The sequence below is a fragment of the Muscardinus avellanarius genome, assembly GCF_963383645.1.
Source record: "Muscardinus avellanarius genome assembly, chromosome: 17".
Lineage (NCBI taxonomy): Eukaryota > Metazoa > Chordata > Mammalia > Rodentia > Gliridae > Muscardinus > Muscardinus avellanarius.
The window spans coordinates 12,451,022-12,508,264 of NC_137803.1; the positions used below are offsets into that span (position 1 = coordinate 12,451,022).

The window sequence follows — 57,243 nt, forward strand, 5'->3', positions numbered from 1 at the left end:
GGTGGTCAGGCCTGAAGGTCAAGACCACCAGATGTGCTGGCCTGATATTTGTCTTTCTGTCTTTGATCCATTCAGTACTTGCTGGGGCCCCACTCATTTCGACCCTTCAATTGTGCAGACCAGCGCTCTCTGCAGTTAGGTCTATGTGACATCTGGCAACACAACAGGAACAAGGAAAAAGACTATGAACTCCAGAAGGATAATGGGCAAACAGATAGAGAGCTGGAAAAGGTGTGCTTTATCCTAGCAACTGAAGCCCACACAATCAAATATTATAGATGAAGGGAACACTAGGAAACCCCCACCCCCAAAAAAGTAAACTATATGACACTTCTCAAATTCTACATAGTGGGAGAGGTCCTGAAGATGAGCCCGTGGGTAGGACTTTCTTCTCATTCATGTTTATTAAAAAAATGGCAAAAGGATTTAGAACTGTGTAGTTAAATCTGCTTTTCAGATAGACAGACCTCATTTTTTTTTTTTTTTCAGAAACAAGTGAAAATGAGGGTGGGAATAGCATGGAGACTGTAAAGATAAATAGTCTCAGATCAAAAGAAAAGAAAAGCAGCAGCATCAAAGATAGGATGCATGAGCTCCTGAAAAATCTACTGATCGTGTGTGGAAACTGGCGATGCAATAGAAAGCAGGAGGATGCGTTACTTATGAAACTGGGACATCAAAGGCGAGTAGTCCAGTATGAGGAGCGGATGACTGGGCTAAGGAAGGACTGCTGAAAGTCGGCTCACCCCACATTCCTTCTCCCAAATCCTCTGCTTCTTCAGCCATTTCTGTGGCCTTTCATTCATCTGGGACTCTCCAGACTTCCAGAACTAGCTATGAATCGAACATCTTGAAACTTAAAAATGTGTATCTTGTAGGACTCTCAATTTTATCAGGTTCTAAATGGAACTCCTGGTCCCCATCCCATTTACTACCTCCACCCCTTCCAATGAGAAAAACACCTCCTTTTGTCTCCTGGTGCTCCCCAAACCCTTTGATAATTCTACCTGACCCCTCTATTGAAACACATATCCTGAGCATTCAACATTCTGCCCAACACCAGAACCTACAAACCCACTCTTGGGGGGGAGAGGAAGTGGGGGAGGGCGAGGGCACCAAGCACAGTCTGAATATATGCCACTTTCGATATGATCCACATAAAAATAAAAAAAAATATGTCTATAACACACTCTCTTTCCCACACGTTTTCTCTCACTACTTTTTTAAAACATTTATGAACAACCTTCATCTCTCACCAAGACTATCAAAATACCTCCCCACAAGGTTTCTTGTTTCTATTTTTACTTTTTATTCAACATACAGCAGTCCAAGTTACATTTAGAAAATGCAAATTTAGGTATTTCTCTCCTGAATTTAAGACCCTTTAAAATGTGTCAATAGCATTAATGATTAAATATAAATATTTTTTCATGGCTTATCACAACTTTCAGTGATACAACTGAGCCTTCATTTTCAGCCTCTTCTTTTCCACTGCCCCTCTGGTTCCCAATTTTCCTCCCAAATTGTTCCTCCTTTCTTCTTCCTAAGCATATTACACTGTCAAATATTTACATGTGTTGTTCTTTTTTTCCAGGATGCCTTTTCCCATTAAGATAGCTTTACTCACTGGACATTGTGGTGCACACCTGGAATCCCAGTACTCGGGAGCCTGAGACTGGAGGATCGTGGCTTTGAGGCCATGTGCATGATAATTTAGTGAAACCCAGTTTCAAAATAAAATAGAGATGGGGGTGTAGCTCAGAGGTTGAATGAGCCTGGGTTCAGTTCACATTACCACCCACACATACAAATATATATTATACATGTATTTTATACATTTATTCTATACAAATATATATATGTTATATAAAATATAGCCAGGCATGGTAGCGCATGCTTGTAATCTCAATACTTGGTAGGCTGAGACAGGAGGATTGTGCAGGTTCAAAGACAGCCTACGTAGTGAGGTTCTCAGCAACTTAGTGAAATCCTGTTTCCAAATAAAATATAAAAGGAGGTCTAGGAGTGTAGCCTGGAGGTAGAAAGTCCCTGGATTCCATCCCCAGCACTATATATATATATATATATATATATATATATATATATATATAGTATTGTATATGTATACTATATACATATATAGTCATTCAAAATTTAGAATATCTTCAATGATGATTTCTCAAAGTGGTCCTCTCATTGCTAATCTATGTAAGTCTTCCAGGTTACTCTTTCATAATAATCCTTATGACAGCTTTTAATTATATTGTTGTGCTTTTCATTTGTTCCTTATTATAATCTTTACTCCTGCAATAAAAAAAAACCAGCACAAGTGGACAATCCATAAGCAGCAAATTTCTGGAATGTCACAATAGGAAAAGACTATGTTTGTCCCCCTTTTGTTCTAAATATCCTAATGTAATAACTGTAAAAAAAAAAAGGAAAAAATAAATACAACAATGAAAATAAGAATGATGGGAGGGAGTTCGCTGATAGGCAGCTAGTTTTGGTTGATTTGGTTTGATGATAAACCTCATAATGGAAATGGCAGAATATCGTGCTGTGAGAAAAATGTTTACAAAGCACATATCTGGTCATTTGGTATGTACAACAGAAGAATTCTCAAAATAGAATAAGAAAAAAACCCAAGAAGCTAAAAATTTTGGTCAATATACTTAAAAAGATATTTCACCAAAGAACATAGATGAATGGCCAGTGACCACATGAAAAAAATGCTAAACACAACTCATCACTAGGAAAACGCCAACACAAGCCACGGTGAGACATCACTACAGACCTAACATAACAGCACTGACCGCCAACTGCTGGCGAGGATGCAGGGCAATCCAAACTCCCACATGCTCCTTTACAAATGCTAGATGATACAACCACTTTGGGAAACAATTTAGTCACCACACCGAGCTGGCCATGTGTAGTTTTAATTAAGGCTGAGTAGGCGGGGAGGCACAGAGGGCACACACACAGCCACTGTCCCTCTTCATGGGGAAGAGAACCTGCCACAGAATAAGATGCTATTGGTTTCCCAGTGCGTGATGAAGAAGAGGAAAGGGTGGTCTGCACAAAACGTTGGTTCCATTCTGGCGCTCCGGGTATTTCTGACCACGGCAGTGGCTGCGGCCGCCTCTGTGCCCTCCTCATTGACCTCCACAAAGCACGTGTGGGCCACCTTGGACACGGGCACATTCTTCTTGGCTGACATTCCAGAGAAGTCGGCCTTGCTTTCCTCAAAAGCGTCAGTCATTCCCAAGCTTCGAAGGAAAGACTCCAAGTCATAGCTCTCCTCCAGCTTTAACCTGGGGAGGAAAACCTGAACTTTGCTTTCTTTCAAGTTTTCTGGATCTGTCCAGGCTCTGAACTTCTCATAGGTAAGCGCTTCTTCCACCTGGAACGGCGAAAAGTCAGATCTTAACATCAAGAGGACAGTAGTCTGGTGTTTACCACCCATTAACTGCTGTTCTCACTATGACATGGAATTAGATGGTAAGTTCTCATCCAAGACAATCTACAGATATTTTCTTTTTATAATTCCCCCTTCAATTTCCCCTAAATCCCCATCTTTTCCCTGCCTTATAGATATAAGAGTAAAAGAGATAAAAAGGACCAGAGACAAATGGAAATTCTTAATAAGAACAATCTGCACTTAAGCTCATTTCAGGTATTAAAAACACATTTCTGACAGTTAAGAAAAATATACTGATTGGTGGTATGAATATCCACACAATACACATTATTGCAAGTTGGAAAGAGTGTTTGTCCAAATGAGGTCAAAGCACAGCTCAGAATCCTTATTCTGAATCCATTAGGGAGCTACTTAGGGTCGAATCAGGAGGCAACTCGTTCAGGACTAAAAAGGTAAAAACTGGAATCTGAACATAAAGGAGATGTGGCTTTCTTGGGGGGAACGGAGAATTCAGTAGGAGTGATGTTTCTGACACCCTTGTTTGCACTGTATGTGGCATCAACTCCAGATCCTCCAAGACTCGTCACCGATCATATCTGTCCATAAAGAGGAAAAGAGGAGAGTGCCTTCTACGTGCATCTCCCCATCTCTTTACTGACTTGCACCCAGGTGAGGGTTCCCCTCCAGTGACAGTTGCTTTGACCCTGGCGCTATACCTAGATTTGTGTACATTTCTTCTTAGAGAGCCACGGCAAATCTTATTCTTGACTTATGCCAATACTTTCTGCTTTCATGGAGAAATCAAGCCAATCAAGTAGCCCCACCCTCAAGTTCCTGTTCACTGGAGTGCAGTTGTTGTTTTGCATCAATTGTTAAACACTTAGGAGCCTTAAGTCAGCCACGGTGGAAATATTTACACCATGGGTATGAGCTGACTTTGAAAACGAGGGCCATCCACCTCTCATGGAGCCAGTTTACCAGCACAGAGTTGGCCCAGCACTTCCTACCTTACAAATGTACTTTTTCCTTTCTTAGACTCTGTTCCTTTCCTATCAAGAGAAGATCTCTTTTCCTGTCTAGTATAATCCCCCACTCGTACTTTAGATCCTTGCTACTCAACATGCAGCCCACGGATCATCAACGTCTGCTTTGCCTCAGATCGTGCTAGAAATGCATAATCTCAAGTGCTATTCCACTGAATCAAAATCTGCATTTTAACAAGACCCTCAGGAGGCTCATAGAAACACTAACACTTGAGAAATTGCTCAGGTCCACCCCTACCCTTCTTCCAAAACTTTTAGCCAATAATTGCTGGGCCTTCAGCTAGCTGCTCCCTTCAAAATAAAGGTTGCTGTTACAGTTTCAGAATTCTTTCTTCTTGGGTTCATCACAACTTTGTCCATCCCTAGATATATACTTAAAAGAAATGCATATACGTGTTCACTAAAAGAAAGTCCGATGGTATTCACATCCGGCACACTGTAATTGCGAGCTCCTCAATTACCATCTGATGGATGGACCTAAAGAAATGAGCGCACGCATCGTGTGTGGTGGCGCACGCTTGTAATACCTGCCCTTGTGAGGTGGAGACAGGAGGATCACGCAGGTTCGAAGCCAGCCTTGCTGGCTTAAGAGACCCTGTTTCCAAATTTAAAAATATAAAAAAATAAGTCTGGGAGTGTAGCCCAGAGGTAGAAGGGTTTTGAGGAACCCCAGTACCACCCAAAAAATGAGCTCAGTTGGAATGTAGAGACACGGGCTCCCTGCCCAGAGCTCACCACAGCAAGGTCAGTGTTGTCATCGGGAAGCAGGATGAACATGCTCAGCTCCTTCTCCGCGTAGGGCAGCTCCAAGACCTGCATGTGCACCTCGTCCACATGACCCATTTTAAATTTAGCTTTCTTGAACATCATCTGCACTGTTTTTTTCTCCTAATAAAAATACAAGATTAAAATTAGAAACTTAAAAATGAGCATGGCTTACTAAAAATAAGATATATCTGACTTCCAGAACACCTAGACAAGGATAAGACAATTATCCTTGCATTTATGCTATTAGATGTGAAGTCTCTTTTTGTATATGTTCTTACTGAGAATATGCTATTTTTCTCCCACACAGAATGTTACTGGATGAGAGAATAGTTTGATGAACGTGTTTTGGAAAGAAACTGTTTGCTCTTTTGAGAAAATTCAAAATGTACTCCCACGGACATTATATTTAAACATTTCTTATATAAATTAAGAAGATCATTAACTAATAAGTTACCCGATTCTGTAGTTTATTTTATGACTGATTTTCTTGGGGAAGGGACCTTGACAGGATGTATAAGTTCAGACTTTCAACACTTGCATCGAGTATATTTTTAACTTTCATTTCTTTGTGCAATATGCTATTATCCGGTTGATGGAAGTCAAATACCAAGCTAACAACATTTGACCCCAGTCATTATCATATTTATAAGGAAATGCCAAAAATTGCTTTTAAAGTTAGTCTTAATATCTGCTAGCATTTTTGTTGCTGTTGTTGAGAATTGTATAGCCTTGGATTCTAAGGCAATAAATACACACAGCTACCACCAATACTGCAGCCACTGACATCTAAGTAAATATAATCAGTGATAGCACAAAACCAACATGATCTCAAAGCTTAGAAGTTTTCCTCCAACCCAAACCATCTGATCAGAGATGGACTTGAGTAAGGATGAAAACACACAACTATCAATACTATTTTTAATTCTCTTCTTTTCCCTCCAATTATAAATATGCAGAGTATATTTAATTCATTCAGAAATAGATTAAGAATCAAAACAGTGTAAAAAACATATATTTATAATTTCTCAGATTATTAATTTAAGAAAGGAGCAGTGCATCAAAAAACATTTTCCTACCTTGTTAGTCTTAAAGGGCATTCCCCTTGTATACTTTCTGTCAAACTGCTCATTCCACTTTCCTTTGAAATACATGGCATTCACAAGGACCAGCTTAGTGTGTGGGCCCACTGCCCCAGGGTCCAGCACCTCTGGAATCTTATCTGTAAAGAACAGGAGAGAAGTTTAAAGCCATTGGAGGGAAAATAGCATTCTTTTTCAATTCCCTTGCTTAAAGCCAGCCGGGTTTTTCACACATAGCATCTCATTTGTATTTAAACAACAATCATTCAGTAGGTAAGGTAACTTTGGCTTCTCTCTCAGTTTACAGAGGTTGAGATTCAGGAGTAGAACATTTTCCCTATCTTTGGCCAAATTCATAGAGATGTTAAGTGGCTGAGCTGAAAAAAGAACCCAATAGTTTTTATTCTGATTATGGATTCTTGGCTCTAGCACCTATAATATCTCAATAGCACCATCACTGGCAGATTAAGGTGGATAATTCTTTGTCCTAAGCATCCTGAGATATTTAACTAGGAGTATTTTACTCAACCAAAAGATGTCTTCAACCATTGCCAAATGCCACCTAGGTGGTAAAACCACCCTGGCTGATAATTGCTGTTTTGTGACCATCTTAAGTCTCAGTAGATTAGGAAAGGCCCCCAAAGAATGGGGAACACAGACTTGCAAGTGGGAGGATGTAGAACGGGATAGAGGAATTAGGATAAAATGCAGGGATCCAAGTTGAGTTGTCCAATGAGAGAGAAAGACAAGGTCTAATATTCTGGGTGGTCAGCCTAAGGGATGGATAAGTGTGAGCAGCCATGGAGAAGTGAGCGAAACAGAAGGTCTGATGAGGAAGAACTTCTCAATTGACATAGTGCTGCTGGATCAAATGGAGAATGAGAGCCCACTGGCCAGATGGTAGGGGAAAAATATGAAAGGCTCTTCCCTCCCCAAGCTAACGACTACACTGGCTTTCAGCATGACCAATGTCATTGCTATTACAGGGCAGGCACACAGTGGGTGTGCCAAAGAGACTGAATGGGTGAAACACTGAGTGTCGGGGTGGCACCCGAAAAATTATGTGACTCAACTGCCCCATATTTTACAAGTATCTAAATTTGTTAAGTATTTAGGTATTATCTATAGCTCAAGTTAGGAACTAAAAGAAATATTTCTCATGGAATGGAATGTGGTATAGACAGAGCCTGCAGGTTCTATATTAGTGGCAGCTCCAGAACCCAGGGCAAATGCAGAAGGAAAACAAGTGTCGCCACTATTAAGGAGGAGGGAGAGGGCTGAGATGAAGCCAATGAACTTCTCAGATCACCACCGGGAAGTAACATGACAACAGAAACTGATGTTCTGTCTACACTGTAACCCAACTAAAGCCCTTCTGAATTAGATCCTGGTAAGGATCTCCACAGAAGATAAACAGCGCCCCTAAAAGGTAGCATTTACCGGTGATTTTATAGCACAATAGAGAGGAGAGGGACTGAGATTCTAACATTAGGTTAATTTTTTTTTTTTTTAGGTACTGGGTATGAAACTCAGGGGCATTCTACCTCCAAGCTATACTTCCAGCCCCCATTTTTTTTTTTTTGAAACAAGGTCATACTGAGTTGTAAAGGGCCTCACTAAGTAGCTGAGGCTGTCTGTGAACCATGATCCTCCTGTCTCAGCCTCCCAAATGCTGGGATTACAAGCATGCACCACCACAGGTTAAATTTTTAAATTATTATTTCATGACCTGATAAACCCAAGAGAATTGATAAAACTGCATTACTGTCCATAAAGCCCAGCAAACATACAAAGAGTCCTCTCATATTTGGGTCACACTGTCGCCCTGGCAAGGTGGGGAGTCTCATCCCAGCCCACTTCAGCATTCCCCTCTATCCTAGTAACCCCAAGTCCACTTAAAGTAAAATCTCTTGCCTTCAGTCTTTTCTGCCACCCAGTCGTTCACATGTTTCCTGCATTCTTCAGCGTCTTCAGCAAAGGATAGCTCCTCCAGCTCTGCCTGATAGAACTTCTGACAGGATTCCTTGAAAGTCTACAAACACACCATGTTGGGCTTGACTGGACTCGGCAATGCTTCCCACAGCTGCAAAAGCAACATTTCCCTCCTAACATGTTTCGGTCCTAAATTCTTGCAGAGGCTATGATGCGCTCTAAGAACCATGCATACAGTTGCCTTCAGTGTATTGACCACCTGCCTGATACCGGGTATAGTCAGGATGTCTGAGGAGGTGGCCCACAGTCTGGTGAGAGATAATCTACACAGAGGGACGCTCAAAAAATGCCATGACTCTCCCCATCCAGCACAAAACAGCCCAGGAATGTCTGTCAGATACTCTGCACTGACTTTGACTTCATCACCCCAACTAGGCAGTCGATCACTCTTTTACTTCTTTTTATATTAGCAGCACCAACCACAGTGTCTGAAACATTTGTGTGGAGTAACTGAAAGGCTCCCTGGTGAAAGTAAATTGTCAAGAAACCAGGTCTGTAGGAGGACAAACAAGGAAGCAGCATTTTATATCTGGAACATGATGGTTGGCTGGGAGAATATAGAGCAAAGGAAGTCCTCTGAGAGGAGTGTGATAGGATCACAGCGTGTGTGCAAGGGAGTGTGTGCATGTTTCCATGTGATTGCATGAGTGTGCACACGAGTATGTACAGACAAGTATAACATATAAATATTTGCATGTTTGCATGTGAGTCTGTGTGTTCCTGTGTATCAGGGAACCTGAAATGTAAGCTGGTGTCAAATCAGTAAAGGTTTGTATTCAATGACAGTCACTCAACCCACAAATATCTATTTTCAGATATAATATGCCTGGCAAGCTCCGGTCCTCTGCTCATTCTCTGTTCTCAAATATTTCAGGAGCCAAGCAACTAAGAAAGGTGGTTTGGCTCCCTGTGTCCCCAGTATTCAAAGATCATGCTAATGTTCAGTAATGAGCACTGATTCACCAGGAGGCTCCTGGGATCCAGAAATACCTCCAGTGATAGGTGAGCCCAGGGCAGACAACTTCCGTGGGACAGTCCCCAGCAGCAGCCAAGACAGGGCGGCATCTGAATCTTAATGAGAATCCTCGGAGCTCCCAGACAATAAGAGAACCACACTCTGTGGATTATGCCATTAATCCAAGATAGCATCACCTTGCATATTATAGGGCATAATTTCTGGGCTTCACTTACCACAGTGTGGTAGGCTCTGAGTAGACTAGGTAACTGTGGAATTATATGCTGAAGTGGGAGCAGATTTTAATCTTAGAAAGACTATTAATGGTGTAAATTTATGAGGAAAACAAAAAGTCCAGGCAAGACTTAGAAAGATCAGTCAGGAGCATGTGGCGGGAACTGGAAGATACAGAGAGTCTGGACACAAACTTTGCCAGGGGTGGTTTAGAAGAAGGAACAAATTCAAGAGGCCTTGAAAGGCTATAGCAGCAAGAACCAGCTCAATGAGCAGCGGTGGGACTGGGAACGAGCTTTGTACAACTCATCGCATGATCTGCTCACTCAGAGATAGGGAATCAAAGAGAAAAGAGGTCTAGGGGCAGGAGGATGGAAATACTGAATTGTCTTCAGGAAACAATTTCAAGAGGACATATGTCAGAAGCAAAAATATAGTTCAAAATCATAACAGCAGGGGTATAATTCTAAGCACATTTTCACAACAATACATGTATACTTAATTCCCTACTCTTCTGTTGTTTCTTATTCCCAACTTGTTTTCAACAATATATGACAATTTTACTTACTGAAAGGAAATCACATGTTTTCTCTCCAAAGAGTCTGTTGGCAGATCTGAGCACGTACTGCGTGTCACTCTTGTTAACTTTGGCAAGAAGTGACTGGAATCCTTCGTGAACATCTCCATCTCTATTCAAACAAAGTGCCTGGGAATAGAAAGCCACACCTACTTTTAACAGGGTCATTATATCATCTGAAGAGCTGTTAAAAAAAAAAACCTCTCAACTGAAAGTTACACATTTCTATCTGGAAAGAGTTTGGTTTAATCGTCATGCTCAGATGTTTTCAGCCTTGGCACTGAGACTGTTGGGGTCTGATAACTCTTAGTAATGGATGCTGTCCAGGCCTTGGTAGGGTGTGTTGCAATATTTCTGGCTGCTGCCCACTAGAGGGCAGCAGTATCTTTCTGCTGTGAGAACTAAAACCCTCCAGACCTTACTAAGTGTTCCTAGGGAGGCAAAATGCCCACCGGGGTCAGAACCACTGGTCTAGCAGAATTATTCATGCCAGAAAAGGAGAATACAATAACCTAAGAAGAGGTAGAAGAGGAAAAAAAATAGGTAGCCAAGGTTAATCTAATTCAACACATGGAATAAAATAAATAAATAAATAAATAAATAAAAAATGTTTCATCTGCAATTTTACAGTTCTTCAGGTAAAATTTGTATTTAGTGGGAATCAAGATTTCTCCTGTGTTTTCAATCATCGCCAATTCAAATCCTCGACCCCAGTGGGTTCTCCATTGGGGTCTCTGGGTGCACAGCATATCACCCAACACCCCTGGCCCAAGGAGCAAACGGATGTCCATGAAGCGGTTTTCTGGGATTCTTTTACCAGATGGTTGAAGAAATGTCCCTGAACTATTACCCACTATCCCAATTGTAGACACGGGTACACACAGTACTGAGGAATAGTCAGATCGTGCATTCCCTCTAAATAACTTCAAAAGATCTAAGTCCATATTTGTGCTATAATTTTTCTTCTACTTATGCATAATCATACACCAAAATAACCCATTTAACAAAATGTTCATTTACACAGCTGCACTTCTATTTAAAACATAATGTTAGCAAAAGTTTAAAATATTAGCAAAGTTGGAACTTTTTGCCGTTGGGTGGGACACAATTCAGTTTACCTTATTTAGCCAAGATGTGATTTCACCAGAATATTTGATGACTATCTAGAGAAAATAACTTACGGAGTTGATTTCTCTCCTAACTATTAGAGAAGATTATCCCACCCTACACACTTCACCTTTCTACCCATGTGTCGCCGTGTGGGCCTCACTAAGGTCTCCTCCTCTCACCTGCTGGACACACTGGCTCCCACCAACGAAACACGGGTAAAAATGCCCAGCTCTATAGAAGCAAAAACAATCTGCCACTGTTCCTTTTTCTCCTGCAGGCATACCTACCTGGGACATCTGGGCTGCAGTGTTTCCTTTTGCTCCCAGTAAGACCATGGCCAGGGCAGAGGAGATGCTCAGGGGGCAGAAGAATATGTTTCGTGAGTTGTCCCCTTCACCCAACATTTTCAACAAGCTGATGGCAAAAGTGCCATTTGCTTCACAGAGATCATCCATCTGGGAAGATATGGACCAAATGCATAACACAGAGGCACGTCAATCAAGCCCTCCTGTGGCCACATGGCCACTAGTGGATGCCAAAGATACCCACTCCCAGTCCCTGGACTCTGTGGCTGTATCTCACCTGAAAGGCCTTCGCAAATGTGATACTTCCTGCCGTGAGCAAGGCCCTAGCAGAGTAGGGTGCAGCTGCTCCAAGTCACCTAAGGTTCACACATCCTCACCCTATACTTGATACTCACAAGTTAGCCTCACCCTCCACACAGAATCAAGGAGCCAGGACCCAGTATTCCAACTTCATAACACTGGGCCCACCAGAAGAGGGCACCACAAGAATCCCAAGCAAGGTAGAGAATTAGGCAAGCCAGATATGATAGGGACACAAAAACATTTGAATATGATCCTGCTTTAGCATAAGAGCTTTGGACTCAAGGTGAGGCAGTCATAAACTTGGGTTGATAATTTTGAGTGTGTGAGTGTGAGTGTGTGTGTGTGTGTGTGTGTGTGTGTGTGTGTGTGTGTGTCCATCCAAATAGGCCAAGGGAATGGACTTAACCATTTCATCAATCTCAGTTTTACACTTTAATTGTTCTTTTTTTGGAGAGGGTAGTAGGAACAGGATGCAGGGATGTTGTACCTCCAAGATACACCTCTAGCCTTATTTTTATTTTGAAACAAGGTCTCACTAAGTTGTTGAGGGCCTTACCACATTGCTGAGGTTGGTCTCAAACCTGCAATCGTTCTGTCTCAGCCTCCCAAGTACTGGGATCACAGGTGTGCACCACCGCACCTGGTCTCTTAACTCAAATGCCCACTCCTGGTTTCTTCCATCTTTCCTTGTCCGCATCTCACTTCCTCACTCCCATTCCTTTTTAACATCCAGATGCTGGTCAGCAGCACAGAACTTCCTCCCCTTTATGTCCATTCCTTAGTGACCGCACACGCACATGCACCCCTCTGGGGCCCCCCGCCAACATCAGGCAAGTGCAGGAGCCAGCCATCAGACCTTTCCAGTTGTTTTCCTAGGGCTCCCGTTTCATTTGTACACGAAAGCTTTTGAAAAGGTTGGAAACTGAAACAAAATGAGTCTTGCCACGTAAAAAGGAATTAACTTCAACAGAATGAAAAGCAATACCATGAGGTGGAAAAGCCACAACTGGACTGTCACAAAAACACGGTAATGAAGAGTCTTGATTTCCAGCCAATAAAATAAAACTGGCATTCAGCTGCTTTTCTACTCAAAGCTCAACAAATGAGGATGAGGACAATTCAATACTGTCCATAGGGTTCACAGAAGTGACAGCCTTAGTAGCGAGCCTTCTCTGCTAAGTACCTGACATCATTCTCCCCGGGACCCTTGAGCCCCTGTAAACTCTGCAAGCCCCTCCCCAACACACACCCTTACAAGCACTGGGAGAAGATGATGGAAAATAAATATAATGATTCCTGACCAGGGGCTCATATCCTAGGGGAGACACATTCCAAAAGGCATGGTTTCAAGCCATCATGCTCTATAAAATCCCATCACCCCACTCTCTGCCCCATACACAAATGAAACAAATTCTCTATAGGAGCCTGGGAAGACTTTCCAGAGAATCTGGCTTTGAAAGGTTGGACAGGCATTCTGGAGGTGTGCCAAGGAGAGATTTTTGGCTAAGTGCTGTACATGTGTGAAGAACATGGCAGGAGGAACACACTTGTATGGAGCCCACGGAGGTAGGTCTGAATGGTTTTCTGTAAAATGAGGGTTGGGGGAGAAAAGAGGGCCTTTTATGCCATCCAGGTTCAGGAGTCTGAATTTGAGCTAGGGTCAGAAAAGCCATACATGTTTGTTAAGCAAAAGTCTTACAGGAGTATGTTGTGGTTTGAGAATGGCGATGTGGCTCACTATATGATGTGGAATGGGGTGGGAACCTGCCAGTAGACCACTACCATGGACCAGTGACTGATGCAATAGAAACGGCTGCTGTAGAAGTGGGAGGTGGACTTGCCCGGAGCGTGGCTGCTGCCAAAGGCAGGAAGGAGCAGGAGGAGACAGGGATGATGATGATCCCAGGCTCCAGCTACATTCATGTTTAGGGTGGGTCATGAGCCCTAGGACGTTTACATGAGGAACCAGCTTGGAATGGGGAAGGTGACATTCCATTTGGGATGTGCCGAGCAAACCATCCAACTGCACCTGTCAGAGACAGCCAAGGCCTGTTTGGAAATAGTGGTAGGAGGTAAGATGAGCTGGAAACCATCAGCATCCTGATTCCAAGTGATTCTAACTCTTTGTGGATGGATGGATGGATGGATGGATGGATGGATGGATGGATGGATGAATTCTACTTGGTATGTGTGCTTAGTGGAAGCACAAAAAGAGAAACCCACCTAATTCTGAGGAATTTCCAAGATTAAAGATAGTAAGAGGAAGATAAAAGAGATTGTATCCCAGCAATCAGGGAGGTACTGGCAGACCTGGGAGGGTGTGTCTGCTGGTCCAGGGGACAGTCTCAAATACACACAGGCAGAAGGAAGTGCAGGGTGAGAAGCAGGCCTGGGCAAGGAGCCTGGGCCTGGGCAGCCCTCAGGGCAGGAGAAAGGTGGGACCTAAAGGGTTGTTGTACCTGGGAAGTAACGAACTAATTAAAATAATTATAGGAATGACTGCAGCTGGGGTGGGGGTGTGGGTGTGAGAAAGTATCCCCCCACCCAGGTTGAAGGTAAACCAAAACAAAAGAAGAGATGAAAGATGTAAAGCCAGCTATGGTGGCACATAGCGTACCTGTAATGCCAGCACTTGGGAGACTGACACAGGAGGATCGCAGGTTCGAGACCAGACTGAGCAATTCAGGGACTGATGGAACCCTGTTTCACAATAAAAAGAGCTGGGTGTACTGAGGTATGAAACTACTTTTGGCTAAAGAACAAGGGTCCAGGAGAACAAATCCTCCTTCTCAGATCCCCTCCCAAGATAAGAAGTTAGGACTTTTCATGGCAGCTACCCCCCAGCATGTAATGCCCTTAAATATTAGAGCCTAGAAGGACATATAGAATGACCACTGTTCTGCTTCTGTGATTTGCTTACGCCAGGAAAAATTTTCCACTCACTCCCCCTTCCCAAGAATTGCCAGTTATTGTATAAAAAGCTTGTAATTTCTGAGATAGGGACTGAGACCTGGAGCTTCGATCTCTGAGTCTCACCAGGTGAATAAAACCATAGCATCCTAATCTGCCTCTGTGCCCTGTTCACTGGAGATCCTGCAACAGGAGCTCAGATGTAGAATTCCCCGGGGTTCAAAAGGAGTAAGGAAGTGAGGGACAGAGGGAGGGAGGGAGAAAGCGATGTAGAAAGGCTGAGGCTGGAAGGGAGGGCCATGGATAGGAGGGAAAAGAAAAGGTACAGTCAATACCGCAGAGGGGACAGGAGCTGAGCTGGGGCGGCCTCCACCGGGAACCTCCCTGGAACTGCCCTAGGCTCCAATTTTTTTTTTTAGATTTTTCTATTGGTGCATAGCACATCTTAATGGAGTACAAGAGGTAGAGGCAGCATTGCACACATCACCCAATTAGCCCTTTCTCAATTCCCACCCTGTTTTCTCCTCCCTCCCTCCTTCTCACGTTTGGGTCAGTGATTGATATGTTTGTGAATGTACATCATGTACATTAGAGAATTTCCCTCTTCCCCTTCCTATCCCCTCAGGTCGCCTTATTTGCTCATCTACGGTATCTCCTTCTTCGTCTAGAGTTCCTCCTATGACCCATTTTCTCCCTGGCTTCCGCATATTAGGGAGACCCAAGGCTCCTCTGAATTCCAAGCCAAACAGCAGCCTCGCCCCAGTCTTCCTTTTCCGCCAGCAGCTCCTCCCTCTCCGCCTCTGCAAAGATCCCGCCCATCCGCCTCGTGCATCCCAATCCCGTGACTCCGTCTACCCGCCCCTCCCTCTGCTGGCAAGTTGCAGAGCAGCCGTGGCAGCACCAAGGGTGAGGGACCAGCAGCCCCGATCCGGAAGAGAGGTTCCGACCCTGGGCTGCTCTGCACCCTGCGCCGTGGCATCCGCGCCCCCAGCCCTGCACCTTTGCTGAAGCCGAGCAGGAGCTGTGGGTCCCTGAGCCCAGAGCCCTCCCTCCCGTTTACCTCCGGTCTCTTTGCTGCCAGCTCCAGCTCCTCTTCCTCCGCCTCCTTCCCGCCCCCAGCTCACTCCCACGCTGCCCCAGGCTTTAGGGCAGAGTTACCTGCCCCCGAGCCGGAGGACCTCCGCAGCTCCGTACCTGGAAGATTTCGGATGCGGCTGAGGCTGTTGCTTGTGCTGCCCTGGTTTGTGGGCGCTTCACGTCCTCCCTGATAAAGGGCAAAGGCTTCTGGGCGGATGACTCAGTCTGAGCGCCCTGCCCCAGTGATCTCTGACTCCCAATACCCAGGCTGGTCGCTGGGAGGAGCCTGGTCCTCGCAGGGAAGCTGGTGCCTGCTCCTGGCAGCCTGGTAGTGGAAGGCTTCCCCAACAGAGCATCACCGGTGCGTTTTTCTGAAGCATAGTGTTGGTGTTGGGTGCGTGTAACACAAAAGCAGTTTCAAAGCTGGGACTTAACCTTAAAAACTAAGTTAACTTTAGTTGAATTTGCTAAAGTCAGCAGATTCCAAGCCGTTTAGGCCAAGAAATTCCTCAACATAGTATCTGACAAGCATTCCCGTGAAATTCTTCATGAGTTTAACTGTGATGATGTGCTAAATACCAATGTAGTAACAACTCTATAAAACACATAAGCAGAAATTTAAAGGGATGCGTTTATTAGAAATACATATATCTGCACCGCAACAATTATTTAAAAATTTAAAAAGAGGAATGTGATTAAATACACGTGTGGTGGTTGTATTAGTTTACTGTTTTGAAATACAGTTATTTGCAGACTCTTAAGTTTGACCTATTTTGAAACTTGGGGTGATAGCCATCATGGGTAAAAGGTTTCTCGAGAAATGAATTGATTTAAGTAGGATAAAGGCAACTTTGGTTGTCTTTAGAAAATCCGGACACTTGATTTTTCAACTTATATACTAATAAAAGATTTCTTGCTGAACTCGAGGTAAAATTCTGTCCTCTTGAAAATAGTTGTTGTGTTTTTCAAACAATCATTTTAAATGTTGTACTTTAAAAAAAATAACAGTTCGAAGCCCACCAAATCTCTTCTTTTTGGAAGATATTTATGAAGGCTGTATAGAATATATAGAAGATATTTCTATATATTATAGAAATATACTTTTTTAGACTTTTTATTATGTCATGTGAGTTTTAACATCTTTTGGAGGAAAAAATGGAATCATATATAATGGAAAATATTAAACAGTTGTTCTGAAAATGGTCTCTTCAGACTCAAAAGCAGTAAATTTCTTATTTATGGATAAGATGCATCTTTATCTGAAAAGGAGTCAATTGCATTTTTTTTCCCAAGAGCATTTGCTGATTATTTTACTGACAGACACATAACCTCACAGCAAAGGTCAGCCCTTTGGTGACAGTAGCCTTCTCAAAAAGAAAAAAAAAAAAAAATCAAGTATGCAGTTAATTTTAATTTCCTCTTTAAAGGACTCATATAACATAATAAGCAAAAGATATCAATGCTCCTATGCCACGTATTGCAAAGTATAACAGTTTTGTTATTTCAAGGGCTAGATTGCTTTTAAAAGTGCTGAGATACCATTTGGCAGCATCCCTTGCAGGACTTTGCTGAGAGCAAGGGTGTAAGGCTGCTACGCTCAATACTGCTCATTATAAAACAGGTTTCTCTGGGCCTGTGAAGATTCAAAGAGCCGAGGTACAGTTCAAAAGCAAACATTCAGAAATTCAAAGGCCATGTGGCTTTGTTTCTAGGAAGGAACTGGAAAAAGAAGCAAAGAAAACCAGGTATGGTAGCACGTACCTGTAACCCCACTACTTGGGAGGCTGAGACTAGAGAATTACAGGGTTTCAAGCCAGTCTTAGCAACTTTGGCCCTGTTTCAAATTTTTTTTTTTTAAAGTAGGGGTGTAAATCAGAAGTAGAAGGCCTCTAGGTTCAATATTTAGTACCATCAGAAAACAAAAAAGGAGTAACTAAGAATCACAGACACAAGCACACTGAGATTTACAGCAAAAAGAAAACAGTTTGAAGAAAAAATCCTTCTCATTTCCACTTGAGTTTATATCGTATCGCACCTCTACTTCTCAAACGGCATCTAGAATATTCTAGAGGAGCCTCAGCCCTGACCTACCTTTGGCAGAATATGAATGGGATAAAGGCACATAAAATTAAATCTCAGGGTTTCGAAGAAGGCAGGGCTGAGAGGAAGACCTTAATCTGAAACACACTGCCCTCTAGGCTTCCTCTCCAGTCCTGTGGTGGTGAAGCCAGCTGTGCCCTTTCCTGGACCTACCGCATCTCTACACCTATGCTTTGGTGATGAGGGCTGATGTCCTCCTTCCCAGGACAAGGCTCCGCCGGTTACCTTCACTCTTGTATCTTCATCTCCATATTTCTCTGGAATCTTTTAATCACAAATATGCTCAGTGTCTCCCATATTAAAAAAAAATCTCTTTCTTTGCTTTTGATATCTTGGAATACCATTCTGCTATTTTTCATCATTCTGTTCAATCAGAGATATAGGTTTAGACATAAAGACACATGTGCATTGACTATGGTCTTTTTCACACAGTTGATTTACTCTTCACTGCAGTTTGGCTTCTACAATCTTCTCAGAGACTGCCCCTGATAAAGGGACCAAGCACCTTCTAACTGCCATAGCCTACAGAAACATCCCAGATCTTACTCCATCTTATTTACTAGAGGTCTCTATCCGTTTGTCTTTGGTCTCCCAGAATCTCCAGAGCATTTTCCCTTTCTCGTTTCCTGGTTCCATCTCAAGATTTCTTCCTTGATTGGCAGTTACAGGCTGGTTTGAGTAATTTTGGTAGGCTGGGTGTTGAGGACCGTGTGAAGTAAAGTCAGCCTGGTCCATAGCTGCATAAGGAGTCTTTTCTGCTTGGTAGCAAAGGGATGCTCACATCTGATGAGAACAGGGACTACACAGCTGGGCCTTCAGGGCTGTGGGAAATTCAGAGATGTCAGAGTGGCAGATGAGGATTCAGGCCTTACAACACGATAATCAAATATTGAGTGATGACTCTTGTTTTGTTTGTTTTTTTGTACTGGGGGTTGGGGACTGAATCTAGGGCATTCTACCTCTAAGCTACACATTATTTCTTTTTGTTTTTATCTTAAAATAGGATATTGAAAAGATAATGAAAGTCTTGCTAACTTACTGAGGCTAGTCTTGAACCTGTGATCCTCCTATCTCATCCTCCCAAGGACTGAGATTACAGGCTGATACCATTGCGCTCTTGTGAACAATGACAGACAGCTATTAGACAAGGGCCTTGTAGAGCAGCATGCATATTTTCTGTGTATGATTTTCACAGCTAAGGTCTTATTGTATTATAAATCTGTAGATAAGAATACTCTCCTTATTTTCCTAATTCATTACTGATCTACTGTGAAGGTCCAAGAAAGGGGAGAAAACCATGCTGGAACCATTACAGACTTTTCCACTTACACAACCTCCCTCCTCCTTTCTACCCTGAACTCAACTGTACCATTATCTTTAAGACAGTACAAGGGACTCATCTTTTCCCAGGCACCAGGTGCTGGTTTACCACCACTGGTTGTAGAACCCAGGGGCTGTCGGCAGCGGAAGAACCACATAAGCTGATTATTTGCACCCTGAATCTTCTTTCCAATTACAAATTGTTGCGTCCCTCGACCAGCGATTAAGACACGACACGAAGCTCTTCTTGCAAGCCGTTTATTCAGGATACTCGTAATGGCGGAATGGCGAAGATCTGCCTCGCGCAGGGCATTATAAACATTAACTCCCCCAATCACTTCTTGCCACATCTCACTCACTCACTGGCTCACGCTCGTCAGGTCACCACCACGTCATGTGTTACGCAACCCTAGCCTCCAAATATGGAGTTGCTTCCTGCACAGCCATGTGCCTAATCAAGCTCAGAGGCAGGAAGCCGGCGCCATCTTTCAATGGCGGCTCACCACAACAAATGCTGGGCAGAGGAGAAGAAATGAAGAGAGTTCAGAAACAATGACCTCTAATACTCTCTTTCCTCTTCTCTGTCTATATGAACTTCCAGCACCTCCTTATACATTTCTGCCCCAGTCTCCCTGCATTCAGGTTGCTGACTTCTGTGCAAAGGGTAAAGTGGACCAGAGATAGGAGTTCTATGTTTCAGGGTCCTCCAGACTACAAAAGGTCAGTGGGGTCTCCTAGAACACAGCACAGTCTTACTACTTCAGTCTAGCCAGTCAACATTTCCCCTTGTGGCTGAACACAAAAGTTGTATTTCAAGTGTCACAAATAGCTATAGAAGCTTAGCTTAATTGATTGGAAATCAAATAAAAAGGCGTCACATGTTAACTTAGGAAGCTGTCTAAAACTATGTCACGGGGAATAGAACATATGTAGTTATCTCTGCCTCCTGATATTGAGTTTAAAAGTTCTGAGAAAGCGAGGAATTGTACATTTGAATAAGTATGTAAACCTCTGGTCAGTATGAATGAATACAAACTATGATAAAATTAAAATTATGAGAGGGAAATTGGAGTCATTTCTCAGTGGTCTGGGGAAAACGCTCTACCAGCTTCTGAAGAACTAGCAGAAAGCTTGGAAACAGAGGCCTCGCTACATACATCTGGGATCTGCTCCCCCAGACCAGGGGGTGGCGCTGTGCACAGAGTGAAGACAGCAAGTAGCTGTGACTGCTGAAATAGCAATGTTTGGGACTCAGGGAGGTGGGACCAATACTTATATCCAAGCAGTGAGATTTGCTACCTGGTTACTTCACTCACTGTTGCAAAGGCCTTGAGATCTTGGCGGGATGGCAATTTGAGGTCCTAGAAAACAGTGCTATGAAAGCCAAGCAAGGTGGTACATGCTTGTAATCTCAGTAGTTGGGAGGCTGCAACAGGAGGATTGTAGGTTCAAGGACAACCTCAGAGACTCTCAGCAAGCCAGCAAGACCCAGTTTCAAAACAAAAATCAGAAAAGGGCTGAGGGTATAATTCAGAAGTAGAATGCACCTGGGTTCAATCCCTAGTACTGGGGGGAGGTGGGGAAAGACGTAGAGAGGGAGAAAGGGAGAAAGAGATTGATATTATCCGATCCCTCTTTTGTGTTAAAACTTGCTGTATGTTTTAAATGTTCATGTAAGCTTTTCACCTGAGAAGCAAAGATTTCAATTGCAAATACCACTGGATTTATTTGTCAACCAGAAAAAGAAAACTGGGCTCACTTTGCTAGAGGTTTTCAGGGGGGGAAATGAGTATGGTCATATGAGCTGCGTAGTTGGCACTACCCCTCCCAATATTTTAATGAAGGAAGGAATAGCTTTTTCTCAGAAAAAGCAATGTGTCTTTAGGAGGAAATATTAACAGATTCAGCCTCTTCTAGACAGATTTTTAAAATATGGATTATCTTTGCCTGTTCTCCTACATCCTCCGGTCTACAGTGTCAGGTAATTATGGCTAGTTTACAGCATTGGACTTAAGAGATGCATCCCACTGGAAAGGGGTTTCCTGTTACTCTTTGCTTTTGAATGACAGGACTACAATAACCTCCCTGTATTGTTGGCCTGTTTTGGCAAAGGGATTTAAAAACTCCCCTACTCTGGTTAATCAAAGCCTAGTGAAGGACTTGGGAGAGCTGTAGTTGGATTGTGGGGTTCTTCTGCAAAGTGTAGGTGACTTGCTTATAGCTGGCTCAGATTATGGATACTTCCTTTGAATGACCTGGCCTCGTGTGGGTATAAGAATTCCCCAGAGAAGGCCCAAATTTATAAGCAACAGTTCCATATCTGGGATTTCAGATTATCCAAGAGACCTCAAGTATAATGTCAGATCAGAAACAGGATGTTTTGAGCCTTAGGGAACCCAGAGGCTGGAAATAGTTGTGTGGATTCTGGGAATGTCAGGATACCGCTGTATTTTGATTCCACATTTTGGACTAATAGCAAAATCCCTGTATAAGGCCTTTGCAGGAAATGAGACAGGCCTTTGACTTAGACCCCAAAGTGGAAAATGCATTCTAGAAGTTAAAACAAAGCCTCTTGATAGTCCCTGACCCAAATCTGCCTGATTTTAAAAAAGTAAATTCAAACTGTGTGTACTTGAGAAGTAAGGTATAGCCCTGGGAGTATTTTACAGGAACCTGGAGACATACTGCAGCCAGTGGACTTCCTGCCAAAGTAGTGGACCACACAGAAAAAATGATGGCTTCCCTGCTTTGCTTTCAAACAGTAGCTGCCCCTTGTGACTTGCTATTGAAGGCTGAGTTTCCTTCAGGGTAGCCCGGTATCGTTTATCCCCCACCAAGTACTGGTCCTATTTGAAGAGGATGGTGGTTACTGGATAACTATTGGGAGAATATGGAGGTAGCAGGCCATCCTACTAGATGAAGGCTTTGTCCACTCTAAACCCAGCCACTCTGTTGCCAGCAAATGAAAGTGAGTCAGTAGAGCACAACTGTCTGGAGATACTGAACACCATTTACTCTAGCAGGTTGGATTTATCTGATAAGCTTATAGTAGAGCCAGATTGGGACCCATTCACAAATGGGAGCAGCTTCATGGGTGATAGTTAGTGGATAACTGGATGCCATAGTCACTGGACAACAGATGTTGACAACTGACGTATTACAACCTGAAATTTCAGCCCAAAAAGCTCAGCTAATGGCTCTGACCATAGGTCTCAGGCTGTCTAAATGAAAGAAGGTAAAAATACATGACTCAAAATATATGTTTTTGATAGACATGCACACAGAGTTTGGTAGGAAGAGAAGTGTTCTTCATTGCTGAAAACATGAACATCAAACATGCCCTTGAGATCCTGGCTTTAATACTCATTGTGACTCAGCCGAAACAGAGGGCAATAGTGCACTCTCCTGGCCTCCAGAGGACTGACACTTACATAGCCAGGGGAAATTAAGCCACTGTAGAGCCTCAAAAGAAGCCACAAAGGAAAAATCACGTATGGAAACCCAGATACCTCAGCTTAGATTGGACTAATACAAATTTCTTTTATTTTGAGAAATATGCCAGATAGAATCAAGATTGCGGCTTTAGCTCCTGAGGTAGCCCTATCTTGTAGAGAAAGAATTACCATGGGCCCATTCTCCTGCCTGAAAGTGTAAAATTTATGTAGGTGAAATCCCTACATAAGAGTGTTCACTATAAGAGGGACACCCTGATGGATTTTATTAACCCCCACTTGTGAGGACTACATCTCCACAAAACAATCCAATAGGTAACTCAGAATTGCATTCTGGGTGGTCACAACAATCGAAAACTGAAAGGCAGCCTGCTGTGAAAGGAGCAGAGTATGTGGGAATACAGCCACTTGATTGCTTAGCAAGTTGATTTCACCCATATGCCCCATGATGCAGGAAAGTTTGGATACCAGCTTGTGTTGGTAAACACCTTTTCAGGGTGTGCTGAAGCTTGTCCAACAAGAACAGAAAAAGCTTCAGAAATAGCTAAAGTTTTCCTGTGGTAACTGATTCCAAGATCCTAGTTCCCCTCCTTATTGCAGCGACAATGGACTCACCTTTTATTGCAGAAGGATCACAAACAGAGACGATGACGTTGGACCATCTCCAAAACAGACTGCATGCATCCTGAAAAAACCCAATCTACGAGGAAAACCACAGTGGGACCAGGTGTAGCTAATTGACTCCCCTCTGGAAATGGGTGGGCCTCAGAAGCAGGCTTTAATTAAGCCCCCATAAAATAATGTAAGAGAATTTTTTTCCTGGAACCCAGTTAACCACAGCAACTCCTTTGTGAAGTTGGTTATTTTTATTCAAATCCTGCACAGAGACAAGATACCAACTCAGGACTTCAATCCATGCAATTATGTATCCAGTCCAAGTAGTAGATTATTGCCATCCCTGCCAAATGACCATGAGACCCTACAGGGATGACAATTTCAGAACCTAAAAACATTAACATACAAATGAACAAAAAATTTAAAATCACTCCCTTAAAGTATAATTTGTCATCACTGCCCTGAAAAGGTCACACTGGGTTACAGGCACATTGGGCTGCGGCACAGGTCAGTAAGAGAGAGGGCACATGCTGTATCTGATGTGTTTTATTGTCTCCTTAAGGAGAAGAAAATCGACCACAGAAGAGAAGACTTTTGCTTTTGTTATGCTGAATAAAGAAAAGGAAAGGATGGTCAGCACAGAACCTAGAATTATCTGCTGAAAATGCACAAAAAATGATGCTTGTGGCAGCTGCTGCTTCTGTGCCCTCCTCAGTGACCTCCACAAAAGACTTGTGTATGACCTTGGATAAGTACAGCTCTCTCTCAGAGGACATTCCAGAAAAGTCAGCCCTGCCTTGATCAAAGGCATCCACCATGCCAAAATAATAAAGAACATTCTTCATGTCGTAACTCTCCTCCAGCTTAAATTTAGGAAGGAAAACTTGCAGGTCTCTTTTACACATCCTGTCTGGTCTTGTCCACTCTAGGAATTTCTCATACGAAAGCTGATTCTCCACCTGGAAAATGAGAGTTGGCAATGTTAAGGTCTCTTGTAATGTTTTACAATATGACTCTCTGCTGTGATGTTAATGTTGTAGCCTCTTCTCTGCCAGAGGGTGACCACTACACCCACAGGGCTGCTGAACACTCGACATGTGGCAAGTGCAAGGGGTAGACCTGAATCTTTCATTTTACTTCATGTCAATGAATTTAAATTCATAAACTCACAGGTGGCTAGTGGCTATTAGATTGGACAACACACATTTGGTTGGAAGTTAAGTAAAACTGCACCATTCCAGTTGGAGATGGCTTTATATTCCAAAGCTCTGACTTCTCAGTTGCAGAAACTCTGTAAAATCCTGTGTCTGGAGGCAGAAACTAATTTTCAAAAAGCAAAGCTTAGACTGCATTTATGAGAGAATAACTGTCCTATTAAAGTTGGTAACTCAGCCTCTCTTCCACGCACTTTCCTACCCAATGAATCTGTTCTTTGTTAATGTAAATAGCAAAATCTCTCTAAGTCTCTCTACTACAACCTTTGTTTGGGCCTTGGCATTTCTTCCTTGAAAGGCCACAGCATTTTCATTCTGGTCCATCTCCACTCTTCCTTCTTCAAAGTATCTAGTACCACCACAGGGATTGGCTTTCTGAGAAAGCAAATTACTAATCCTCTAACAGTCTATAAATTTTCAGCAACCTTAATACATAAAGAATGATTATGGTCCAACAGCCTTAGCTTTACCTGGATATTGGAAAAAATATATATATATATATAATCTCAGCCCCCAACTTCCAATCAGAACCTAATTTAAGCAAGATCCCTAAGTGATTTGTAGAGCAACCCAAGCTCTGCCCCATGTCATTGCTTTCCGAATGGCAAATTGCAAGGATCTAGCAAGTTAAGAGAGAAAATGCACATCTGTCAATGATAAACTCTATGCAAAGGCCTTATACAGGTAATTCCCTTCAATCCTACCATAGCCCTCATGAAGAAGTACTGCCATCATTGCTCATAGGAAGAAACAAGCTGAGAGAAGAACAATTGTAAATTGTGAAGCAGGACAGTGAACCTGGCTTGACCCCAATCTAATCCCAGGAGAAGTATATTTTCTAAATTCTAATATCCAGAACACCATCACACTGGATGGAAGTATAATAATAGAAAATGGAATCTGGCCCCAGATGTTTGGGAAATATAGTAAAAGCAGTTTTCCAAAGTTTGTTTTCTACAGCACTTATTAAAATCTTTAATAAGATCGGACATATATTTGGGACTGTCGTTACCATGTTCAAGTCAGTGTTTCTTTCTGGAAGCATGATGATCATTCTCAGCTCCTTTCCAACATAGGGAAGCACTAGCACTTGGCTGGATATTTCTTTTACATAGGTGACTTCAAAAACAGATCTCTTATACATCATCGACACGGGTCTTCTTTCAAACTGTAAAGGATATGGGCAAACATTAAGTTGAAGCACAGCCCAGATGACACACTGGACACACTCAACAGAGATGGCTGCTTCCTGCCTCGTGCACATGTTCTGTTCACCCGTATAACAGCATATTTACCCTCCTTTACCAGCTCCTCCCGTTACTTCAGTTGCCAAATTCTCCATTACTTAGAGCTAGATATTTAATCATATTGTCTCTTAGTGATCACCAAGAGAATAAGAATAAGGAACTCAAAACAAATGCCTCTTGGGCATCAGAACTAATTTGAGATCCTGAAATCTCATATCTGCCCCAAGAAAAGACTTTTGCAGAGAATCGAGATAACCCAATTTTCATGGATATCCTTGTCAGTTAGCACCCCCATTGATCTCTTCCTAGAGAGGAGAAATTTGCATCACACGTTACCTGACAGCTTCATAAAACTGCTCAATCTCCCATCTTTGAAGGGCCCATTTATCTTTCCAAAATGTCATTTGCATTCTTTTCCCCTTACCCTAGTAGTATAGTTTCCTTCTCCCTTTCTATTGCCTAAACTTTGGATGCAATACTTTGTGATAAAGGATGACAAAGAAGGAATAAAGAGAGAGAACTGCTACCCTGAAAGATTTGCCCACATCCCATATCAGTCCTGGCCCTGCCCTCTTCCAGACTTCCTGTTAGAACTGATGAACTTCAAGCACTGAAGTTATTGTTTCAGGATGCACAGAATACAATTTTACAGGTGATGAGCAGATGGAGGAAAAGACATTGCAGTCAACAACTGCTACTCGACTACAATAAGATAAGAAGACTGAGACGGTGAGGAGGAGGAGCATGGCAACTGGCCGGGACAGGTGGAGAGTCAAAGGAGCCTTTCAGAGGGGACCATGGTGGCAAGAAAGAGTATGCAGATGCCGATAAGAAACAGAGAAACAGACAGGACTCAAATTATGAAGAGCCTCACACACCATGCTATAGAGTTTGAGCCATGTCATGAGAGCTTGGGGAAGCTGAGAACTATACAGCACATATGCGATCTACAGAGTACTCAGTAGACTTGATGTAGGGAGCTGGTGCAGAGGCCTAGGAGTATATAGTTACCTTTGATGAGATACGGAACAGGAGAAAGATGGCAATAGAAAACCACCCGAACCAAGAAAGCCAATATGCCTGAAGCTAAGTGTCCTGAAGATTTAAAATATGAGCAGAAGGACTCGAGAATCCCCATTTTTTTAATGCTAATGAAATACCACGTTCATGTGAAAAAGCATTTGACTGGTCATCTCTTTGTCAAACTGATTATCCCAGATCCCTTTGAAGTAGATGGCGTTCACCAGAACCAGCTTAGTCATGGAGTCAATACAACCTGAGGGCAGCACCTCTGTAATTTTACCTGTAAAAAGAATTAAAGAACTATTTAGCTAAGTGTTTTCTGATATATGTATAAGGAAGGATGTTCCTGTGGATTGATCTCTGTTTAGGCAAGTACAGATGAAGAGAGTTCATAATGTCTTAAAATATAACTATATATTATATATAATGTTTTATATACATATATATGGTATACATACATATACAATATGTATATATATATAAATAGCTATGTATAACCATACTATAACTATATTATAAGATGCTTGGCCTTACAACAATAGTATCATCATCACATATGCACAACAAAAAATCCTGAAATATAGCATAAGCTCCAATAGAGAAATGTACCACAATTTGAGTTAAATTCATAACCAAGTAGATATTAGCAGATAGAAGAAAAGCTGATAACAGGTGAGATGGAAAGGAATTCTTAGTCCTCAAGGCTCCAAGAAAGGAACATGAATGTCAAGAAAGTGAAAGGTTGCAGCAAGTACTAACAGTTTACCAACCACAGGTCTAAAAGCGCTGGGCCAAGCATCCTGCCACAATAGGGATAAACCCTGGGACAGAGTCAGGCTTAATGAGGTTCACAAAAGCTTCAGTGCTAACCTTATGCTATGGCAAAACCAAAAACTACCTAATGTCAACAACAACAGAGCAAAAGCCATGTGAGGTTTCCCTGGAGGAGATGAATTTTGCGAGATGTTACAGATAACCTGAAGACAGCGAGAACAGAGCTGGAGGAAGTGTCTGCAGGTTGGCAGCCTTTCAGAACTAGACTTTAACGTTTTCAGAGTTCTTTAGAGGGAAAAAGTCACTTGTTTTCATTTTTGACAATCTTTAAAGACACTATTTAAAACACTATTAAAACACTATTCAATAGAATAAGAATATATTTTCACCCGCAGTTTTATCAGCAACCCAGGTGTTTATGTGCTGTCTGGACTCGTCTGCAGCATTAACGAAATCAAGCTGTTCCATCGTTGCTAGGTAGAATGTGCCACAGCAATCTGTGAAATACTAGCATAAACATACATATATTTTAGGGTGTGAGATTATTTTCTCTGATGCTATCATGCTTGGTACATGATACTACACGTTTATTCAAACCTATAACCATACAAGGATGGACTGTAGTGTGAACTATGGAAAATGGCCGACAGTGACATGCCAATGAAGTCCCGTCGGTTAAGCAAACATATCCCTCTACTCAGGGGTGTTGTTAATGGGAGAAGCTGTTCATGTGCCGTGGAAGCTGGTTATCTCTTTGTCAAACCAATTATTATTTTATTATTATTTATTTATCATTATTTTAGAAGGCAGGACCCTAAACCAAGGTCTGTTGCTTCATAAATTATATAGGAAAAACATGTACTTCTAAACCAGACTTCCACATCTCAAACCATTTCTATTTTATTTTTTTATTTGGAAACAGGGTTTTTCTAGGTTGCTGGGAGTTTCACTATGTTGCTGATGCCGTCCCTGAGATTACAAACTACACCACCATGCCCAGTTAAATTTTAATTTTTACATTCAAATTTTAATAACCACATATGGTCAGTGGCTATAATTATGAAAGTTATATGCTATCATAATTGCTCTACAATAGATTAAACTACATTTAGTTAACATATCTCATAAAATTAAAATTATATTGATGAATGCTTACATTATTACATGTAAAGGCAGAAAATCTGGTAGAAATTAAATGGAACTATATAACTAATTTCTTGATATATGCAATAGGATGGTTTCCATTTTTTATCCAATTGTTAATAGCTAAATATTTAATTCCCCTTTCAGTATTTATTATCAAAGGACTGGAATATTTTCTTTGTTTATTTTTGTCCTGGGTATTAAACAGAGGGGTATTCTGCCTCCATGCTACACTTGAGTTATATTTTATTTTTTATTTTTTACTTTTATTATTATTATTATTATTTTTTTTTTTTTTTTTTTTTTTGGTGGTACTGGAGTTCCTGGAAGCCCGTCTATCTCCGGGCTATACTCCCAGACCTATTTTATTTTTGGAAACAGGGTCTCCTAAGCCAGCGCGGCTGGCTTCGAACCTGCGCGATCCTCCTGTCTCTGCCTCCTAAGCGCGGGGATTACAAACATGCGCCACCATGCCCGGCCAGAGTTATATTTTATTTTTTTAAAAATCCTACAAAGCAAAATTTCTTTATGTAAAGGAGTATACATATTAAATCCAGAGGACTTCCGGGAAGATGGCGACCGAGAAAAGCGGGGCTTAAGAGTCCCGCTAACAACCAATCTCCATTACCACAAAAAGAGCGCCTTTCATAGCCAGAAAACACCATCACCAGAAAAACAAAAAAACCACCAGGCTCCAGAGAGAAAGCGGACTGAGAACAGAGCTCAGGGCCACAGAGGAGACACACGCGCCCGAGGACGCCGCAGCAGCGCCATACTACCGGCGGCAGCGGCGAACTCAATGGACGGCTACAACAAGCCGAGGTGAGCCGATGCGGAACAGCCAGGCGGGATCTTTTGGCGCAGACAGCATTTAAAGCTCCCAGTGGCTGAGCTCAGCACACGCTGCAGGGATTCAGAGTGGAAATCAAAACCAGAGAAGAAAAAATACGCCAGCCTCATGGCCGAGGGCGTGGCAGAGGCGCCATATTGCCACCGGCGGCGGCAGCAGCAGTGAATTCACCGAGTCCAGTACAGCTATATCTACGTACTCAAGAACAGTGAGTCAAATTGCGGGCCACAGAGGAGAAATCCCAGTATTGTGCCTCCTGGGACTTGACCCAGTGAGGGAGTGGTGGTGGCAGAGATATCACACCATAGGAGAGCGTGCAACCTGGCACCCCCCATAGTTTAAAGCAGCCTCTATCGACTCCCTGGGTCGGAGACTCTGTGATACAACCCAGTAAAGGAGTAGTGGGGTCTGAGATAATACAGACTCGAGATCCAGAGCACCTTAAGTGAAGCCATAGTGACCCAAGGGAAGAACCCAGAGAAAGCACAAACCTCCGAAATCATGGGAAAGAGGAATAACACTGGAGTAATGAATGTGCACAACCCCACAACATCAGAACCTGATAAAACAGAAAATCAGAGATTTCTAGAAGATCAAATCAGGAAAATAACTGTAGAAATAATAGAGGTGCTTCGAAAAGAACTCAGAGAGAGCCAAAAAGAGATAAAGGATGCAATTAATGAAGTAAAGGCCTCAATTCAAAGCATGAACAACCGATTAGACCACATGGAGAACAGAATCTCGCTCTTAGAAGATGAGCAATCCAAAAATGAATGCATAGTTTCTAATCTAGAAAAAGATATCCAACAGCAGGAATCTGACATTGAAGAAATATGGGCCCATTTTAAGAGAGCTAACCTAAGAATAATTGGAATAGAGGAGGGAAAAGAAAGTGATACCAAAGGGATCAACAATCTCTTCAAGGAAGTAATAGCAGAAAATTTTCCAAATATAGAGCAAGAGGTTGATACACAGATCCAGGAAACTTATAGAACTCCCTTTAGACAGGATTGGAGAAGAGGATCCCCACGCCATATAATTGTCAAAATGACCAATGTGGAAGCCAAGCAGAGAATCTTAAAGGCAACAAAAACAAAGGGCCAAGTGACATTCAGAGGCAAACCAATTAGAATCACTCCAGACTTCCCAAACCAAGTCATGAGAGCCAGAAGGGCTTGGAGTAACATATTCCAAACTCTGAAAGAAAACAACTTCCAGCCAAAAATTTCCTATCCAGCAAAACTTTCTATCAAATTAGATGGAGAAATAAGAAGCTTCCATGACAAACAGAAACTGAAGGAATTTATGTCTTCAAAACCAGCGCTAGAGAAAATACTCAAAGAGATTAACTACAAAGAAGAAATAGGTAACACTCATCAGAACCAGAGAAACAAGAGTTTCCATCCAACAGACAACTAAGATTGGTTATCTGTGGAGATTCATTATTTATGTTAGTCTTTTACCTATCTCTAAATTGTATTGTTTGCCTTTATTGTTGTTAATTTTTAGGATTTCTAGTTGGAATATTAATATACCTTCAAATATAGCATCTGGAAATATTTTATCCAATTCTATTAGTAACTTTTAACTCTGTTTACATTGTCTTTGGATATACAATATTTTCTTTTATTTTTTAGGGAGTTTGTATATTCTTCTGTTGCCTGTGCCATTGAAATCATATCCAAGAAATCACTGCCAATTTCAATGTTGTGAGGTTTTATGACCCAGATTTTCTCCTAAAAGTTTATAGTCTTAAGATTTATATTTAGGTCTTTTATCTATTTTGAGTTAATACTTGTATGTGGGATTAGGTAAGGGTCCAATTTTATTCTTTTCCATGTAATTATTATTTTTCAACAATATTTAGTTAAAAGATTATTATTTCCACCACCAAATGTTCGTGGAAACCTTGTCAAAAATAACTTGACAATATAGGGAAGAAGTTAGCTCTAGGCTTGTATTTAACTCCAATGGTCTATATATCTGCCTTTAGAACAGTACTACACTGTTTCAATTATTGTAGCTTTATATGGTTTGAAATCAGAAAATATATATCTGCTAGCTTTGTTCTTTTTCAAGATCGTTTTGGGTATCTAGAATTCATATTCCATATTAGGATAGATTTTCTTTCTGAAAAATAAATATATAAATATATGATAGTTTCACCTAAAAAACAGAAAAAAATATGCTCTGGTAAGAAAGAAAGCAAAAAGAAATATTGAAATGTTATCTTTAAATCATCAAACGCTTGGTATCAGACAAATGAAACTGTTATGTGAGATTATCATTTTTAATTTTGGATAAATTGCTATAATACTAGATGTCAACCACTAAGCCAAGCATGGGAAGGAGGGATGGGGAGAGAATGGGGTGGGGATCGGGTGGGGGCTGACTGGGCGAGGTGTGCATGTATGTCTACAAAAGTTTGTATCCCACTATGATGTATGAATACAGTGCACCAATAAAATAAAATTAAAAAAAAAATTAAATCCATAAAAGCTCCTGTGCTTGAATCTGGAAAAATGGGGTTTAAGAGAGGATAAGGAGGACTCTTCTTTTATCTGCTTCATTTGTATTTTCATGCAACCATAAATTACTTGGGTACTTTTGCATTTTTTCATAAAAGAGATCATGAAGTCACTGTCAGCAAAGAGATCTAGTGTAATCAGCCAAGATAAAACTCAGTAGGAATTTCAGTCCCTGAAAAATCAGTTCAAATATTTATATGTACAAAAAGTTAAAGTGTGATTAATACAGCAGGGCGTGGTGGCGCACGCTTGTAATCCCCGGGCTTGGGAGGCGGAGACAGGAGGATTGTGCAAGTTCCAAGCCAGCCTCGCTGGCTTAAGAGACCCTGTTTCCAAATAAAAATATATAAAATAGGTCTGGGAGTATAGCCTGGAGGTAGAAGGGCTTCCAGGAACCCCAGTACTACCAATAAATAAATAAATAAATAAATAAATAAATAAATAAAAAAATACACAGAAATGATTATCTGTATATATTGACTAGAAATATTCACACTGACCACTCCTTCATACATTACTGTCTTATTTCCTCATGGAAAAAAAACTGACTTACCGAGAGCAAGTCATGAGACTTCTCTCCAAAGAGCCTGTTGGCAATTCTCAGCAGGTACTGAGTGTCAGTTCTGTTCATTTCAGCAAGAAGCAACTGGAAAGCTTGGTGAATGTCCGTATCTCCACCCCTAACTTTATTAAAACAAAGTGCCTGAAATGAAAAAAAAAATTCAAATGTACAGAGTAAAAAATACACATTTTTAGTATTGCGAGACTTTAAGAAACGGGTTCAACGCTAAACTCAGCACTAAGATCATTGTTACTGCTTAAAAGATATTAATCTAATTAGAGGTTCTTGAGAGACGTTGTTTTATGCTGCTATTTTTATGCTGCTTCCTCTGTTTTATGCTGCTATACCAAGATACTTGAGGATGAGTAAAGAACAAAGCTGGGGACTCCATGATCTACCTGCCCTCGGGTTCAGGTGCCTGTTGTGGGCTGCACACTCCAGAGGGCGGGAACCCTGTGACCTTACATGGTAGAAGGTAGAAGGCCAACTAACCAAAGACTATCTCCAAAGTGCCGATTCCACGCATGAGGGAGAAGCCAGCCATCCTAGCTTTGTGTCCTCTTAAAAGCCTCACTTCTTAGTCATATCTCATTGGCAACGGCTAAATTTTGGAGGTTCCATATCCAAAATTTATCAGCCACTCAGCATCCCTATACTGGACCTGTATAAGACCTCCTGTAATCATTTTCTAGAGGAGACCAGCGTTCTCTAAGGATTGGCATGGGAATTCCATTTTCCAAACAGAAGCAAAATGTCTGGTTCCAATGCTTGCTATTGTGGTGGTTTGTTGCAAACATGGCTTCCAACCCTGAGTCGCCTCTCTGTTTGCACACGCTGCTTCTAACATCAAAAGACGAGACCGGTGTTCTACTTTCCCCAGGGTGTGGCCCAATGTCTTGCTCTGAGTAAGAGAATGCAAAGTGACACTTTTCTAGGTTTAGTCCTTATGAAGTCAGGCAGCTTCCTCTTTCACTCTCTTCTAATTCCTCTTTCACAGAGCCGTGGTGTAAGAAAATTCAATCTGACTCAGGAAAGACCACAGGAAAGGGCCCTGAAGGAAAGAAAAGACCTCCTGGTTCCTTGTTGGACAATCAAGGCCTCCTATGTCAGCCAGCACCAAGATCCCAGATATGCGTAAAAGACCTTTGTGGACCTTCTAGCCCAGCTACCAACAGCCACAGGATGACTCTTGGCCATCAAGGAAGGGCACACAGTCGAACTCTGCTCCATCCTGCCAGCTCCCCCTCCTCATGCCTGAGATACTGGCTGAGCCACCTGTTAGGAGCAATTTCTCTGGGGCTTGAAATGTATACGGTTACCTGAGTTGATTATAAAAATAGCAGAACTCAGTGTTGTCCTGAAATGTCTTTAGGTACCTGGAACATCTGGGCAGCTGTGTTTCCCCTTGCTCCCATGAAGACCATGGCCAAGGCAGACGAGATGCTCATGGGAGAAAAAAATATGTTTTTCGAGTTGGATTTACCCAGCGCCTTCAAAAGTTTCAAGGCAAAGGTGCCATTAGCTTCTGATAGAGTATCCATGTTGACAAGCCTGAAACAATGAATTTTAAAACAAAATTGCATCAACTCAAGTTTATGCAACTGGACTTTTACTGTATTTGTTAATAGTTATGGTTGTTACTTTTGTTCAGTGAGTAAATTGGTGTATATGTGTAAATATTTTCCTGTGTATCTCTCAAATTTATATTATATACTTTTAATATTAAAAAGTAATATACTGTTTAACATAATAATGTTTCCAATATGGCTATATATTTTAAAAAGAAAATAGCAGTCACACATAGCTGAATACTTATTTTTATTGGTCCTCATATTATACATTTATTCTCATTTATTCTTACATATATTTCATTGCCCTTTTAACACTGACTATCCCAACTCATTACCATAATCAGCTTATATTCTAAGAATCCAGGGACCATCTTCCAGTCCTGAGCTATTTATTTGGTGTAAAACGCAGTTAGAACATGTTCCTTTTAAAGAAAATGATGAAAACTTTCTGAAGTTAAATCATGATGTAGGGATTGCTGGCATTTCAGTTACAACACAGAAAAGGAAAGCCCAAAGTCTTTCAGTTATCAAACTACAATTTGATAATTTTTGTTTTATACAAGGAGAAGAACGAATGCTTGCTTATATTTTTTAATTACTTTAATTAATGCACTGCATTCTCACATCATAATGCAGTTCACAGCGATGGTGACACACACAGCGCCTGGTGGGCTTTCCTTCAGCTGAATACTTGTTTCTAAACTAGAGGCAACATGTAAGAGAATCCACATGTGACTGCTTACATTTTGAGAGTGAATTAGAAGAGAAGCGATCTTTGGATTGTATGGTTTGTTGAACAGGATGCCACCTATTGCTTCATAACTTGAAAATAGTACAATATGATAAACTAATTAACAAAACTACACAAGGTGGGTGAGTATTTCTATAACATTAAACAGAGGAGCAGTTAAACATGGTTGACCAGTTTTTTGAAGTTGAAAATCTGGGACCCACAGGTACCATAAGGAAGTAGAAGAAGGCCCCAGGCTAGACACAGGAGCTAAGGAGAAAAAGAGTCCCTGACTCCACCCACTTCCAGACACCAGAGGATTCTTCCCTAGAAAAATATTCAGTATACATAAAAAGATCTTCATCCTTTAATTTATTTGTAAAATAATATTACAGTGACTCACGCCTGCCTCTCTCTGCCTCATCTGAATGCCATGCCCAGGCAAGAGCACTGCCAAGCTTCTGATGCCTCTCCAGCCCCTTTCTACCCACTCTCCAGGACTCTGCTGAAGTGCCTTCTCCCCTGCCACCCCCTTACTTTCCTGTTATTCAACATACACATTACTGAGCTCCAGCACATTAGCCTTAATACACATGTTTTTTATCACCTCATATATCATCAGTTCTACAAACCACAGACTGTTCAAGATAAAGTTGAGTCACACTTTTATCACCAAGCCTAATTAGTTCCCAGCAGCAGAATCACGCACAAAGTCTGTCCCAATTTTGTCAGCATCAAGACAGTCATTTTCCCATTACCTCCGTTTTCCAAAAGAGACATTAAAGGGGACTAAAGAGGAAACAAGAAACAAACTTGCAAATTTAATCTAATGCAACAAAACCCAAATATCATCAGAATGTGCCCTATCTTTACTTTGTTGTATGCATGCATCCTAGCTGGGTGTGGTGGCACACCTTGTAAACCCACCACTTGGGAGGCCGAGACAGGAGGGTCTCAGGTTCTCCTAAGCCTCAGCTACACTTAGGCCTTCAGCAACTTAGTGAAACCCTGTTTCAAAATAAAAGAATAAGAAATAAGGTTGAGGGTGTAGCTGAGAGAGAGAATGCCTCTGGGTTCAATCCCCAGTACTGTAAAAAAAAAAAAAATGCATCTTGAAATATTTTGCCTACAGTGATTTTAATAAATACAAGATAATCACAGGTTCAGAGAAGCCCCTCAAGATTATCTTTGCAGGCCTGAATGACCTCAAAACTGCTGCAAAAGAGGAGAGAAGAAAAGGCTGCAAATCTCTACTCTGTACTTTCAAAAGGCAGGAAGGGAGCTGAGGTCCATGGGCCTTAGGACCCACAGCTACACACCCTTCTCTCGGGGACCTGACACCCTCTAGGGCATCTTTCCTGCCTGCTTTACTTCTTGCAGGGTCACCTTGGCTAAGAGGTCCAGAGACTTAACACAAGAAACTCTGAGATGTCTCATCCTGCTAGAGTCCCCTCCTCCTTCTGCAGTGTGAGGAAATCAGGCTCCATAGTCCTGTGCTCCAAGGGCCACCTTACCAGCGTTCTGGATCCTAGGCCAGCTGAGATGTTCACTCCAACCTGAATCCCCAGCCCTACTCAGTACCCATTTTTCCAGCCAGGACGTTCATAACCAAGCTAGCTTGGCCACACCCTTTTCCTAGGAATTCAGAACCCAGTGAAGAAGGAGAGATCAGAAGAACCCAGAAAGGAAGAGCTGGGTGCACTCCCATGGTCTAGTGCTTTTCTTAGGCCACTGAACAAAGACCCATGCCAAGCTGAGGAAGTAGGAAAGCCAGACACATACCTCAAATCCTCAGCACTGCTACCCAGGAGACTGGTGGACTGGGACTGAGTTGCAGAAATGGAGACCTCAGTGCAGCCAGAAGCGAGAGGTTTTAGCTGGGAGGAGGGCAGAGGCCGGCATGTGAGAAGGGGCGGGGCTTGAGCATAGCTTTGGTGTCGGGCTCTGAGCTCCGCCCTGAGGATGCTAAGGAGGGTTATAGAATAAGATGCTCTTCTACCCGAAAAACAATCGATCGAATCATTTCTTTCAAAAGTTTATTTGCTGTTTTTTGTTTTTGTTTTTGTTTTTGTTTTCTGACAGGGAGTTGATATCACAGAAAAGTTCAGCATGTTGGGAACACTATCCTTTTTAAAAAGAAAAAAAATGCCCGGCGTGGTGGCGCCCGCTTGTAATCCCCGCGCTTGGGAGGCGGAGACAGGAGGATCGCGCAGGTTCGAAGCCAGCCGCGCTGGCTTAGGAGACCCTGTTTCCAAATAAAAAGAAGTATATAATAGGTCTGGGAGTGTAGCCCGGGGGCAGAAGGGCTTCCAGGAACCCCAGTATCACCAAAAAAAAGTAATTAAAAAGAAAAAATAAACATACAGTTTGTTTCTTTAGAGTACTATGGTATAAGATAAATTCCAGCATGTTTTTCAAAAGATATTGATGGCTACTACACTACTTATTACAAAGCATAAAAGTTCTGCTCTTTCCAGCTCAAGGTTGTTTCTTAAAGTGCAGCAATGCCCGATAGTAGCCTGTATCCCTTACAATCCTTTGCTGAGAGCCAAAGCCTGAGGGTGCTACCCTCTACACAGCTCATAATGGAGCAGGCTTTTTTATGTTTTATGTAACTTGGACTACCATTCTAGTTTTTTTGTCTGTGTCCTTACGTTGACAGTAATGTGTGTGTATTATGGTAGTGGTACTGGGGTTCCTGGAAGCCCTTCTACCTCTGGGCTACACTCCCAGACCTATTTTTATACTGTTTTATTTGGAAACAGGGTCTCTTAAGCCAGCGCGGCTGGCTTCAAACCTGCGCGATCCTCCTGTCTCCGCCTCCCAAGCGCGGGGATAACAAGCATGCGCCACCACGCCCAGCTATGTGTGTGTATTATGGATATATATTATTTCTTTACATTAGCACACATGCGCATGTGCACACTCACACACACACACGATGACCACTGACTTCAATTCACTCCATCCACTGCAGCTTGCCTTTCACTCTTATCTTCTCTGGAAGTTCTCTGGATAAGAGGACCAAGCACCTTCAAATTGCTATGCTCAAATCATATATCCCAATTCTTATTCTCTTTTATTTATTGGAATACTCGCCCCATTTGTCCTTGACCTCTCAAGATCTCCAAACTACTATTCTTTTTTTAATATTTTTTATTGGTGCATCTTTTTTTATGATACTGAGGATGCAACCCAGGAGTATTATATCTCCCCAGCCCTATGTTTAATTTTGAAACAGGGTCTCACTGAATTGCAAAAAGCCTCACTAAGTATCTGAGGCTGTCTGTGAGCTGCGATCCTCCTGTCTCAGCCTCCCAAATGCTGGAATTGCAAGCGTGCACCAACATGCTTATCTTGTAACCATACATCTTAATGGAGTTACAAGATGGTAGAGGCATACATACACACATCACTCATTTAGCCCTTCCTCAGTTCCCACCCCATTCCCTCCCTCTCCCTCCTTCTATTTGGCTTAGTGATTGACTTTGATATCGTTCCGAGTTTCTTGGTTTCATGTACAGATCCCTTCTCTCTCATTATAAGTCTGCCTTTCTTCATAGTAAAATATGCTCTTCTTAAAAAAAATAAAAAGAAAAAAGAAAATAAAAAAGAAAAATATGCTCTTCTTAAATAGCCTTAGCTATATTCTTAAGCCCAAGTTCAAGTTTTTGTTGATTTCATTCAAATCTCTAACTTATCTCTTGAGCTATAGACATTAATCATGCACTACTGGGTATCTTTTAGAAACCAGAGTGGCCTATTTTACATAAATGATCAAAAGTCCTATAATTTCTCTCATATTCATATTCTTTCCATTTATATTCTTCTAATGTCCAACTCTTCTTTACTGAAGTCCCAATAATCACTTGAATTCTAGTTACCATACATCACAAAAACCTTCATAACATTTTCTTATTCCAGAAGATAAATTACAGACTGTGGACAGAGTTGTGTGATTCTCCTAAAGTCATGGATCCCAGCTTTCTTTTTGAGCCATGCCAAATTATTCTTAGTCTTTTCCTTCCTTCCACGCAGCCTCATAGGGAATCTGGCATGCTTGCTTGTCTTACTAAATTCAGCTTGAATAATGTTTCCTGCAGGAAGTTCTTCTGACCTCTCCAAGTTAGGGCCCTTGTTCCTGCTCTTAACAATCTCCATGCCGAGTCTGCGCCCCTCACCACTTAATTCAGATATTTTGGGGAAGGTAACAAAACTTCAGAGCTTTCTAAAGTATTTTCAGTGTGTGGCCCTAGCAGTCTGGGAAGCAGCCCTCACCAGAAACCAACTAGGCTGAGACCTTGGTGTTGAACTTCCCAGCCTCCAAACGTCAGACATAAATATCTTTGTTTTGATCAGCTTTTTCTCCTCTGTGACCAAAATATCTGACAAGTGAAATTTAGAGAAAAAAACTTTTCCTTAGGGTATGTGGTTTTAAAGGTAAGTCTATGGCTTCAAGACCGGAACCAGGGTGGCAGCACTTCAGAGTGTCATGGAGGAAATAAAGTTGTTTCACCTCAGAGAGACCAGAAATTACAGAAGGTGAGAAGAGGGGACCAGGAACAGATAATACCGTTCCCAAGGAAGCACATTCCCCACATCCCAATCTTGTTTTATTGGCAACACATGACGTTTGGGAAACATTTTAAATCCAAAGCATACAGTCTGTTATTTGAGACATGAAAATTACACCAGTGTATGGTATTTTGTGATAGCAAATCGAGTTGACAAAAACAACTTAACATCCTATGGCTGAACCTCAGACCTCTTTAAAGGCCTGACTGCCACAGGGGCATGTGCTCCTTCAGTGGTAGTGAGAATTGACAGAGGGACAAAGCCAGTGGAGCTGGTCTGGAGAAGCAAAATCCGATAGTGATATAGTTGACAAAGGTGCATCTTTAGCCTCTATAGATATGGTCATTGTGTGGAGAAAGAATGGCCTGAGAATAGAAATAGAGATCACAAATGACCTCTGTCTGTATCTTGAAGGGATGCTTTCTTCTGGATCACCATCAGTATCTCTCTAGTTCCCCCTATTGGCAAAGCCTAGCACTGCACCCATTGGTCAAGTAGTACCTGTTAGAAGTCCAGGTTCAGTATCTCAAAAACATCCAATGTACATGATGTACATTCACAAACATATCAAAGTCAATCACACACCAAACATGAGAATGAAAGAGGGGAGAGGGAATGAGGTGGGAATTGGGGAAGGGCTAATTGAGTGATGTGTGCATGTATGCCTCTACCATCATGTACTCCATTAAGATGTATGACTACAGTGCATCAATAATTTTTTTAAAAAATCAAAATAAAAGTGGCTTTATATGGAAAAAATAAAAAATCCACAAGTATAAATATGAAGCTTTAGTATTTTTAATATTACAAATAAAATAGAAAGACATCTGCCCTTTACTGTGAAATTGTCCAAATCTATGTTACTGTAGAAAGAACATGTCTTATCCCGTCTGCGTTCTGACAGCAATTTTTAAATTTTTAGAGGAAGGAGAGTGTTACACATTTGAGTCAGTGTGTTACCCATTAGTACCTATGAATGGAAACTATAATAAAAGCAGAAAATTGGACCGATTACTCACTGGCCTGAAAAAACCGCTTTCTCGGGCTCTCTGCTACCTTGGAAAGAACTAGAAGAACACTTGGGAATAGAGGTCCCCTCTGTGAACTTCTAGGACCTGATGATACCCAGACCTCCTTCCAGATCACGTCACTGTTCTTTCATTCAGATGGTTTAACACCTCAGTGCAACTGAGCAGAGAAAACAGGAAAGGACTGTGTACCTTCTTGTGCCTGTAGAGGAGAAGCATCACAGACCAGGGTATCAAATCTGCACTTGTGGATGTTCTTTGTGATACTGGACCTGGACCTTCTAACAGATACTACTTGACCAGCACAAAGTGAAGACAGGAAGTAGACTCTGAGAGGTGGGAAAAACACCCACATGAAGCAGAGATTTCATTTAAGTGGCCAGTGGCATCCCTTCCAAATGGCCATGAGACTCTTCATAAATGACATTTTCAGACCCTAGAAAAAATGTACATGTGAATGAGCTAGAAATTTTCAAATCACTTCCCTAATATGTGATTTGTCACCACGGCACTGAAAAGGTCAGAAATGATTAGGAGAAAGAACAAAGGCTGCATCCACTGTGTTTTGTTGTTTCCTTAAGGAGAAGAAAGTCTTCCACAGAAGAGAATACCTTTGGTTTTGTTGTGCTGGATAAAGAAAATGAAGGGATGGTTGGCACAGAACATGGGGATGGGGGTGAATGAGCATGGTTGGATAATGGCGCCTGTTGCAGCTGCTGCTTCTGTACCCTCCTCAGTGACCTCCACAAAGGATTTGTGCATGACCTTGGACAAATACAGCTCTCTCTTGGAGGACATTCCAGAGAAGTCAGCCCTGCCTTCATCAAAGGCATCCACCACGCCCAGTTCACGAAGGACATCCTTCATGTCGTAACTCTCCTCCAGCTTAAACCTAGGAAGGAAAACTTCCAATTTTCTTTTATATAACTTGTCAGGTCTTGTCCACTCTAGAAATTTCTCATAAGAGAGTTCTTTCTCCACCTAGAAGAAGAGAGTTGGAGATTTTAAGGTTCCAAATAATATTGTGTAATGTTCTGCTCTGATGTTAATGCTGTAATTTCTGCTCTACAACAGGGCGGCCACTATATCAGTGTAGCTACTGAGCACTGGAAATGTGGCAGTGCAGGGGCAGACCTGAGTCTTTCGTTGTACTTAATATTAGTGAATTTAAATGTATAAACTCACATGTGGCCAGTGACTCTCAGATTGGAGAGCACACATCTGAATGAGAGCGCAGTAATGCTTTACCATTTCAATAAGAGATGGCTTTATGTTTCAAAATTTTGATTTCCCAATGGCAGAAACTTAGCAAAATCCTGTGTCCCGGATAAGACTGATACGTAGGAATAAAGCATATCTTGGACTGCATTTTTGAGAGAATGCCTGTCCTTTCAAAGTCTGATGTTCTATCCCATTAGGGCAAGAAATCTGTAACTCAGTTTCTCTTCCACCTACACTTCCTCCCAATGAATCCATCTCCATTCTCTGTTAATATAAATTTCAAAATCTGTCTAATTGGGCTCTTCCTCTCCATTTCCACGGGCTCTGTTCAGGCCTTGTCATGACTTGTCTGGGAGGCCACAGGCTCTCCATTCTGATCCATCCCCACTCTGCCTTCTTCAAAGTATCTATTATAACTACAGGCATTGGCTTCTTGAGAAAGCAAATGACTAACCTTCAAAAGGTCTTTATAAATTCTCAACAACCTTGCTACTCGGAGAATAGCCCTTGATCCAAAATACTTAGTATCACCTAGATCTTGGAAAAAAGGCAATATCAGCCTCTCACCCCCAATCAGAACATAATTTAAACAAGATACCCAGGTAAAATCAGGGCAGTTCTACCTCATGTCACTCCTTTCTGAAGGACACAGTCACAATTATTTAGCAAGTGTGGCGAGAAATCTACTCATATCTGTCAAAGACAAACTGTAAATTGAAACAAATGTATTACATCAGTCATCTTGTACAATCCTACAACAGTTCCCGAAGACGGCTCTGTCATCATTGCTGATAAGAAAGAATAGGACATTGAACCTGCTCTGGACCCAACCTCAGCCAAGGATAGGAGAATTTTCTAAACTCTATAATACCAGCACACTGTATGGAAATATAACAATGGAACGATGCATGTGGCCCACTATGATAAAGAACTGGTAAAAGCAAATTTCCAAAGTTTGCTCTCTACAGGGCTTGTCATAACCTTTAACAGGATCGGATGTTCACTTGGGACTCTCCTTACCATGTTCAAGTCAGTGTTTTCATCTGGAAGCATGATGACCAGACTCAGTTCCTTCCTCACGTAGGGAAGCACTAGAATTTGGGTTGATATTTCCCGTACATAAGTCATTTCAAAAGTAGATTTCTTAAACATCATCTGCACAGGCCTTTCTTCATTCTGTAAATAAAGTGGGTACGTGTTAAGCTGAAGCAGAATCCAGTGAACACACTAGTCACATTCAGTACAATCGGCTGATTCCTGCTTCTAAATCACTGTTCTTCCCTTCACTTGTCAAAACAGCACCTTGACCCTCCTTTCCTGGCTCATCTCCTTACATCAGTGTCCAAACCCTCTAATGCCCAGATCTCAATCCTTAATCTTATTATCTCTTGGTGATCTTCAAGATGAACATGATATGGAACCCCAAAATATGACTCTTTGACATAAAAATAACTTTGCAATGCAGGCCGGGCATGGTGGCGCACGCTTGTAATCCCCGCGCTTGGGAGGCAGAGACAGGAGGATACCGCAGGTTCGAAGCCAGCCGCGCGCGCTGGCTTAGGAGACCCTGTTTCCAAATAAAAATGTAAAAATAGGTCTGGAAGCGTAGCCCGGAGGAATAAGGGCTTCCAGGAACCCCAGTACCACCAAAAATAAAAAATAAAAAACAATAAAAAATAACTTTGTGCCTGTTGAAATCTTCTTGAAATGTTCTATCTGCTCCAAGTAGACGCTCCCACAGGACTTGAAATAGCTCAAGTGTTGTGGGTAACCTTCTCAAGAGCATCTCTAATGGTTTTCTTTCAGAGGAGAGAACTCTGTATCATACTTATCCAAATAGCTTCATAATACTGTTGGGTACCCCATCTTTGAAGGACCCATTTATTATTCCAAAGTGTCATGTGCTTTCTTCTTTCTTTACACTACTAAGTAAAGTCCTTCTACCTTCCTCTTGCCTAAATTGTGGTGGAATTTTTGAGCCATCTTTCCATCATACGGAAGAAAGTTACTTGTGGAGGATGACAGAGAAAGAAGAAAGGAGGGCTGGTTCCCTGAAAGTTTTGCTTACATCTTGTATCAATTCAGGCTCTGCCCACTTTCAGACTTTCTGTTAGGATAGATCAACTTCAAGCATGTAAGATACTACTTGAGGACTGAAAAACTATGTTACAGGTGATATGCAGAGCAGGGAAAGAGACACTGAAGTCAACAACTGCAATACAATCACAGAGAGAAGCAGGGAGACTGAGTCAGCATGGAAGAGGGTCATGGAAAATCACAAGAGCAGGCAGAGAGTCAAAGAGGCTTCCCTTAGGGAACACAGGTGGTGAGAAAGAGTGTGCAAGTGCTGATGAGAAATGAAGATAGAAAAATAAATGGACATAATCCAAACTATGAAAAGCCTCACACAGCACGCTTTGGAGTATGAATCTTATCACAAGAGTTCGGGGAGCCAAGAACTACACCATCTGATATGTGATCTACACAGTACTCAGCACACATGATGTAGGGAGCATAGTCAGAGGCCAAGGCTATGTGGCCAACTTTGATGAAATATCAAGAAGAAAATAAAGGGCAATAGAAAGGCCCCACATTTTACTGGAGAGTCCATCTGCTGGGCTGCCATAAAACCAAGAGAGTCAAAATGTCTGAAGCTAAGTGTATGAGCAGAGGGACTCAGTAATTGCCTTTGATAGTGCAAACTATTCACCTTGCTGATGTGAAAAGCCATTTGCCTGGTCTTCTCTTTGTCAAACCTAGTATCCCAGTTTCCTTTGAAGTAGATGGCATTCACCAGAACCAGCTTAGTCATGGAGTCAATGGAACCTGAAGGTAGCATCTCCATAATTTTACCTATAAAAAAATTAAAGAATTCTTTGGCTAAGCGTTTGATGACTCATATCAGGAAGGGTGTTCATATGGATTGATCTCTGAGTAGGTAAGTACAGATGAAGAGAGTACACCATGTCTTGAAATATAACTATATTAAGGGATGCTTGCCCTTACAACAATTGTATCAGCACCAATAAAACCCCTGAAATACTGCATATAAGTTCTAATAGAAAAAAATACCAAAGTTTGAGTAAAATACATAAAGTAAACAAGTATATACTAGCAGGTGGATGATGAAGAAATGCTTGTTCTTTATGGCTTAAAGAAAATAATTTAGAGGAATGTCAAACAAGACAAGAGGGAATTTCGCTCTTCCCCCCTCCCATTCCCTTCAGATTTTTTTTTTTTTTTAAAGACAAGAGGTTGCAACAAGTGTTAACAGCAGTTTATGAACCACAGGCTTAAGAGGGCTGGGTCAAGCATCCTGTCACAATGCGTAGATAAACCATGGGACAGAGTCAGTGCTTAAAGAGGGCGAAGATTAGAAAAGCTTCCACGCAAATTTTATGCTACTGCAAAAGCAATAACTACCTAATGTTAACAACAATAGGACAAAGACAACGTGTAGATAGCTTTGGAGGAGACATATTTAATATTGAAAAACATCACAGATAATTTGATAACAGCAAGGATAAAGCTAGAGAAAACATCTGCAGGGTGGCATCATTTCAGAACCATATTTTTAATCATTTTCATATTTCTTTAGAGAAAAAAATCATTCATTTTCATTTTTGAAAGTCTTCAAAGAACCTATGTGACTGTGTGAACTACTATTAAATAGAATAAGAATCTATTTTCACCTTCAGTCTTATCGGCAACCCAGGTGTTTATGTGCTGTCTAGACTTCTCTGCAGCATTAACAACGTCAAGCTGTTCCACCTTTGCTTGGTAGAATTTGCTGCAGGAATCTATAAAAGACTAGAATAAACAGAGCAACATCATTCTCAGGCATGAAAGTATTCTTTTTGATAGTGTAATGCTGGATACTTCTTATTATACATTTGTACAAGTCCGTAGATCATACAAGGATGAACCACAGTGTGAACTACAGACAATGGGTGACAGTACGTGCAAATGAAGTCCCATCAGTACAGCAAGCATATCACTCTGCTGGGGGTGTTATTAATGGGAGAGAGTATTCATGTACCTTCGAAGAAATTTTTATGTGAATTGATAAAAATAATCATTAAAAAAGGCTTTTGAAATACGGTAACCACTGAATCTATCACTCTCGCAAACCACTGGAATTTGTTGAGGAGGCTGAACACAGCATTTGATATGGCTGCCTCTACATCTTGGAACAAGAGGTTGTACACAGGTCTGTTGTTCCATAAATCATACAGGGATATGTGTCCTTTTAAACCTTCCTTCTGCATTGGAAATTTGTGCGATGATGGGAAAGTTGTCCATCTGCAATGTCCAAGATAGGGCTGCACTGGGTTACTGAGCACTTGAAATATGGCTAGAGGGAACTGAGGAACTAAAAGTCAATTTTATTTAAATTTTAATTATTTACATTGAAATTTTAATGATCACATATTGGGTAGAAAGAGGATGAAGAGGACTCTTATTTTATCTGCTACATTTTCATCCTCATACAACAAGAATTGACTTGGGAAGTTTTTCTTTAAAAAAAAAAAAGAGAGAGAAAAGAAAAGCAAGGTGCTGTGGTGAATACTTGTAATCCCAACCCTTGGGTGACTGAGACAGGAGGATTACATGTTCATGGCCAGCCTCAACAATATAGTGAGGACCTTTGTAACTTAATGAGATCTGATTCCAAAATAAAAAGTAAAATAGTGCTGAGGGTGTAGCTTGGTGGTAGTGCATCCCTAGATTCAATGAACAGTACTACAAAAATATAAATAAATAATTAAACAAACAAATAAATAAATAAAATGAAAGAATTCTTGAAAGCACTATCAGCAAAGCGAAATTTAGAAGGATGTTCAATCCCTGAAAAATCAATCAAAATATTTATAAGTGTAAGAACTTAAACAAGTGTTACAATGCACAAAAATTGTCATCTGCAAAACAAGGATTGGAAATATTCTGACTATTCCATCCTACATTACTGTCTTCCGTTTCTTATGAAAAACAAGTGCGACTTACTGAGAGGAAGTCATAAGACTTTTCTCCAAAGAGCACATTGGCAGTTCTAAGAAGGTACTGGGTATCAGTTCTGTTCATATCATCAAGGAGGAACTTGAAACCTTGGTGAATTTCTCCATCTTTACCTCTGACTTTACTAAAACAAAGTGCCTGAAATGAAAAATAATAAAAATATGGGGTTAAAGATCCACATTTTCATTATTCCCTGACTTTAAAATATAGGCCCAACAGTGAACATAGCACAAAATGTTTTACAGATATATTATTACTGTTTAAATGATGGCTCAATCTAATTAAGTATGAGAAGTATCTTGAAAGCCATTGTGGTGCTTTAACAAGATACCTGACACTTGCTAATTTATAAAGAACAAAAATGTGTCACAGTTTCAGAGACTGAGAAGTCTAAGATTTATGTGCTCTAAGGTTCAGCTGTCTACTCCAGAGGGCAGGAACCCTGTGTCATCAAATAGCAAAATGCAGAAGGCCAAAGTAAACAAATTATGTAAAACCTGTCAATCCCATATAGAAGGGAGAAGCCATCACGGCCCAATGCTCTCTTGAAAACTCTACTTCTTAATCATGCCTCATGGACACACCTAAATTTTGAAGGGACCATATCCAAACTTGAACAGTCACCCACATCGCCTATACACACAGAACCCTTCTAAGGCCCCTATAATCACTTTTGAAAGGAAACTAGTTTCTCTAAGAATTGGTATGTCTGGGAATTCCTTTTCCCAAACCTGAACTAAATGACTGGTTACAATGCTTGCTATTGTGGTGGTTTGCTGCAAACATGGCTGCCATCCCTGCATCCCATCTCTGCCTCACATCTGGCTCCTAACATCAAAAGATGAGGCTCTTCCCCTCCCCTGGGAACTGGCCTGGTGACTTGGTCTGAGTAACAGAATGCAGCAGTGACACATTTCTAGGCTTAGTCCTTAAAAAGCTTCCTCTTTTACTATCTTATAATCCACCACCATGGTGTAAGGAAATCCAAGCAGACCCAGGAAAGGGTCCTGGAAGAATAGAAAGATCTCTTGGTCCTTGTTGATCAGAGGCCCCAGCTGTCAGTCAATACCAACACCTGAGACTTATGTTCAACACCTTCATGGACCTTCCAGCCCAGTTGACCACCGCAACATCCACAGAATGACCCATGGCCACCAGGGATGCCCACACAGTATAAACTGCCCCGTCCTGCCAGCTCCACATTCTCATCCATTTGACACTAGCTCATTTATCTGTTAGAAGAAATTTCTTTGAGATTTAAAATTTAGGAATTTATTTTAGTTAATAAACTCATAGCAGAATTAGTGTGGTCTTGATACGATTTTAGGTACCTGGGACATCTGGGCAGCTGTGTTTCCCTTTGCCCCCAAAGAGACCATGGCCAAGGCAGATGAGATGCTTATGGGAGAAAAAAATATGTTTCCCGAGCTGGTTTCAGCCAGTTTCTTCAAAAGGTTCATGGCAAAGGTGCCATTTGCTTCTAACAGAGTGTCCATGATGACAAGCCTGAAACAATGGATTTTAAACCAAAATTGTATAAATACAAGTTTACATGTCTCCTAGATTTTTACTGTATTGACAGTTTGGTCTGATGAGTAAATAAGTACACACAAAATACAATATATTTCTTTATGAATCCCTAAAATGTATATCATATACTTTTAATATTAAAGTAAAAAACTAAATAATGTTTTAAATATAACCCCATATTATAAAAAGAAAAAATGAGGACACATATGTAAATATTTGTAGCCAATGAAGGATGAAGGTATATGTAAAAATGAATGCATAAGTGTGGTTTTTTTTAGTACTGGGAATGGAACCCAGGGACATTCTACCTCCAAGCTACACCTCCAGCCCTATTTTTTAATCTTTATTTTGAAGCAGAGTCTCACTGAGTTGCAAAGGGCCTAACTAAGTAGCTGAGGCTGTCCACGAACTGTGATCGTCCTATCACAGATTCCCAAATGCTGGCATTTCAAGTGTGCACCACCACGCCCGGCTGTGTTTATTTCTTAGTGTGAAGAAGTTTTTATTATACCATTTAGTTTGTTGGGCGGGATTACACAAATTACTTCATAATTTGAAAATAACACATTATGATAAACTAAATCACAAAATCACATAAAGTACTTGAATATATTTATGACATTAAATAGATAAGTCCATGGCTGACCAGTGTTATTGAAGCTGAAACTCAGGAACCCCAAGTACCATAAAAAGGTGAGAGAAGTCACTGGGCTGGAAACAGGAGCCAGTGATCAGATGAGGTCCTCCAGCCCTGACCCTACCCACTTGAGACACCTGCAGTCACATCAGAGGATTTCTCTCAGGGAAAACACACAGGACCCAGACCACACAGGACCCAGACCAAGGACCTCCATCCCATGTTTTCTCAACACAACAGGATTGCAATGACTCACCACCACCCCCAGCTGGAATTCCCTGCCCATGAAAGAGGACTGCCAAGTCTTTTCTTCCTCCTCTGTCTTCCAGCCCCACTCCTCTGCCCACTCTCCAGGACTCTGCTGACGTCTCTTTTCCATTGGTTTCCTCCCCCTTAGTTTCCTGTTAACCACAAGTTACACTCGTGAACTCGGAATACGCCCATCCCATTGGCCCTAACAAAAATGTTACTTACCAGCTCATATCACATCAATCTTCAAACCACAATAGGTAGAAGATAAGGTTGAGTCATACTTTTGCCATCAGGCAGAATGTCTGATGATACAGAGTGCCAGCTCTGCCCCAATTTCTTAACTTCAAGATGTTAACTTTTCTGTAACTTCTTTTCCAAAAAGGACTAATAACCGAAGTGTGAGAAAAGAAACTAGCTAACTTGTCAACTTTGCCTAACACAACAAACCCAAATACCATCAAAATTTAACCCATCTTTACTTAGCTTTCAGAATACAGGTCTTGAAATATTCTGTTTACCATAAAACAAGGTAAGATCTGAAATGTCCCTTTTGATAATCTTTACAGGACTCCGTGATTTTAAAGTGCCAAGAAATGGTCAAACTCAAGAGACCAGAGGGCTGTGAACCTCTCCTCCATTCCTTCAAATGGTGCTGGGAGAGGTGAGGTTCACTGCTTTTGGGTCCCCAAACGGCAACTCCTTCTAGCTGGGGCCTGAGACCCCTCGAGCATTTTCCATACCTGCTCCCTGCAGAGTTGCCCGTGGTGGGGAAGTCCAGAGCTGCAGCTGTAGCTCCATCCTCCCAGGGCCACCTACTCTTCCTGGGTTACAAGCTTCAGGAGTTCTGGGCGTGGGTGTCCTGGGCATCACAGGCTGCACCCCCTCATGTAATTTGAGGTGGGTTTCAAGATTTCCACCTACATTTTGCTCCTACACAGCTGGGATGCTCTTTCTACCCTGACCTCCCAAACCCTGCTGTGTACCCACCTGTCTAACCAGAACCTTCATAAAATGCCAGGTGTGGTCATGTCCTCTCCCTAGGAAGCTCAGGCTCCAGTGAAGAGGATGAGACCCAGGGAGTCCCATAAGGGATGTGCTGGCCGCTTTCCCATGCTCCAGCGCTACACATACCTCAAATTCTCACCGTAACTGCCAGGAAGCCCAGTGGACCAGAAGAGCTGTCAGGATGGAGAGCTTAGAGCAGTGTTGGTGGAAATATTAGTGGGATGGGAAGGAGGAGTATGACAGGCAGGAAGGGGCGGGTCCTGACTACATAATAATTCCATGATGTCCAGACACGTCCCTGCTGTGCAGAACATTGCTGACTCTCAGGTGAATAACAGGAGGATCTTGCTCTCCTGGAGTTCTTTTTCAGGAAGCCAATATATTCTGCCCTCTAAACACAAGCCCCTGTGTCATCATTACTGAGAACTGGGACTAATGACTTTAGTGACAAGAAAGTGCCAGTTTCTGGTACTTCCCCATAGGCTACACATTGCAGAACATAAATTTAAAATGAACAGTCCTATGTAATTATCTCTTGGTACGCATCAGCCCCAAGGGTACTGACAGATTGTTAGGACAAATATGAAAATCCCATCTGCCATCTTGGAGTAGTTATGGTGGAGGTGGGAGGATGTGACCCAGATGTTTAAAATGAAAAGCTCAACTTGAGAAACCTGAAACTGTTCACTCTACCTCTTCCTCCTTATCCTCGGCGTATCTTCTCAACACTGCTCTATTGCTGTTTTCAGTTAGATTGTTCTCTGCTGTCAAGTCATCTTGGCATTATGGAATGTCCCACAGCATCACTGCTCTATCTCCCCGAAGCCGGTAGCTCGCCACTCCTTCAGCTGTGATGATCTTAATATAATTTTATTTGGCTACAGTCGAACATAGCAGAATGCTCAAGAGATCTCTCCCTTCTTAATGCCCCCTATTCTTATTGTGTCGTCTTCTCTCTTTTTATACCCATCAGCATTTGTTCCATATATTTAGGTGATACAGTGCTGTGTGCATACACATCTACAATTTTTATACCTTCTTGTTGTAGTGATGCCTTTATTATTATACCATGTCCTTTATTTTCTCAGACAGTTTTTAAGTTAAAGTCTGTTTTGTAGTACAGAAGTAAAGCTACTTCTGCTCTGTTTTAGATTTCTAGTTGCATAGAATGTGTTTTTTCATGCAGTGACTTTCTGTTTCTGCGTGTCTGTATATATGAAGTTAGTTTATTACAGTAGCACAGAGGTGGGTCTCAGTTTTTGTTTTGTTTCATTTTAATTCATTCAATGATTCTGTCTTTTAGCTACAAAATACAATCTATTTTTGGCAAATTATTTATTCCTCTCATACTCTCTTTCTGAGAATGGTTAAGCGTTTTTCTCTAGTACTATGTTTTGAATCCCTGCTTTTTATTTTTAGTGTACCTAGTATACATTTTTGTTTTGTGATCGCCATAAAGTTTACACTAAAACGTCTTATAAACATGCCAGGTTATCCTAAACCGAGAGCGACTTACTTTTATTCATACCCACAAAAAAAAAAAATAGAATTGAATTCAACACCATAGTTTCTCACATTTGTAATGATGTCAAAGTTTTTAACTTTTTATATTGTCTATACTTTGGTAGTTTGTTATAGTGACAATCCTTAATAGTTCTGAATTTAACCTTCATTTTAAGGATATAAATGGCTCCACACTGGAGTGTTCTGAGTTTGTTCCTTTTTTTGCCTACTTTTTATCAGTGTAACTTACACCTATAGGTATTTTATTCTTATATGTTAAGGACCTTAGTTTAGCATCTCTTATAGAACAGGTTTTTTGTGAAGAATTCCCCCAGCTTCTGTCTGAAAGAGTCATATCTCTGTGTCATTTCTGAAGGACAGCCTTGGGGGTACAGAATTCTGGGTTGGCAGTTTTTGTCCTTCAGCACTCTGAATATATTATCTCACTGTCTCCTGACTGGTAAAGTCTCCATTGTGAAGTGTGGTACCAGAAGAGTGGACAACTTCTGTACATCTTTTGTTTTTTGTTTTTTTTCTCTTGTTGCATTCAAAATCTTCTCCCTCTTTCTTTGCCTTTGAAAATTTCAGTGTATTTTTGAGGAGTAATGATATTTGGTTTGAATTTGATTATTTGATTGGTGATCTTTGATCTTCCAATTTGGATTAGGAATGTCCCTCAAAGGGACATTTATATATTAAATATATAAATATATATTTATATATTAAAGCTTGGCCCTAGATTCTCACTACTAAAAGGAGGGAGAAACTTTAAGAGGTAAGCCTGATGAAAAGACTTCAAATCACTGAAGGTGTGTCTTTAACAGAGACAGTGGGACCCTAACCCTTTTTTCATTTTTAGCCATGAGATGAGTAATTTTCTCTGTCACAAGCTCCTGCCGCGATGTATCATCCAGGCCCAAAGCAACTGGACCAACCAATCATAGATCTGAATCTCTAAAACTAAGCCAACATAAACCCTTCCTTTATGTAAGTTGATTGTCTTGGATATTTATTACAGTGATGGGTGACTGACTAACGTGCTATACCTAGATGCTTCTATCTTTCTTAAGGTTCAAATTTTTTGTATTATTTTGTTTATAAACTTGCTACATTTATTTAACTTTTGCATCCCATCTGACCTCCAATAGGTTTACTCTTTCTGTTTTGTCTCAGGTATCCCATATATTATATCTACCTTTCTGCACTCTTTCTTCTCCTCTCCTCACTGTGTATCTTTAATGAGCCTGTTTGAGCTCACGTGGTCAACTCTGCTCTTGAGGCTGCAACCGTGTTTCTAAGCTGATTCGCTCAAATTTTCGGTTTCAGAATCGTTGCTTGATTTTTTGAAAGCATTGTGATCTCCTTACCAAATTTCTTTAATAAATATCTAAAAATCACTTTTCTGGGTTCTCTTGGAGTTTTGCTACATTTCCTTCAAACAGCCATTTAAACCCTTGGCCTGAAAGGCCTCCCGTCTCAGTGTGATGGGGATCAGTCATTGGTCTCTTCTTTGCTGAAGTCATGGTTTGCTGGAGATTGAACCCAGGGTCATTCCACCTATGAGCTATAACCACCACCCATTTTTATTTCTTTTTTACTTTTTAGCTTTTTATATTTGTATTGGTACATTGTAGTCATACATCTTAATGTGGTACAGGATGGTGGAGGCACACATGCACACATCACTCATTTAGCCCTTCCCCAATTCCCACCCCATTCCCTCCTCCCTCCACCCTTCTCATGTTTAGCTTACTGATTGACTTTGATATGTTTGTGAATGTGTGTCATGTATATTATGGAATTTCCCTCCTCCTCCCCATCACCCTCAGTTAGGTCACCTTATTGCTCATCTATATGGTCTCACTAAGTTTCTGAGAGTTTGGATATGTTGTTGAGGCTGGTCTGAAACCTGCAATTCTCCAGTCTCAGTCTCCCCAGTATTGGGATTACAGGTATTTGCCACCTCACCCGACACATTTATTCTGGTCCTCACCACACAGCTTACTTTATACCTGTCTGTCCAAGGTTTTATCTGTCTAGCTGTGCTGAATGTGGGATCCCCTTAGCTCTAGTCAGTACCTCTTGCTGTGCACAAGGTGGCGACGAAAGCTCAGGTTGCTGCCGGTCCTGCAAAATTTTTACATTTGGCAAGTTATTGAAGTTAAATGGCCTTTAAGGGGCCTGCAAGGGTGCACCCAGCTTATGGGAAGGCTAGCATGAGATTCCTTCACTGATTGACTTTGATATGTTTGTGAATGTGTGTCATGTATATTATGGAATTTCCCTCCTCCTCCCCATCACCCTCAGTTAGGTCACCTTATTGCTCATCTATATGGTCTCACTAAGTTTCTGAGAGTTTGGATATGTTGTTGAGGCTGGTCTGAAACCTGCAATTCTCCAGTCTCAGTCTCCCCAGTATTGGGATTACAGGTATTTGCCACCTCACCCGACACATTTATTCTGGTCCTCACCACACAGCTTACTTTATACCTGTCTGTCCAAGGTTTTATCTGTCTAGCTGTGCTGAATGTGGGATCCCCTTAGCTCTAGTCAGTACCTCTTGCTGTGCACAAGGTGGCGACGAAAGCTCAGGTTGCTGCCGGTCCTGCAAAATTTTTACATTTGGCAAGTTATTGAAGTTAAATGGCCTTTAAGGGGCCTGCAAGGGTGCACCCAGCTTATGGGAAGGCTAGCATGAGATTCCTTCACTGAGAACCACTGGAGTGTCTCTTGCAACATGACTGGTTATTATGAAACCTCTCAGATCAGGGGCTTCCCCTGTGGATTGGGAGATTCAACAGAGTTCCAGGAAACCCTTATCCCCACCCCACTTTTTCTCTTTAATTATCTCCAGAACATTCATTCTTACAAGCACTGTCCAGTTTTCCCAAGATCTGGAGCGGGAATCCACAATGATTCCACATCTTCCAGTCTAGAAAATGTGCAACTAAGCGTCCTGGGGGACATCTCAGAACGTCTCCATCAGCTGGAGGAGGGGCCCCCTCCAGAGGCACACCTTCTTCTTACCCTCAGCTAGAGGCTTTCATCTGCTCTGAGACCTAAGGGATGGTATCAGCCTTTGTTTTGAGATAATTTTTTAATTTTTTTATTGGTGCATTGTAGTCATAAATCTTAATAGAATACAAGATAGTAGAGGCATACATGCATACATTACTCAAATAGCCCTCGGGTGGTAATGTTGGCACTGAATAGCTGAAATTGATTTTCTTGGGTGAAGGGGAAGCCTAGTTTCTTCTACTCCTCCATCCTGGTGATATCATGCCTTCCCTTTTGTGTGTGTGTGTGTGTGTGTGTGTGTGTGTGTGTGTGTGTGTGTGGTTCTGGGGATGGAACCCAGGGGCATTCGATGTCCAAGCTATACCCCCTGCCCTATTTTGTATTTTTTATTTTGAAACAGGGTCTCACTGAGTTGCAAAGGGCCTCACTAAGTAGCTGAGGCTGTCTGTGAACCTCTACCTCCAGTCTCAGCCTCCTGAATGCTGGGATTATGAGCGTGCGCCACCACGCCGGGCTTATGCCTTCACTTTTTAAAGCTAGTTTTAATTCAGCTAATATGCCTTTCCCATTCGGCTTCATGCTCCACACATTGGATAGTTCTCATGAATTATATCATTAAATGTAAGAGCCAGACATGTCAATGTAATAAAATCAAGCAATGCAAGGTTACAGAAAGAGTGATATAATTTCTCCACCACACACCTTGCAATACGTTAAAATATTATGCGTGGAAATTTCTATATTATATAGAACTAGGCATAATATCTATCAAATATTTTTTTTCAAAATAAATAAAGAATCCAATATAGAAACTGAGATTCCCTTCTGACATTACCCTAAAATAGTTTTAGTTTTGCTTGGAAACAAAGTTAATTACTATGATTATTACCCATTGTTTTTGAAGTTTGTGACCTTTTCAAAAAGATGGGCTATGCACATTTGTACTGGGGTGGGGGTGGGACAAAGAACAAGTAATATAAGCAATTTTTTTCTTTAAGCCCCTTCATTTAAAAAGAAACACACACACACATGCACAAACACAGACATAACCTCCAAGGATATTATAATTTATTTTGTCATCATTGCTTCCACACTAGCATGTGAGTTTCACAATGCCAGGAGGTCAGGGACCAGCGCCTGGTTTTGTTCAGCAGCTGTTCAGTAAACACTTTTGAGTTCATGGTCACCTGAGTGAATCTGAAGTTTCTTGGTCTAATCTTTTCCAATTTTTGTTTTTTGTTTGGAAACAATTGTGTTTATTATTTTCTGGTTCTCAACTTCTGAAAGTAGTGATGGATTCCTTTTAGTCTGGCTCGATTTACAAGCTCTTAATGAATGTGTTGTCTACTTCTTCAGTTTACATATGGCAAGATATTCCAGTGAAATGGGCCTGAAGGGGACCACAAGGGTGCACCCAGCTTGTGAAAGGCTAGCATGGGATTCCTTCCCGGAGGACCAGTGGAGTGTCTCTTGAAACATGACTGGTTATTATGAAACCTCCCAGATTAGGGCCTTCCCTTGGCGAATTGGGAAAGTCAACAGAATTCCAGGAAACCATTATTTCCACCCCACTTTTTGTCTTTAACTGGCTTCAGAACATTCATCCTTATAAGCACTGTCCAGGTTTCTCATGAGCTAGAGTGGAAAGTTTCATAATATATACTTAAGGACTTTAAATGTACTAATCACAAATGAAAGGGATTTCTTTCATTGCTACTAAATGTAGAATATTATAGATAGAAGCAAAATGTTTTGTACAGATAGACAATTTCACATAAAGTTTTCTCTCATTAGTGCCAAGGTGCAGAACCATTTATCCAATAACACAGGGCAAAACTTTGACTGAAATAAGAGATTTTCCTGTACTAATTTGTATACTATCCATGTTATATCCAAACTTTTATTTTATTAGATGTTTATGAAAAAACCAATCGAAAATGAAGAAAAAATGTATCTCGGAATTAGAGTAACAGTTGATGAGACAGCCATTAGTATCTCTACCTTTGAGTATAATAGGGCCTAAAATAAAATTTAAAACATCCAATTTCCTGTATATTTTAATATCATTAAAATGGTCTTATAACTAACATAATATAATGAGAAACTTACTTTTCTACTTCATAAGAATTTTAAAAGTGGGAATGTGAATATGGCTAAATTTTTACATGTAAAATTATTTTAATAAAATATTTATTTCAGGATAATTTTTGGATTCACAGGACTAATTACAAAGATAATACAAAGAATTACTACATATCCCTTACACAATATCTCCTAATGTGAATATCTTATATTTTCCTAGTACATTTTTCAAAACAAAGACACCAAGACTAGCACACTACTAAGAAAACTAATGATTTTATTTGGAATTCACTAGCTTTCCCGGTAAAGTCAATGTAAATATTTTTAAAATAGCAGAAAGGAGAAGTTAATTTTACAGTGGCATTTTATGAACCATCAAATTATATCCCTTAAAATTTCTTATTTATCAATATATTTCATTTACAAATATTTTTCTACACTATCCGACAAATGTAAAATATGTGACAATTACATAA

At 41.2% G+C, this 57,243-nt stretch overlaps 3 protein-coding genes across 3 annotated transcripts; all 3 read right to left on the reverse strand.

Moving 5' to 3' along the window:
* Positions 1-2,995: 2,995 nt before the first annotated feature.
* Positions 2,996-11,631, reverse strand: LOC308276028 (serpin B8-like; the record flags this gene model as incomplete). Its single annotated transcript, XM_080714571.1, has 6 exons — positions 2,996-3,400; positions 5,197-5,349; positions 6,306-6,448; positions 8,223-8,340; positions 10,058-10,195; positions 11,464-11,631. 6 exons carry the CDS (start codon positions 11,629-11,631, stop codon positions 2,996-2,998), a joined length of 1,125 nt encoding a protein of 374 aa, XP_080570697.1.
* Positions 11,632-23,815: 12,184 nt separating this feature from the next.
* Positions 23,816-39,061, reverse strand: LOC308276062 (serpin B6-like; the record flags this gene model as incomplete). The annotated part of the gene is made up of 9 exons (XM_080714668.1): positions 23,816-24,217; positions 25,485-25,640; positions 26,880-27,022; positions 27,906-28,023; positions 32,591-32,740; positions 33,976-34,150; positions 34,795-34,992; positions 35,659-35,689; positions 38,974-39,061. The coding sequence occupies 9 exons, from the start codon at positions 39,059-39,061 to the stop codon at positions 23,816-23,818; spliced, it is 1,461 nt and encodes a 486-aa protein (XP_080570794.1).
* A 2,018-nt stretch (positions 39,062-41,079) lies between these two features.
* Positions 41,080-48,236, reverse strand: LOC308276063 (serpin B6-like; the record flags this gene model as incomplete). The annotated part of the gene is made up of 6 exons (XM_080714669.1): positions 41,080-41,484; positions 42,745-42,900; positions 44,435-44,577; positions 45,417-45,534; positions 46,729-46,878; positions 48,072-48,236. 6 exons carry the CDS (start codon positions 48,234-48,236, stop codon positions 41,080-41,082), a joined length of 1,137 nt encoding a protein of 378 aa, XP_080570795.1.
* Between the last annotated feature and the right edge of the window lie 9,007 nt (positions 48,237-57,243).